A 72,089-nucleotide genomic window follows, 5' to 3' on the forward strand; every position below is an offset into this window, starting at 1 on the left:
GACTAGGTCGCACGGTGCCACAGGCGCAAATCCGTTCTAGAAACAAATGCCTAAAGAGGGCCACACTTGTGTAGAAATTGTCCACATAAAGATGGTACCCCTTGCCGAATAAGGGTGACACCAAGTCCCAGACTGTCTTCCCACTGCTCCCCAGGTAGTCAGGGCAACCGACCGGCTCCAGGGTCTGATCTTTTCCCTCATAGACACGAAATTTGTGGGTATAGCCTGTGGCCCTTTCACAGAGCTTATACAATTTGACCCCATACCGGGCACGCTTGCTTGGGATGTATTGTTTGAAGCCAAGGCGCCCGGTAAAATGTATTAGGGACTCGTCTATGCAGATGTTTTGCTCGGGGGTATACAAATCTGCAAATTTCTGGTTGAAATGGTCTATGAGGGGCCGAATTTTGTGGAGCCGGTCAAAAGCTGGGTGGCCTCTGGGACGGGAGGTGGTGTTGTCGCTAAAATGCAGAAAACGGAGGATGGTCTCAAATCGTGTCCTGGACATAGCAGCAGAGAACATGGGCATGTGATGAATTGGGTTCGTGGACCAATATGACCGCAATTCATGCTTTTTAGTTAGACCCATGTTGAGGAGAAGGCCCAGAAAAATTTTAATTTCGGAAACTTGGACTGGTTTCCACCGGAAAGGCTGGGCATAAAAGCTTCCCGGGTTTGCGGTTATAAATTGTGTGGCATACCGGTTTGTCTCTGCCACGACTAAGTCCAAGAGCTCCGCAGTCAAGAACAGCTCAAAAAATCCCAGGGCCGAACCGATTTGAGCCGTCTCAACCCGAACTCCAGACTGGGCGGTGAAAGGGGGAACTACAGGTGCGGCTGAAGTTGGTGACTGCCAATCAGGGTTTGCCAGCACCTCAGGGACTCTAGGGGCTCTACGGGCCTGTCTGTGCGGTGGCTGCGACGGGGTAACTACTGCACGTGCCACCGTACCAGCTTCAACTGCCCTTCTGGTGCTCGCTACTTCACCATGTTGTACGGCAGTGCTGGTACTAGGTCCAGGAAGGGCTGCGCTGCTGGTGTATGCCTCACCACGTGATCCGGCAGCGACAGCCCCACTCTGCTGCTCTTGAAGCGGATCCTGCGTAACCTGTGGTCTAGCGACACGGGGCCGGGTACGCCTGGTGCTATCAGGGACCTCAGCCTCCTCGTCCGAACTTTGGGTCAGAGAGCCACTGCTTTCCACAGGTTCATATTCTGACCCGCTAGATTCGTCAGATGAGGGTTCCCACTCCTCATCCGACTGGGTCAGAATCCTGTAGGCCTCTTCAGAAGAATACCCCCTGTTTGACATTTTGGACTACTAAATTTAGGGGTATTCCCTGAGACTACCCAAGAAAAAAAGCAAACCTGTCTTACAAAGGGGAGGCTAGCGAAGTACCGGAGGCCGCTGCGGTTGATAAAAAATATCAAAACTGATTTTTTTATCGCCGCAGTGCGTGTACAGTGAATGTGCAGTGATCAAAAAACAAAAAATTTTTTGTCACTGCGGCGGGGCGGGCGTGGGTGAACGCACGTGTGGGCGACCGATCAGGCCTGATCGGGCAAACACTGCGTTTTGGGTGGAGGGCGAGCTAAGGTGACACTAATACAAGTATAGATCTGACAGTGATCAGTTTTGATCACTTACAGATACTATAAAAGTACAAATGCTGATTAGCGATACGCTAATCAGCGAATAAAAGTGACTGCGGTGCAGTGGGCTGGGCGCTAACTGACGCTAACTACCTAACCAAGGGGCCTAAACTATCCCTAAAACCTAACAGCCAATACTAGTGGAAAAAAAAAAGTGACAGTTTACACTGATCACTTTTTTTCCTTTCACTAGTGATTGACAGGGGCGATCAAAGGGGTGATCAAAGGGTTAATTGGGGTGCAGGGGGGTGATCTGGGGCTAAGGTGTAGTGTTTGGTGTACTCACAGTTCAGTCTGCTCCTGTGCTGGATCCAACCGACGAAAAGGACCAGCACAGGAGCAGACAAGCCATATAACAGATCATATTTACTAATATGATCTGTTATATGGCTTGTGATTGGATTTTTTGAAAATCGCCAGCCTGCCAGCCAATGATCGTTGCTGGCAGGCTGGTGACGAAATTGTTCTTTAACTTTTGCCGGCCCGCGATGCGCATGCGCGGGCCGGCAATACCCGAAATCTCGCGTCTCGCGAGATGACGCACGGATGCGTCCAGGAGGAATGAATCAACCACCTTCCGGACGCATCCGTGCGTTAGGCGGTCGGGAGGTGGTTAAAGTAATGATGGCCACTCGTTTTTCTTTACTTAGCTGCTTTTTTCTTGCCATAATGCAAATTCTAACAGTCTATTCAGTAGGACTATCAGCTGTGTATCCACCTGACTTCTCCTCAACGCCACTGATGGTCCCAACCCCATTTATAAGGCAAGAAATCCCACTTATTAAACCTGACAGGGCACACCTGTGAAGTGAAGACCATTTCAGGGGACTACCTCTTGAAGCTCATCAAGAGAATGCCAAGAGTGTGCAAAGCAGTAATCAAAGCAAAAGGTGGCTACTTTGAAGAACCTAGAATATGACATATTTTCAGTTGTTTCACACTTGTTTGTTATGTATATAATTCCACATGTGTTAATTCATAGTTCTGATGCCTTCATAGTCATGAAAATAAAGAAAACTCTTTGAATGAGAAGGTGTGTCCAAACTTTTGGTCTGTACTGTATATTGTGTGAAGAATTTAGTTTTTGTGTTTACTTGTTAATATAAGAGAATCCAACGAATACTGAATAAGAAACTTTATTTGATGTTACACTTAGTGCACAACATTTAGGTAAGATACACAGTAAACAGATGGTATCAGGATGGGGTAGAGGAGCGGCGGACATTATACTGGACTCATGTACAATAAATAACATATTTGATCCAGGATAGCTCAGTTTGGTTTCTTTCGCGTGGGATTTTGTTTTTTTCCCCGTAGTTTTGTGTGTATCGTGCACTTTTTGATCTAATTTCTTGGAATGTATAAGTCAAGTATAACATTAGGAGCATATACAATATATACTGTACCAACAACCAACATATATAGACGAGGATTCTACACAGGGTAAGTTATACTTTCTACAACCTTACAAATAATACAATGCCATTAATAAATATATACAACCGTTGTCAAATCTCTTTACAGCCGGAGGTCTCTTGGGCCCCCCAGCCGTAATAAGCAGCCATCATGACCCCTATAGTTATGATATCTATACAAAAGTAACAATACTGGTTAATACATAAATCCAACCTTTGGACTAGAGCTAAACCGCGACTTGTGCCATGTGAGGTCGGAGGCAGAAGTGCCGCACAACTACATGAAGTGACCTCCTATATCGTCCAATCAGATTCCTGCTTTTATCTTTCCACTTCTGGTTAGAAAATACATGGCAAAATCTGATTGGTTGGTATGGAAATGCTGTCGAGCAGAAAAACTGGCCATAGCAACCAGTTAGAGCTCAGTATTAAACTACTGTGGAAAACTATAAGCTACCCTGTGATTGGTTGCTGTGGGCGGTCAAGTTTTCTTTTTTTTTTTTATTCTCTATCTCTTGTTCTCTTGTTAGGATAACTAACGCCTAATAGCTTTGTTACCCATAGCAACCAATCAAATACCAGCTTCCATATTTCCACTGCAGGTTAGGAAATACAATCTGGAATCTGATCGGTTGGAATGGAAAATGTTGTCTAGCAGAAAAACAACAAAAACACTTTGTTGCCCATAGCAACCAATCAGAGCTCAATATTAAACTACTGTGGAAAAATAAAAGCTGCCCTGTGATTGGCTGCTGTGGCCAAACAGGTCAAGCTTACTCTCTCTCTCTTGTTTGGATAACTAAGGCCTAATGGCCTTGTTACCCATAGCAACCAATCAGATTCCAGCTTCCCTCTTTCTGCTGCAGGTTAGAAAATACAAGTTAAAAAAATGGCCTCCATGAGAAAAAAACAACAAAAAAACTTGTTACCCATAGCAACCAATCAGATTCCAGTTTCCATCTTTCCACTGCAGGTTAGAAAATACAAGCTGGAATCTGATTGGTTGGAATGGAAAATGCAGTTTAGCAGAAAAATAGGACCTGCTTGCCCATAGCAACCAATCAGAGCTCAGTATTAAACTGCTCTGGAAAAATTAAAGCTGTGCTTTGATTAGTTGGTATGGGAAACAAGGTCAAGTTTTCCCTTTTATTTTCTCTCTTTTGGCTTTGTTGCAGATGGAAACCAATCAGAACTCAGCATTAAACTGCTGTGGAAAAATGAAAGCTGCACTGTGATTGGTTGCTATGAGCAACAAGGTTGTTTTATCTTTTTTTTTTTCTTCTTGACTAAGGCCTAGTGCGTTTGTATGTAACCTCGCCACTGCCCCATTCCCGCCATATCCGTGCCAAGCATGGCAGACGTCAAGACCTAGCTCTGGCCTTAGAAATAAAACACTATAGACAAACCAACAGCTTTTACATAGTAAAAATAAATAAATTAAAAACACTGAGAATTTTTTTTTTACAGACTGGTCATATCTGACAGACTTTTGTGCCCAAGCAGGCTTCCACTCCTGGTAGGCTGGTTGGAATATGGGGGTACATACCACGGCATTTGTCTTGTGATGAATGCAGAAACACAGGGAGATTCATATAGAAACAAGTGGTGGTGATGAATTGGAAAAAAAAAACAACAACTTTTTATGACTGACCACACAGCATTTCATCTGAACAAGCAGAGCTGCAGTGTAAAGCAAGGAGGAGGGACAGGTCCAGTGGCCTGGTCCACCGACTGTTTCCCACCTTCATTTTGTTGCTGATGGTGGGTTGCCTGCTGAGGTTCACACCTTCCATACGGAAGGAAGTACCAGAGCTGGTGCCACTCGTCTACATATACCCGTACTGGCAGGGGCGGACTGGGAACTTCAAGTGGCCCCATGTTATAGGTGGGTTCAAATTGACAGAAGGCGGAGCAACACGAGTAGGCAGGGACAACAGAAGTAGGCGGGGCAGCAATACCGTAATGCAGCATAAAATACCGCCCCTGCAGAACCAAATACCACAGTGCAGAACAATATTGCCTCTGCAGAACCAAATACCACTGTGCAGCACAAAATACTGCCCCAGCAGAACCAAATACTGCAGTGCAGCAGTCAATACCGCCCCAGCAGAACCAAATACCACGGTGCAGCACACAATGCTGCCCCTGCAGAACCAAATACCACAATGCAGCACACAATACCACCTCTGCAGAACCAAATACCACAGTGCAGCACAAAATATCACCCCATCAGAACCAAATACCACAGTGCAGCACACAATACTGCCTCTGCAGAACCAAATACCACACTGCAGCACAAAATACTTCCTCAGCAGAACCAAATATAACAGTGCAGCACAAAATACTGCCACCCTCACCATATTATGTGAGTATGGCGGTACAGCTGAATTCAGGAGGGCACCTGCTACCACTGGCCAGATGCATAAGTACCTGATGCTCCTAGCATTAATTAATGCTGAGAGCATCAGATTATTAGGTACCTGGCTGGTGGCGGTGAGGAGGGCTCGGGCGGCCCTTTGGGCATCAGCCCACCAGGAAATGTCCCTGTAGGATCTATGGCCAGTCCGCCCCACTGCGTACTGGCCACATCGTTTCCTACTAGGATCACCCGTGAGAGGGTGGGCACCATGATTACTATTGTTTTATGTATCTTGGTCATTGTGAAGTGATCCTGAGGTATTTGCCGTATACTGTGGTTAGTGGATATGCCGCCATCCAGTTGGATGGTGCACACATAAAATATGTTTCTGCTACAACATATGACTGCTACAAATGACTGTCAAGTCTTACGATATGTAAAAGCAAATACTGTAGGTTGGATTGAGAGGTTTATATTAGGTAGCTTAATAAAAACGCTAATAATTGGAACTGTCCATGTGCCACCATTGGTTCAGGTTATCAGTCCAGGCCTGATGGAAGTGACTATTAGTCCTTCTGAAGGAAACCTTCTTGAAAACCGTCTTTTTTTCCAATATCAGTGGCTTTGTTACCCGTCAAGTAGACATTGACCTATTGGAATATTGCAGCTGGTCTCGTCCCCACGTCTGATGGATTTTCACCAATTTTGCTTCGGATAACAGAGAATTAAAGGTAAATGGACGTCAAAGAACACATCTGCTTCAAGACCCTCACCATAAAGTCACAGCTTTACAAACCGATAGGGCCCCATTCTTTATGGCGTTTTTTGTTACGTTAGTATACTCTGCTGTTATGCTCGGCTGCTGGTACTGCAGGGGGTACTTTGTGTGCTGTCGATACTGTGGTTTGTGCTGCTGCTCTCGGACCCTCCAGGCATTGTTGGAACTGGTTGCATCTTAAAGGAGGAGCCTACAAGGAAGAAATTACTTACTGTTACTTAAAGGCTATGTACACCTTTGGGACATTTTATTTCTATCATTGTTGCATTGTACTTATTTTGAGCTAAAAATAATTTTTTCATTTGGTCTTTAGGAAAAATGTTGATCCCCTTTCTCTGTACAGCCTTGAGATTCTCTAGCAGCTGATGGTTCCTTATCTCTGATCTAATGAACTCTAATTGTAGCTCAAATCTTACTAAATGTGGCTTAAATAAGTGTTTATGACCTTTTCAAAATTTAGAGATAAGATTTATTAGATGACTGGCACAAACTGAAAGTGAAAATACGATTCACACAACTAGACAGTTAACCCTTTGTGACAGAACGGCTGAATATTTTTAATAAAGACCAATTGAAAAACAAATTTTTAGCCCAAACTGAGTAACATTCAATGATAAAAAAAAAAATTGCCCCTAAAAGGTGTACATACCCTTTAAAGAGTGTCTGTCAGCAGGATCAACCATATTAATGCCTGGTAAGGTTGATCCTGCTGAGTGAAATAATACCTCATTCATGTTCTTCTGTTGTGCTGTGACTGAGAAAAATAACTTTTTGACAATATGTAAATTAGGTCTTCTGTGTGTTGAGGGGCCACTGGAGCACTAGAGCTCCTCCGCTCTGCACTTAGACCAGGGCAAGACATCTCGCCCAACCCTGTAAACTTGCGTCTGCACCCTACACCGTGCATGCATAGTGCATCTGTCTCTGCTTCACGAGCAACGCAGATGACTACTGTGCATGCTCTGATTACGTCATCCTCGAGCTGGAAGAGGAGACCCTCAGTTTCGTTCGTACAGCCACAGATTTGAAATCCTCATCAAGAAGTTACTTGTGAGATGTTAACATATAAGCCACATGAGATCCTTGCGGAAACTGTGGCAGGGTACCAGGATGAGGTTTAGCCCCATGCCACTGAATAACAAACTGCAAATCTGCAGCAGAAATCTGAGGATTTCTGCCACAAATTCCACTGCAAATATATAGTGGCTTTTTCCAACGTGTATGTGAACATACCTTAATTGACATCTGTTGTCATGGGTGAGATAACAAAGAGTGCTATCATGGCGTACTCACGTGTGCGGGTGTAGATGAACCACAGGGCGGCTGTAAGAAGTGCTCCAATCAGGAATGCTCCAAACGTGATCCCCAGGACTGACTCCATGCCGAGGCCTTGCGCTGGAGAGACACAACATTGGGATCTGTTTTTTTTTTCCATCAACCTTTTTGTGCCTATTCTAATGCACGTGTTTTACGTGTTTCCGTTTTTATGTGTTTCCTGCTGTATGTATTTTTCATGTTGCGCCTGTTGCATGCTGCCAAGCAGCTTATCTCGCTTGCACCATGGCCCTATCAGTCTCCCTCCCTGCTTCAGCTGATGAGCATTCAGTGTCTCTTCCCCTTCTCCTTTCCAATAGCCTTGTGTTTGTTTTGGCTTCTGGTTGCTTCCTTCCTGCCCTCACATCTCCCCCCTTCCCCATGTACCGGGGTCAGCGCACACTGCTTCCTGAGGGCAGCTTTAGCCCTTGTGCTGACTGCTCTCTGCCGGTGACATCACTAGTCTCTGGGGAGCAGGGGAAGAGGAATGCTGGCTTCAATATGAGGGTAAAGTCACAAATTTTGACTAGTGACCCAAATACAGCTTTGAATATAGGCAGGGTCGGACTGGACCACCAGAGAACCAGAGGTTCCTTCGGTGGGCCCAAGCTCTGACAATAATGGACCCCTAATAAAACAAGTCCTATATACTCAGAGGGTGGGCCCTCAGAATTATTTCCTCTGGTGGGCTCAAGGGACTTCAGTCCGACACTGAATATAGGTGTCCTATAACGGAAATGAAATGGACCAGTTGGATCTTTCAGTCAATGACTTTGTTACCGACTTGCTTTCCTGCATTGGGAACCCTACAAAGCTGTCCTATGCCGAACATATATAATTGCAAACACTTTAGTGTTAAAATTAAAGTTCTTGTTTATCCCTCGTTAACTTGTAGAGTCCAAGTCATTATCTTCAGGCACTAACCTTAAAGGGCATTTCTAGGTTCAGGATATTGATGACCTATCCACAGGACCAGAGGTTCCTTCGTTGGGCCCAAGGACCTATCCTCAGGATAGGACATCAATATCAGATCGGTGGGTGTCCGACTCTTCGCACCCTTGTTGATCATATACTAACTAAACAGTATGTCTACCAACACATTGTTGACTTTCAGGATATTGCAGCTTTGTCCCATTCACTTGCGGATATTCCATCACACCGATCCTGGAAAACACCTTTCAAAGCTATGTACACCTTTGGGAGCAATTTTTTTTATTATTGCATTGTACTCATTTTTTCAATTGGTCTTTATTAAAAATGTTGAGGCCTTTTCTCTGTACAGCCTTGAGATTCTCTAGTTTGCTGTCTGTTTTCACTCTGTTCCGTCAGGCAGCTCAGCTGAGGGCTCCTTATCTATGATCTCTGACCTCCTAAGCTCAATTCTTATCTTACTGATAAGAATGTGGCTTAAATACGTTTTTTATGACCTTTTAGTAATTTAGAGATAAGTGTTATTAGAGGCACAAAAGGAAAGTGAAAGTACTATTCACACCGCTAGACAAAGAGCTAACCCTTTGTGACAGACCAATTGAAATTATTATTTTTTGCCCAAAATGAGTAAAATGCAATCAGAAACAAAATACCCCCAAAGGTGTACATAGCCTTTAAAGTGACCTCTGGTTCAAGAAAATAGAGGAACAAACAGAACACTTATCTGGTGTCCTCCTTTTCATCTTTTCAGCTGAAGATCCACTAATTCCTGGGCTTCTCTTCTGTCATCCATGATGGCCGCACTACTTCTCAGACTACCTGAAACACACTGTGCATGTGGTAGCCCAAGACACTTCCTGCTGCCCTTTGTTTGGCCAGTACTGCTGGCCAATCGGAGGAGGGCTGGACAAGCAAGAAGTCTCTTGAACTACCAAATGCCCAGGGTAGGAGACAGGGACAGAAGAGAAGCCAGGGAACCTGCAGATCTACAGCTGAAAAGATGAGAAGGAGGTCACCAGGTAAGTGTTCTGTTCGTTCCCCAGTTAATGTGATATTTTTTTTTTAAATGGAGGGTCGCTTTAATACAACCCCCCAATAAGCCGTTTTGAGCTGGTGGCACCACAAACTGTACAGTGTATGAAACTGGAGGCAGAGAATATCGTACACTGTGTTGTGCCCATGCCGGGTACTGCAGCTCAGCTCCCATTCAAGTTAGTAGTAGCTGAGGTTTAGTACCCGATGCCTGAATCGACACAGTGTACCGAGCCTTTCCGTTCCGTACACTTAGTTCCTAGTGCCGCATGAGCCCAAAAAAACTGTTAAACCCCCATGATCTACACAGTGGATGAAGCCTTCTGCTTCCACTCTATACACTGTTAGTTTCAGCAGCTGTTGGACTCCCACCAATCTGATACTGATGCATTGAATCCACAATATAATATAAGAGAATTTGTTTTCACTTACATTGAGATTTGGACTTGTTAACTATAGCCACATCCAATGACCTGTTCAGACAGCAGTCCTAGGATGCAATGAGAAGGACATAATGAGGGTATATTCCTATACATGTATATATAATATGTTGTAGACATAGACTTAAAGATCTTGAGTCCTGCACATAATATATACCTGGTCATACCACCTTGCCACCAGTGACTAATGTGCATCCTCTATTTTTTTTATACTTGGATAACCTACGTAAAAACCCTTTGATTTTCTTGTTGAAAGTCTTATTGTCATATGGGAATAATTAGGGACCCTTATCGGAAACCTCCCCCTTGCAGCAAAGATCATCTCTTGCTCTGAAGGTCTATGTATGCTAATTGATTCAATATATTCCATACATTGGATTACTCTAACACAAGGCAGAGGCTAGGGACTCTTTGATGACTTTGTCAAGGTAAGGATGGAATCAGCGGGGGCTCACCGTGACTCTGTCACCCATGGGCCCAATTACACTGGGAACCAGCTCAGCTCTAGTTATCAATAATCAGTCATGATTGCTAAACCTATGTATGTGAGTTGTTTGTTTTATCTTTAATATATGTAATCACACTTGGTAAATATTTTTCATCACTTAGCCTGCATAAGCCTATTTATTCTTGAATCTTTTAATTCATGTTAAAACAATTTAGTTTTGTACATTGATCTTTCTATGTATTCGGCGGAGTAACTTAATGTTTCTGGGCTCTAATGCAAAAGCTGTGACCTACAATAACTATAACCTACAACAAACTATAATATAATTTATAATACAGGTGTAGCAGAGGATTTGACTGATTCTCCTGCACCCCCGATAGCTATGCCCTTGTTTGTATCTCAGTACTCACCACTGGGATATCATATCCATAACAAAAAGCACAGCTGAGTTTGGCAGAGCTTGATTCTGGGAGAGATAATCCTTCTGTGTTAAATATCCAGGAGAAATATTCCGCAGAAAGCTGAGGCCGGTTTCTGTTCAGTGTCAAGGTCTTGTTACCCACCGATAAATCACACTTGCTTATTGAGCGGTTTATGAAGGTAGTGTCCACCTACCAGAAGGTCAATAAATATGTCAAACCTCGGCAGATATCTCATCTACAGATTATACAAGAGGACTTCTTCTCCACCAACCCCACTTGCCCCCACAGTTGACAATCTTTAAGAATCTTTTTCTAAAATTACCAAAATTATGTAATGGAGAAGAAGGTTATTGAGCCCTTCTGTGCTCGCGGTCAGGTGGAGGACCTTGGGAACGAAATTTGGTGGAACCCCCATCTAATTTCTTAGATCCAGACCTTACCTTCTATCACAGCCACAAATAGTAGACATTTTCATTTTTAGCTACGCAGACATTGTGATAATAGTAATCTGAATACTAGCTAATTGTGAGCTCCTAGAATGCTTCCATCATTGAAGCTACTCGACCCCAGTGTACAGCGTCAGACTGAAGTTCCTGGGGCCCACCCTCATAAAAACAATCCCTTTTAAGCCATTTTTATCATCTATAAGGTTTAATAGGATATCTGGTGGTTATTGGTTTCAACACCAGTTCCAAATTCTGCTAGACCTCAGGGGCCCTGCATTATAAGGGGACCATTATTGTGTCAGAGCTTGGGCTCACTAGAGGATCCTCTGGTATCTAGAGGGCCAGTCTGATCTTACCAGTATAAGATCTGTAAAAGGTCCTCCCACCTGAACCCCCACAGGCACCAGGGCCTGGGTGTGATTGTTACCTCAGCATCGCCCGCAGCTAAACCTCATGCATCTGATTAGCTTTAAAGTGATGGCATTAGTTTAGGGATATCCCAGTACATACCCGCACATAGGTGATCTTGTCAGCATTAAATGTATTGGTGGACAGAGTGAAGTCAGGATTTTGAAATACTTCTACTTTGATTGTTGGGATCTCGCACATTAATATTTTCTAAAATATACAGAACATTTATTCAGCTTCTAAGAACACATAGTACTCTGTTATATATATATAAAGTAGAACTAGAGCAGTACATAAATTGTATAATACAACACTATAATATAACACTATAGTATAATGCAACACTATAGTACAATACAATACTATAATATAATGCAATACGATAATACAATGCTATAGTATAATGCAACACGATAATATAACACTATACTATACAACAACACTATAATAAAAATACAACACTACAATATAACATTATGGTATAATACAACGCTGTAATAATATTATATATAGTCTTACTTACATTAAAAATTTCTTTTTCATTACTTCTTATGTTTAACTAGAGAGAAAAGTACAAAAACATTTATTAGAAATATCAGAACACATTATATAAAGAAGGCTCTTATGCATTAGGCTACATTCATACGGCAGATTTAAGAACATATTGAAGTCAATGGGGCTATTCACATGGCCATTTTTTTAACGGATAGTGAATAACGGCCATCAAAAAAATAGAATATGTTCTATTTTTGGCCATTTTCATCGCCAGATGGACCCTAATGAGATCAATGGGACCATTTTTAATGGTCATTAGGAGTGCACCTGTTTAACGGCCGTTAAAAATGGGTACACTATGGGAGCCCTGGTCTTCCTCTTCCCACTCTATTGATCTTTCCCTCTATTGTGGGCTCTGATAATCATCATGGATGTATTGTGCACCGAGGGGTGGTTGTGCGGTTATAAACCCTCTTATTCCTGGTCGCCTCCTAACACCAGACCTATGTACCCTGTAGCGCTATGTCTATTACCCCTGATTTCCTGATGATTTCTTTTTTTTTATTTATTTTTTTATTTAAGTCTTATTTTATGTATGTTTTTTTTGTTCCACTTGTTTGGAATGTCCAAATAATTGGACTCCAAGTCCTTTGTTTTAAGTGCATTATTCTGTACACCTTTTTGTTGAAAAAACCTAATAAATACCATTAATTAAAACATAAAAATGGGTACACTAGTGGAAAATGGCCTTTTAAGGGGTTAGAAAAAATTACTCTCATCATCCACTTGCATGCACAGATGCAGTCGCTCCTCTTGATGCTGAAAGACCTACGGGGGACCACTATTGCTGCTGGGGGCCACTACAGGGGACATTATTGCTGCTGAGGGACATTATTACAGCTGTGGGCCACTATGGGGGACATTATTACAGCTAGGGGACAGTATTGGGGGGCATTAATACTGCTGGGAGCCACTATGGGGGATATTATGTATACTGCAGGAGTTAGGATTTTATTTTTAAAAAGCCAATGAAATTCATCCTTTTTTAACGACCATTTTTAACATCCATGCAAAACAGCCATTAAAAATGGACAAATGGATGCAAAAATGGTAGAAAAATGGCAGCGAAAAACTGACAGTGTGTTTCATTGTCATGTGAATGTAGGTTTAACTCTGTTCATCTCTGTATTATGCCTTCCATTATAAATGAAGCCAAAATGCTGTGAAAGATCCAACACAGGACAGGCACTAAAGGCTTATAATGGAGTCTTCCAGGTTCTGTAACAGTGTCCATCATTTTACTGGTAAAACAGAGCTGCATGCTGCACCTGTGACAAAATCTGCAAAGGAGGAGCTCCTCCAACACTGACGTGAACCCTAGGAAGTCACATGTAGTGGTGGCCCTGGCCAAACCCTGAAGCTCCTGAGCCTTAATGACAAATCTGTTACAGGACTTCCACCTACCATGTGTCATTTATAATACTGGTGACATCTTATGTGGTAGAGGGAACTATGGACCTCCTCAGGCATCAAGACCCAAGTGTGACTGCTTTCTCTTCAACCCCTATATCTACAACCTTATAATGGTCTTTGTCACTGGCAATCAATGGAGGCTCTAAGGCAGGGACTTAGATATGGCTCTGTGCCTGGCATTTTTATGGGGGCGCTGTGGTTGGCAATTGATGGAGGTTCCATAACTTGCATTTTATTACATTCTTTGAGGGCCTTTTTGCTGGTACTGCATGAAAGCTATGTGGTCTCAGAATAGCAGACAAGTCTGGAGTAGTTTATAATGTCTTAGATCACTCACACTGTTTATTATTTCATTATTTATTACGGTGCTTCCACACTCCGCCTTCGATGTGGACAACACGATATAGTCTTCTACAATCTCAGCTGAGCACTCAGTGCTTTGAAAAGTTATCTGTTCAAGACTCTGGAGATTACAGACCTAAAGTATAAAAAAAAAATGAAGCAATGATTCAACGTCAAGAAGTGGCAGAAGCCTGAAGACCCAAACACTAGACATGCAGGTAAAACATACAGTACAGACCAAAAGTTTGGACACACCTTCTCATTCAAAGAGTTTTCTTTATTTTCATGACTATGAAGGCATCAAAACTATGAATTAACACATGTGGAATTATATACATAACAAACAAGTGTGAAACAACTGAAAATATGTCATATTCTAAGTTCTTCAAAGTAGCCACCTTTTGCTTTGATTACTGCTTTGCACACTCTTGGCATTCTCTTGATGAGCTTCAAGAGGTAGTCCCCTGAAATGATCTTCCAACAGTCTTGAAGGAGTTCCCAGAGATGCTTAGCACTTGTTGGCCCTTTTGCCTTCACTCTGCTGTCCAGCTCTCCCCAAACCATCTCGATTGGGTTCAGGTCCAGTGACTGTGGAGGCCAGGTCATCTGGCACAGCACCCCGTCACTCTCCTTCATGGTCAAATAGCCCTTACTTTCAAAGTTTTCCCAATTTTTCGGCTGACTGACTGACCTTCATTTCTTAGTAATGATGGCCACTCGTTTTTCTTTACTTAGCTGCTTTTTTCTTGCCATAATACAAATTCTAACAGTCTATCCAGTAGGACTATCAGCTGTGTATCCACCTGACTTCTCCTCAACGCAACTGATGGTCGCAACCCCATTTATAAGGCAAGAAATCCCATTTATTAAACCTGACAGGGCACACCTGTGAAGTGAAAACCATTTCAGGGGACTACCTCTTGAAGCTCATCAAGAGAATGCCAAGAGTGTGCAAAGCAGTAATCAAAGCAAAAGGTGGCTACTTTGAAGAACCTAGAATATGACATATTTTCAGTTGTTTCACACTTGTTTGTTATGTATATAATTCCACATGTGTTAATTCATAGTTTTGATGCCTTCAGTGTGAATCTACAATTTTCATAGTCATGAAAATAAAGAAAACTCTTTGAATGAGAAGGTGTGTCCAAACTTTTGGTCTGTACTGTATATTACATCTGGTCACCGGGCATCGGTGGTATCAATCTTAAAGGCAGTGTCCATCTTTGCAACCAATTTTTATTTTGATTGTTGTAATCATTGATTAAAAAAATATGAGGCAACTTTTCAAAAAGTCTTGATGCAATATCTCCTACCTTTTTTTATCTACAGCTTCAATGCAGTCCTATAGTTACAGATTACAAACAAAAACCAATGTAGTCTACTTGTCGATAACCTACCGAAAATCCATTAGGAACAGGCAGGGGCCAGAAGAAGTGGAGTAACACATGACTGCAAAATCAGACTACACGTCATTGGGGTAGAACCAGACATGGAGGTTGATGGGCGGACAGTGGAGACACGGTAGTGATATGGCCTACAAGCCACAGCTTTTTTAATTGTCAAAAGGACCATGCATTTTTGGGGGAAAACTGTCAAAATGTAGCTATGAACAGTAAGCAAGTCACTGACAATTCCTAAGGATCTAATAGAAAACATTCACGGCTAGCATGGCTGCATCATGGATGCATTTTCACCACCCTCCATGTTTGGTCCCACCCCAAGTAGACTCTAGCCATGGGAATTATGGATACTGGGAGAATAGAACTATGGAAAACTATGACACCATATTACAGTTCTTTAATACACTGGTCTGTAATACAACACATTCTTGAACTCTTAGTCATCTAGGGTCATCTGGGGCTACAAAACTTTTAGCCTATCCTTAGGTTAGGCCATGAATATCAGTTCGGTGGAGGTCTGACCCACTGCGCAGCCTTCAATGAGCTGGTTGAAGGAGACTATACATTTAGTTGTGGTGTGTCTAGCATTACCGCTCAGTCCCACTCAATGGAATGAGATGTAGTGAGTTGTAACACTAGTATGAGGCCTCCATGGCTCTGGTATTGATGATGGTCTATACTAAGGAGGGACCACCAATTTTGTAAATCTCTTGAAATTCTACTTTGATAGTTTACCTTCATGACTTCTTTGCTCATTGAGATGATTAGCTTTTCATCATTGCACATGTAGTGCATGGTGGCCTTTAGCAGCTTCAAACACTGGTCCTCCGGTTCCTTAGTCGTTGGGGCTATCTCCTCAGAAACTAGTCACGAGAAGAGAAAACGACACAAGCAAACGGAAAATAATTAATTAAATGAATATTATATAAAAATATCTATGGATCCTTTATACATAACCACAAAGGAGGTCACCTGTCCCTGTTTCTAATGCTCTATTATATACATATGTGCCAAAGTTGATTATGGACACCTAAGGTGTTGGAGACCGGTTGTGGTTGGCATCTCTGGAACCTCTAAATCTACACCAACACAGACTTTACTGACATACAAGGTTAACTTGTCCCACCTCGGACTAAGTCATATAGCCTCAGATTTAAATGGGTTGTCCAGTGAAAAACTTTCTACATTCTACAGCCGAAAGGACCCTGAGCTGTCAGCCTGATGTAAATCTAGCAGAACAATTGCAGCAATGAATTGTGAGATCTCTGGATTCATATGAGGAACAGGGCTGGTTCTTTATTAGAAAGAGACGGTCATGTAGTATATGATATAGGATTTTCATATTTTACATCAAACATGGAATAACCCCTTTAAAGCGGTTACCAGGAGCTCCCCATACACGTCAGCAGAATGGTGGATTTGTCTGATAATACAATGTTTAGACTTAAAAACACCACTACCCACTACTCATGCAAACAACATATGCCTCTCTTTCTTCTCCTACATAGTTTATATGCCTAAAACCCACCGCCCTGTACTAACCAAATATTTGATGCACTGGCATGTCCATGCATCACCTAGGAGGCCACTTATTTGAATGGTTGCCTTATAATGTTATATGCAGTGGAAATGTCTGGCCAAAAGCGGGGTGGACCTAAGGCAATCATCTGATGGCTGTGTCAGAGTTATCCCATACTTAGTAAATATCCAAAAAGATTAAGAAAAAGATAAAATAATAAGAGTTTTGCCCTTACCACAAGAAACGGGAAGTCTCACAGATCTGGCATCAAAGACTTGTATGTATGAGATGCTTTTCAGATCTGCTCCACCATTATATCTAGCAATGCTGAGGAGCTCATCTCTGGTTTCTGGTAGAGATTCGGCAGGTATCCTAAATGAATGCAGCGTGGAATTGCCGGAGGCCTAGACAAAAGGAATACATTTCAGTTGCAAATCACCATAAACATCTTCTCAGGATCCATATTTATGTTTTCTGAGGTAATGACCGTAGTCCGAGCAGTGCCAAACAGTCTATCTGAGTGTTATGTTGGTAGGGCATGGCTAGATTAACGTTGGTGGAGGTTGATTTCCATCTTTAGGACCTTGACCCCACCTGACCCCCATCTTTTCCACCATTAGGACCATGACTCCATCTGATCCCCATCTGTTTACTTCTTAGCTTACCCTTATTCCAATATTTTCATTGTTATGAATGTTCCAGCTGTAGCCTTCCTCGCTCTTCAGATACACCATGGGTGGATGTTTGCATGGTCCGTTGTTGATGACCACATTAATATCTATTTCCTTGTGACTGCAAAGGAACAAGAAAAAAAATGTATTTACTCCACTTTAGTGCTCCAAACCTGGGGTGGACTGGGAACTTACAGTGGCCCTGGAAAAAGAAGTGGCCCCCATGTTGTAGGTGGGTCCAAACTAACAAAAGGCGGGACAACAAGATGGCAGAGATAGCAGAAGTAGGCGGGCCAGTGATACTGTAGTGCAGAGCAAAGTACCGCTCCAGCAGATCCAAATACCTCAGTGCAGCACAAAATACTGCCCCAGCAGAACCAAATACCTCAGTGCAGCACAGAATACCGCCCCAGCAGAACCAAATACCACAGTGCAGCACAAAGTACCGCCCCAGCAGAACCAAATACCACAGTGCAGCATATAACACCGCCCCAGCAGAACCAAATACCTCAGTGCAGCACAGAATACCGCCCCAGCAGAACCAAATACCACAGTGCAGCACAAAATACAGGCCCAGCAGAACCAAATACAACAGAGAAGCACAAAATACCGCCTCAACAGAACTAAATATTAAAGTGCAGCACAAATTACCGCCCCAGCAGAATCAAATATTTATTGCAGCACAAAATACCGCCTCAGCAGTATCAAATACCACAGTATAGCACAAAATACCGCAACCTACGCCAAAGTATGATCATGTATCATCATCCTGAAGACAGAGATACAGTTGAATTCAGGAGTGCGGCTGCTCGCCAAGTGCATAAGTGCCTAATGGCCCTACATTAATTAATCCTGAGAGCATCAGATCTTTATGTACCTGGCTGGTGGCCATGATGAGGGCTTGGGTGGCCCCTCTGTTGGCTCTATGTCCAGTCTACCCCTGCTCCAAAGTGATGCAACTTCTCAAAAAGTCTCAATTACAATAAAATCCTAGGCAAACCTATGTGTCTCCATGGTAACAGACTACAAACAACCCCTAAGTGTAGACGGATCCTGCAGCCAGCTTTCTATCCATCTATTAGTTAGAGTGCTTTTAAAAAACTCTATTTTTAAAGACCCTCTGTTTGCTGAATTTAAAAGAGCAGCACTCACCAGCTTTGATTTTATTTGAACTGGAAGGAATGTGAACTACACAAATAGCTTCTTTTATATTTGGACTATTCGTCAGAGGGGACGGCCCTCCAGCTGTTGTAAAACTACAACTCCCACAATGCCCTGCTGTAGGCTGATACCTGTAAGCTGTTCGGGCATGCTGGAAGTTGTAGTTTTGCAACAGCTGGAGGGCCGCAGTTTGAGGATGCCTAGAGGACCCAACATGTCACCGTATTGATTGATGAATTTGGTAGAGCAGCAGTAAGACTGAACACTTTCTGCTGGTTCTACCCCCCCCCCCCCCCCAACAATAGCGGTTGATCATTGGCCAGTGGTCAGCTTTTTCATTGGAGCAACCTTATATCAAAACTGTGGACTGCCCCTTTAAAGGGCTTGTGGCATGAAAAATATTTGACATTTTTCAAAGCAGCTCTTGGTTCCGACTACTTTTGTAATTACATGTCATAAAAATTTGGTACAGCCACTGAGTTATGTATCTGTATAGCGCCACCTGCTGTTTGTTCTTTTCCTTATTTCTCAGTCCACCTGACACGCTCAGTTTAAAACTGCCATCAGCCATAAGTTATGTTAGAAGCTGTGGCTGCTTCATGGAGAGGGCTACAGCAAAAAGGACATGCCCCCTGAGAAAAGACACGCCATTGGAGCAGCAGCAGAAATGACACACCCTCTGAGCTGCAGCAGAAAGGATGCACCCCCTGAGCTTTTTCTAATATCTCTGTCCTGCTCACTGAGACAGAAGCACCCACTCAGTTCCATCCTTTAACTGCCACCAGCTGTAGCAGAAAGGACACGCCCCCTGACAAAGGACACAGCCCCTAAGCTGCCAGCCTTGCTCCAGAACAATTGGAGTAATGAATGGGGGGATCTCTGGATCCATGTAAGGTACAGGGCTGGTTCTAGCTTTCTACTTTTACACTAGTGTTCGGGGCTCCGCTTGTGAGCTCCGTTTGAAGGCTCTCACAAGCGGCCCCGAACGGATCCGTCCAGTCCTAATGCATTCTGACTGGAGGCGGATCCGCTCAGAATGCATCAGTCTGGCACCGTTTGTCCTCCGCTCAGCAGGCAGACACCTGAACGTAGCTTGCAGCGTTCGGGTGTCCGCCTGGCCGTGCGGAGGCAAACGGATCCGTCCAGACTTACAATGTAAGTCAATGGGGACGGATCCGTTTGAAGTTGACACAATATGGCTCAATTTTCAAACGGATCCGTCCCCCATTGACTTTCAATGTAAAGTCAAAACGGATCCGTTTGCATTATCATGAACAAAAAAAATAAAAATAAAAATAAAAAAATTATTATTATTATTATTTTTTTGTTCATGGTAATGCAAACGGATCCGTTCTGAACAGATCTAAGCGTTTGCATTATAGGAGCGGATCCGTCTGTGCAGATACCAGACGGACCCGCTCTGAACACAAGTGTGAAAGTAGCCAAAGAGATTGTCCTGTACTCTATGATGTCTGTGCATCTGCCAGAAGTCACTGCAGCGTACCTTGGATGAGGGTGCGGATGGGTGACATGGACGATGTAGGCGTTTTTAATAGGTTCTGCATTTTGGAGAGTGCACGTCTTTATTTCAGCAGCAGAATAGTCCGCTTGGAGGATGTCCATAGCTTGGAAGTTATCCTGCAGCATGCACGTCTCTGGCCCGGTTTCATCTATGAAGAAATAAACCATCACATGGCGGAAAGAAACAAAATGTGCCGCCAATTGCTTCTCTGCCAGCAGATTTAACCCTTTGAGCATACCCCTTCTAACAGAAAACTGACGTGTTTGAAGTTTTGGTCTGTGGTGCTCCAGGTGCTGAGACTATCAGTGATCAGCTGAGAACTGTGCCCCATTGTTTCATGGTTTCTCGGAGGTCTCAGCACCCAGACCCCCACCTATCAAAATTTCTGATAAGTTCTTCAGAATGGTTAGCACTTTCATGACTTTAGGCTTCTCAAAGAGGTGAGGATCACAGGTTGTCCCACCACTGGAACCACAGCTGCAAATAATCCTACAGCAAGCGTTCAATTTCCCTGCAGCGCCACCACAGGAAGATAAAAGTATTGCAGCTTCCTTTGAAATCAATGAGTAATTCTTGTAACGTATAGATCTACTGAGACCTCCGTAGAGAGACATGCTTGGCAGCTCGGTAATGGCCCTGACTGGGGAGCCCCCTTCTTAATTCATTGAGAAAAATGTAGGATACAGGTTTACATATATATATTATATACGTATAGTTTATCGCTAAATCAGAATATTACCGCTCACCCTGCTTCAGATCCAGGTAGATTTTGTTCGGATTTTGCAGTTCAGCAAAGAAGCTCACTTCGGAGTACTTGGCCTTTGCCCACTGAAGAAGCTCCTCGCTATTTTCTGGCAGATCCTCTTGAGAAATGTTCCAGTGTGCCAAACTTTTAGTCATCACAGACCTGGGATACTGACATAAAGAAGCAAATATAGATAATGTATGTGACAGCTGTATAATAAATGGAGCAAGAAAAAAAGAAATACAGTGCATCTAGGCAGATAGATAGATAGATAGATAGATAATAGATATGAGATAGATAGATAGATATGAGATAGATAATAGATAGATAGATAGATAGATAGATAGATATGAGATAGATAGATATGAGATAGATAGATAGATAGATAGATAGATAGATAGATAGATAGATAGATAGATAGAAGATAGATGGATAGATAGATAGATAGATATGAAATAGACAGATAAAAATATATATATAAGATAAAAGAGAGATAGATAAATAAATAAATAAATAGATAAATAGATAGATAGATAGATAGATAGATAATTGATAGATATGAAATAGACAGATAAATATATATATATATATAAGATAGATAGATAAATAAATAAATAGATAGATACAGTAGATAGATAGATAGATAGATATGAGATAGATAGATAAAAATATATATATAAGATAAAAGAGAGATAGATAAATAAATAAATAAATAGATAAATAGATAGATGATAGATAATATATATGACTTTGGGAGGTGAGGCGGACACTTACCTGCAGGATGACTGGCAGATGGTTGTCAGTGATATATATGAAGGCACCGGGGTCTGTATTCACAATCAGCACAGGCGGCTGCCCTGGCATCTCCCCGTCTCTGGAGACCTCCAGCTGAAGGATCTGTGAAATAATCAGAAGTTCATTCAATACATACTGGATAATTGCTGCTTTAGTAGAGATCTTGTTATGTAACTACTTATTGCAGGGCTCGCCTTAGGAGTGCAACAGACACCCCTGCTGAAGGGGGCGCTATAGATGGTATGAACTGTATAGCTGCATTATTATTCAGACACTATGTGGCACATTTATTAAGACCAGCGTTTTACACGCCGATCTTAATAAAGCCCCATAGCTGGCGGTGGTTCAGCTGAAGTTATGAAGCGGCACCGACTTCTCCATAACTTCGGCGCATCCAGCGCCAGTTCTAAATGTAAGACGGCTTCTGAGCAGTCTTACATTTAGACCTTTTTCGACGCCTAAAACAGGCGTAGAAAATGGTGAATGAGACGGGCAAATTTAGGTATATTTCAGCAGAGTAAATGACCCCCTATATAACACTGTTATAAGATTACTTTACATATAGCGTTATTATTTGGACACTATATGGTGGTATTATTTGATTACTATATTTGATATTATTTGAGCATTGTATGGTAGTATTATCTGAGTACTGTATGGTGGTATTATCTGAGCACTGTATGGTGGTATTATCTGAGCACTGTATAGTGGTATTATCTGAGCACTGTATGGTGGTATTATATGAGCACTGTATGGTGGTATTATATGAGTACTGTATGGTGGTATTATCTGAGTACTGTATGGTGGTATTATCTGAGCACTGTATGGTAGTATTATCTGAGCACTGTATGGTGGTATTATCTGAGCACTGTATAGTGGTATTATTCAAGCACTATATTTGGTATTATTTGTGCACTATATGATGGGAATCTCAGAGCACTATATGTTTTGGTGTTACTATCTGAGCACTGTATGGTGGTATTATCTGAGTACTGTATGGTGGTATTATCTGAGCACTGTATGGTGGTATTATCTGAGCACTGTATAGTGGTATTATTCGAGCACTATATTTGGTATTATTTGTGCACTATATGATGGGAATCTCAGAACACTTTATGTTTTGGCGGTACTATCTGAGCACTGTATGGTGGTATTATATGAGTACTCTATGATGGTATTATCTGAGCACTGTATGGTGGTATTATCTGAACACTGCCGAGAATTGGCCTGACAAATACCGCCGCGAGCGTCGGGGAGCAGGTTAGCATGCTTCTGTTGATATATCCTGCTGGTTGGGGTATTAATGGGGCACAACTCCTTTAAAGGGAATGTCTGCATTTTAACCCAGTGCTCCAGGGGTATTTTGGTCAGAACAAGTTAGAATGGTTATCCCCTCTGCATTGGATAGGGGATAACTGGTGGTCTCCAAAAAACTGGGACTATGGCCTATCATAAGAGCAGCAGTGGAACATGCTCCAGTCATCACTATGGGGCACCTGGAGATATAGTAGTCTACAGCACTTGGTCAGTCCCATAGACTTGAGCTTCAAACCTTACCCAATCCAGGCCTCCCGTGCTGTGGCCAAAACATTTGTTTTCATTTAAGATTGCAAAATGTGAGAGTGAACGTCTTGGTCTAGTGACGTTACGTCCAAAGATTTCCTCCAAGAATTCTTATTTCTCCTTCCCCCGTTGCAACACAGACCCCAGGGGGCTTCCCAACCACATACAAAGGAGGGAGTTTTGTCACTGGAATGACCCGTATCGCCATAGTGTCGCCCATAATGATGCCGCCTGGTGATTCGACTCATTTGCTAATTTTATCCAGTGAAGTCTCAGACATTGTTTCCCCTGAACTGAATTAGGACTGGAGCTTAAGCTGCATTTCCAGTAATTCTTCTCTGAGCCAAGAACGGCCTCTTCCCCCACCCAGCACGGCGTACCCTTTGCACCATATACCTTGTAGACCCCGTGACAGATGGGAAATATGTCCTAAAAGATCTCCTGAGGAAGAATGTCTACGGTTCCTGAGCTGGAATGCTATGTAATATTAATCCTGATAGAATACCACCATATAGTGACCAATAAATACCACTGCAGTGCCTAAAAAATACCCACATACATTTCCCAAATAATAACCCTGTTTAGTACCCAAATAATACTACAATATAGTGGCCATTACTGTCACTAATAATTCAACTATACAGTCTACAAATAATATCATCATACAGTGCACAAATAGTACCACAATACAGTGCACAAATAATACCACAATACAGTGCACAAATAGTACCACAATACAGTGCACAAATAATACCACAATACAGTGCACAAATAATACCACAATACAGTGCACAAATAATATTACCATACAGGGCAAAAATAATAACATCATACAGCGCACAAATAGTACCGCCATATGCTTCACAAATAATACCACCAATACACTGCACAAATAATACTACCATACAGTACACAAATTATATCACCATACAGTGCACAAATAGTACCACCATAATACCACCATACAGTGTTCAGATAATACCACCATACAGGGCATAAATAGTATCAACATACAGTGCACAAATAATACCACCATACCATACACAAATAATACCACCATACAGTGCACAAATAGTACCACAATACAGTGCACAAATAATACCACAATACAGTGCACAAATAATACCACAATACAGTGCACAAATAGTACCACAATACAGTGCACAAATAGTACCACAATACAGTGCACAAATGATATCACCATACAGGGCACAAATAATACCAATATACAGAGCACAAATAGTACCACCATATGGTTCACAAATAATAACGCCATACACTGCACAAATAATACTACCATACAGTACACAAATAGTATCACCATACAGTGCACAAATAGTACCACCATAATACCACTATACAGTGTTCAGATAATACCACCATACAGGGCATAAATAGTATCAACATACAGTGCACAAATAATACCACCATACAGTGCACAAATAGCATCTCCATTCAGAGATTAAATGGAGCACCTCTTGTTTCATAAAACCTGCCACATGTCAGTAAGGGAACAAAAAAAATGTGCAGCTAATTGCTTTCTAACCAATGGATTTAACCCTTTAAGCGTACCTGACTGACATGCCGCTATGTAATAAGTTTTGATCGGTGGGGGTCTAGGTTCTGAGACCCCTGGTTATTAGTAAAATAGAAGGGTAACATTGCTCAGCTGAGTGCTGCGCTCCTTTGACTGTGATCAGCCCTGGTGGGCTCTCCTCGGAGGTCTGAGCATGCAGTGGTCAATTTAAGCCTTGTAGGGTTCGGGGGACTCCATATTAGTAACAGACATAATACCGACATCACAGTGAACACTCACCTTAATGTTGCTTGTGTAATGGACATTAAGCACGTAGACTTCTTGACTTGAGAACTTTCCTACACAACCCTTTATGGTGAGGGAGTGCTTGGCCACAGCTTCGGAGACCACGTTGCTGCTGTCCTCTTGAAAATCACACAGGGACACCGGAACTGCAATAAAAACCTCATCACAAAAATGACAAATCCCATATGTTACTTATGATACCATTAGTGGCAGTAATATGGCTTTGAGCCAGTCCCAGAATTTCCATGACCTCCCAGGGGCAATATAGTATCTGCAGCTGCCAACAGGTGGTGGGCACATGAACGGGCCCAAGACCCGATCTTGGCATGCATGCCACATGTTGAGGAACATTGGTCTACAAAGTCTCTTATACATTGTGAACCTTTTTCGATGCTTGCACTGGAGCTGCAGTCCTAAATTTGGAGGTTTTGGGCATACAGCTGCTATGGAACATTGAGGGATCCAGTCCCAGTTAGTCCCATCCTCTTTGCTATTGGTTGGCGAACCAGAGCAGGACTCCCCTCTCTAAAGGAGAGAATTGTCCCATGGGCCATGGAAAGGACATAGAAGGGAGAACAAACACCAGAACCTCCTTTTTTGAGGGGGTAAAACATCATGCCCTAATGGGGAGTAGGATTACAGTCTTTTGCTATGGGGTGCCCTCCCTACTACATATTTTGCACTGCATGCAATTTTTTGCACGTCAGATATAGATTACAAGGACCTCCATTACAAATGAATGAAGCTGAGCTGCAATACCTAAAACAACCTGTGGACAGGGGTGGCACTGTTTTTTTCTCAGAAAGTAGCCCTGTTTTGCTAATTCTGGACAGCTTTTTTAAAGGGTTATACCCATCGCAGACATTGATGGAATATAGCTAGGATATACCACCAATGTCAGATGGGTCTTGGTACCACCTCTGGGATGCCCTCCTATCTCAATAACGGGGCCCTCAAAGCACCGTTGTGCTCTCCATTCCCCTCTATGGGAGACTCGAAAATGGCCAAGCATGCTCGAGTGGAGAGCACACCGCGCCTGCACCTTTCCATTTACCGCTACGGGACTGCCAGAAAAAGCTGAACCACGCTCAGCTCTTTTCGGAAATACCTTAGCGGTGAATGCATGGTGGTCTCTCTTGCGCGCTGCACTCCCCTTCTCTTTGGGGGCGCTATTCTGGAGATAGGAGCAGACCCAGAAGTGGGACCTGCACCCATCTGACACTGGTGGGTTATCCTAGCGATATGCCACCAGTGTCTGAGATGAGACAACTAGGGGTGCACCACCAATGAGGCCAGGTGAGGCAGCATCAGGTAGGGGCAAGAGAGGGGCAGCCAAAGGGCCATGGGCTGAAGGGAAGGGGTTAGGTTAAGGCGCCGTTTCAGTTTTCACCTCAGGCAGCAGAAAGGCTAGGTGCACCCCTGGAGACAACCCTTTTAAGTATCTTCTGACATATCCATGAGATCCATTTTGGGTCTGTGAGTTGGGACCACCCTCGATCACCTAAATATTGAGGCCCTCTGCATGCACTGGGCACTTTGCTCCTTCACCTTTGGAAATTCTCAATTTCTTGATAGGAAATAGCTTGATGGATTCTCCAAAATATGGAAAACAGAACAACGTTGAAGGGATAGAGACCCCCCCCCCCCCCCGCCCCTAATTTTTGCAATCAATGGGGTTCCCAATCCAAACCACCACCACCACCAATATCAGAGTATAATACTGCCCTTTGGTTCACATTCTCCAGTAATGGTGAGGTGAGGGCTACATTGGCATTGCATAGTAAGGACGGTAGCATTGAGCCGACTATTTTTTTCCCTTTGTGTCTACGAAAGGTCGCTGACTGACAGGCGAGTCCAAGCATGTCACTCAGCAGCAGGTGGGACAATGTTAGGGAGCCGGAGTTCCCCACGTGTTCTTCAGTCAGACGCATAGTAAAAATAGCATACTGCCCTCTGGATGTGTGGGCAACTTCCGGCTAAAAGGGGTGAGGATGGACACGCGGAAGCTCCGAGCTGGATTAATAGGCGGTTTAATTAATGACTGGGGCTCTCATCCAGACCTCGTAGCGGGTCACAGGCCAGAGTAGTCACTATTGTGCATGGCTTCCTGTCAGCACAAAAAAACAACCCTTATCTGGATGCACCAGACTGGCTCCTTACACAACTTCCCTGCTTGTTGCTCCTCACTGAACTAAAACCGGCTGCGCGAAGCGACATCCTACACTGACTCAGCACGCCGCCCCCTGTCCATTCTCGTAAAAACGGTACAAAAAACTAATTTCCTACCAAAGCTTACTTTTGCCTTCTTAACGCCACTGTCATAGCCAAAAAAAAGAGAAGGGTGATGACTAGTGGCCAGGGCTGCAAAGTGGCATGGCCGGTCTTCCTGCAGTGCCGCCTCCCGTCCCTTTTGCGTCACCCACAGGCCAGCTGGCACCACATTATGTCATTATCAGATAAAGCCGCGCAGGCGGGTGCCTGGACAGAGGCGCTTGGTGGATCAGATAGGGAGGAAAATGCAAAAAAAGGGAAGTTCTCTGGAAGCAAAAATAAATACCGTCACCCCCTCACTCCCACCTCCTTCATGACGCGTCTCAGTGTCTCCCAAGAGCCGAGAACCGATCGACAAAACAACTCCAAGAATGGAGATCTCAGTTGGGTTCAGTCTGAGGTATTTAAGCACGATACAAGGACAAAAATAATATGAGAAACCACGTGAAGCTGTGGAAAACGGAATTTTCCTCTAAATTCCAAAAATTTGAGGCATAAAGAGACATTGGATAGGAGAGAAGGGAAGATCGGTGGGGACCAACTGGTTTGACTCTTACTGATGGCTGGGATGGAGGATCTCTATTACCCATCCTGTAACTGGCCATGGAGGTCTCAAAAGTGGTATGGAATGATGTTGAGCATGCCCACATCCCACTCCATACAAGTCTATGGAAGATAGGAAAACAAACAAGCTTGCTCAGATGTTTTATTGGTGGTGGTCCAACTCCTGAAAGCTGAGCATGCCTACTACCCTTCCCAGACAAGTCTATGGGAGATGTGGAGACAATCAAGTTTGCTCACATGTTATCTTTATGGTAGTTCAATTGCTAAGATCTCTACAGATAAACTAGACTGGGGATAACAGCTATACGGCAGTGGTGGGAAAAAGTTGTATAAAGCGATGACTGAGCATGCCCACTACCTGTTCCAGCCAAATATATGGAAAATATGGAACAACTAATAAGGGTGCTCACTTGGTGGTGATCCATCTACTGGGGAACCCTACAAATTAGTAGACTGGGGATACCAGTCATCCCTTTTGTATATGGAAGTGGTGGTAAAAAGTTGTAGAGAGTGATGGCTGAGCATGCTCACTACCTGTTCCAGAGACGATATAGATAAGACCCAGGGTGCTCACTTGTTGGACTGGTAGTGGTCCAACTGCTGGGATGCCTACAGATCACTAGAATGGAGGACCCTTGTCTTAAAGTTTTTTTTCCCAGGCTCCTGATATTGAGGACCTATCCTCAGGAAGATGAAGGTCAGACACCCCATACCCTTATCTATCAGCTGTTTCCAGAAGCTGGAATTAGCAGTGCTCCGTTCAAAGGGTAGTGGCCATTCTGGGGTACTGCATCTCAGCTTCTATTCACTTCAATGGTAGCTGAGCTGCAGTAACGTAGCACAGTCACTACACTTTGAACGGAGCTGTGCTTTCTTTTCCATTGAAAGTGCTAGTTCCAGCTAATCAGTGGTGGTGCCGGGCCTTCACCGATTAGACATTAGTGACCTATCCTGGGGATAGATCATCAGTGTCAGGAGCCTGGAAAACACCTTTAAAATCCTGTTTGGTTCCTAAAGGAGAATATACACAATAGATATCTGCCAGTCATCAGCTGTTCCTCATAACCTCCCTATACACATGCAAGCTGATCTCAAATGATTGTGCATGTGTTCTCAATAGGGATAGGAGAATAATCTACTGCTAGACACCTCTGGCGGTGGCTTATCTGCCAAGAAAACATTGGATCAAACATATTTGACTCCAACATACCCGATCCTTCTTTACTCTGCTAGAATACAGGTTCTTTTAAACAGTAGACCACATTCTGTCAATAGGCCAACGGTGGAAAATTTCATTTACGAGCTAATCAGGGCTGATTCCGATAACAGGAATATATGAAGGAATTTCTCTTTAAGCAACACTCTAACTAGACCCATCCTGCCTTGTTTCACTATAGATGGGAGTCTTCATCTTCACCATGTGAAGGTTAACCAAGCACTTCTGTGAAACTCAGGAACTTGAAGCGCTGACCGTCTGCCCCAGAGCTGCGAGCACTAACTCCCAATCCTCAGAGCTGAGCAAGAAACAGGATGGAAGAGCACTTCAAGCCCAAGTAAATGTTAACAGGATGGAGCCAGGCAGACGGACAGACGCGGCGCTTGGAACAATTTTCTCGGGGCTGTAAACTCCTCTGTGGTACTTGTCGCCAGCTTGTCACAGTCCCTAGGACACAGAGAAAGATACCGGCTTATTAACCTTTATACACTGAAAACTTTTTGAGACGACCACTCAAAATTGCTGTGCAAAGAGGCCTTCTGGAGGTGGTCTTCTCAAAGAAGATGCAGACCTCCCAAGTGTCCCTCCTTTGAAGGTACAGTTCCTTCTTTTTGACCCAAGTCCCTCTGACCCTCTTTGCTCCTTAAATGTCCCTCTGAACATCGTCTTGTATATTATTTCATTATTTGATACAGTTGGGTTTTTAAGAATTTTCTATATTCAGATTATTTTGGCGCCATTTTGAAAGAGAAAACTATTTAAGTGTATAGATATGCAGGACAAATGGATCTTTCACACAATGAACCATAAGTGTCCCTCTTTGACTGTCCAAACAGTTGGGAGGTATGAAGATGGTATTTGGTAGAGTGTGGACTGGGTAAGTTTTGTTCTTCTCAAATAAAATGTCTGGTTTACATAAAATATGGTAGAATGCAGTGCTGGACTGAAGTTCCTTGGGCCCACCTGTGTAAATGATTCTGGGGGCCCAAACTCTGTGTATATTAGGACCTTAAGGGCCCTGTTTTACTTGAAGTCCTTTATTGTCAGAGCTTGGGCCTTCTGGAGGATCCTCTGGCCGATATGCATAAAATATGGTAGAATCTGGTCTAGATAAGGCGGTGGTCTTCTCAAAGAAGGGGTCTTTTGGACAGTACTGTATGATATAGTATTGCAATGTTCTAAATGATCACTCCCCCTCGGAGCCTAACGGGAAGTTCATGGCCTCAATGAAAAATCTGTACCAGGGCCCCCACCTACCACGTGCCATTTCTGTCATCTTCTTATGTGACAGAAGGTTTTGTGCTCCTTCAGGAACCAGGGCTCAGGCATTTCTGCTACCTCTGTCCTTCCAAAAAAATCTAAAATTAAAAGTAAAGTAGAAGATGTGTCCCTAAAGAACAGTCCATCCGCCTGTTTACAGTGAAGTGACTTTAGGCCGGCCTTCCTTCGTCACATCTGCTGGAGAGCTCAGAGAACATAAATTGACATGATTTGATTAATTACAGCTGAATTAACGCTGGCGTCGGCTCCACCATGTCGCTCCCTCCTCCTGATCCTTTCCTCAATGTCATTTATCAGCATCGACAAACAACAGGCCTGTCCAATTATGTCAGATTCGCCTCTTGTAACACAGATGGAACTGGTTTGACCTGGAAGATGCTCACATTTGTCCAGCAGATAACAGGAAATTCTCCTAAATTCATTTAGGGTACGTCACATGTTGCACAAACGGTGCAGATCTTCTGCGGCCTTATCCTTAGGGTTCAAAAATAATACTTAAAGGGGTTGTCTCATCTTAGACTTTGATGGCAGATCTGTAGGATGTGCAATCAAAGTCAGATAGGTGTAGGTCCCACCTCTTTGACCTATCTCCAGAACAGGCCCTCTGAAGTGAAGTAGAGCTCATCATGCATGCATGGATGCTCTCCATTCACTGCTATGGGAGTTCAAAAAATAGCCAAACAAGCACGCCCATGCGCTCTCCTTCACTTTGAGGAAAGGGAATCTGTTCTTGAGATAGGTCAAAGAGGTGGGACTCGCACCTATCTGACATTGATGGCATATCCTAACGATATGTCATCAAAGTCTGAGATGAGACAACCCCTTAAAGGGGAACCCCACAGGACTCATGACGCACATTTAATTTAAATAACTGAGAACTAGAGGGCCATAGGATTCTACTTATGTATCCCCCATAGTAGCTGTAGCCCCCAAAATCAGCATTCGGATACCAACTTGATAAAAAATCTGCAGACGTTTTCTCCAGAAACAGCTCCATTCTCGTCCATGGACTGTTTTTAGCATTGCATTCACCTCAATGGGGCAGAGCTGCAGTACCACACACAGTCCATGGACATGAGTGGCATTGTTTCTGAAAGAAAACAACCACGATTTTCTATTTGGTTAAGATTATATTGACTTCACAAGTGCTAACAATAAAACCTAAAACAAAAATTCTATTGACAATGAGAGATGAAATGAACTACTCTGACTTGAGAATTGCACCATAGTCTTGTGGTGTAAATCACATGCTACATGATCTCTCAGTTTGAAAAGCTCTTGGTCCTCATGCACGTCTACTGCAAATGTCAATTGACTGTTGTATGTCGCACCAAAGTTGCGTCCACCAAGTTGTAGACTAGTTCTGGTCCTATGCACCCTAGTTGTCTGCATGTGCATGTTTGCCAAAGATCAACATGATCGTCCCAACCACCAACTTTGGTCACATGTCCTATGGACATTTTAAGATTCTGCTAAACATTTCCTGAGAGCCTCCTCATGAAAAAAGACCACCGCAATGAGAAGACCTCCCCTGATCTAGATCAAATGTTATCCCTTATGTAATACATGCTGGACCCAGGGCTGTAGCAACGGCAGAGGAGTGTGTGGCCAGGGTGCTGAGTGCCGAAGGAGGATGGCAACAAACTGTGGCCAGGTAATTTCCATATAGTGCTAGTACAATGAACTGATTTCTGCTTCCAGAGGACCATCTCTCTCTAAGACCACACAGATGTCTAGGCAAGACATTATATGCTATTTATAGGAGTTGCTAAAGTAAAAATAAAACATTTTTAAAAAGCCATACCGTAAAAAGTTATACAATATTTTTGTGTCAACAGGAAATTGAGACCTCGTAGGTCTTACTTGAGGCCACATCCTGTGTTTCTGGAGCTCATAACTGCATGTGACATTCAAATCTATACCACAGAAAAGGTCACACTTGACCACTGCTGTATAGAATGCTGGCACCACTGGTAGGATAGGACTTTAGTAAAAATCCTCACCTCAGTAAGACATTGCCCACCACAAACAACTATGCAACTATCGTATCTGTCCTGTATACTTTCTCTCAATTTATGATCCACTCCTGATTTTTGCTTCCAAAACTGCATGTAGACACCTGACCGTGTGGCCATACCCTCACAGTCCAAAAAAAACCTTTAATTTCTAATGAATGTTCTCCATTCATTCCTCAAGATATCACCACCATATCTACAATCCAGGCTACCGTCTCTTTTTTTATTGGAAATACTTCCTAAAGAGACATGAACATAATTAATATCCCAAGAAACCTCTGGCAGTGACTCCTCTCCCGCTTCCATGTTGAAACCCAACAAGCCCAAGAACTTTCTTCTCCCTGACATCTGGTATGTTCCCATTAAGTTACATTTTCAGATGTTAATCTAATGCGTATGGCCAAGTTGCTGAAATTAAAATTACCCTAAAGATTGTAGATGGGTTGTTAATGAGGGGTACCAGTAGCAAGACCATCTACAGTCGTCTTCTTGGATGTGTACCACCAGTGTAAGACATGGTTAACTTTCTCACTGTAAAAATAATGGGATGTCTCCCAGGATAACCCACAATAGTTTAGAACAGTGTTCTTCAGTAGGTTCAAAACTATCACTCCCAGAAGTTCCTGACAGCCAATTTGTTGGGAGTGGTAGTTTTGAAACAGCCACAAGTTGGAGAATCATCTTGAGTCTTCTTAGAATCCACTGGATGATGGCCATAAATAGTGAATGTATGTTGAAGTTGAAGTCACAAGCTCGGTGAGGAAGGTCAGTGAACTTTCATGTTCTTAATTCTAAGTATTTTGTTCTGCTTTTGCTTGTACAGTCTCAAAAATTCCTTCCAAACTAACAACCATCTGTTTTCATGCATAGCATTGCCCTCCTGGGTATTTTTTCTACTTGAGTGTAATCATCCTTCCAAAATTCTGGGACTGTTTAACTCAAGAATAAACAACCTATTACTCCCAAGATCTTGTCAACTACAGGTCTCAGGAGGCCCAGAAACAACTACGAATTGGATTCATATTTTAAACAACCAGTGGGATTTAGGTCTAGGTTTACCAAGGAGATAAAAATTTAACTATTTAATTGTCTCAGTCCCACCTGAACAATGAAAAGCGAGCCTGAGATGGTAGGTTCTGCAAACTGCCATATTATGCTGGGAGTAGTAGTACCAGAGCTAGCAGTTGCATATCATCTGTACAACAATCACTAAGGTGTCACTGGCTCAGTTCTCAGGTCCAGTGCAGATGTTTTAGGCATATTATTTCCACCAGACCAACCCAACCATAGCTGGCGAAGAATAAGGTTATATTGGTTTTGAGAATTAGTATGCCTAAAGTAGATTGTAAACTATGTGGGTGTGCTCTCCTGCTTTGGCTCAGCAGCTGTATAAATATGCTATATTCGTATGATTTTTGGCTCCACCTGAATTGGTCTTATTAAGTGTGTGCGTTTGAGATAAGGAAATTAGATGGCGAACCTCTCCGGGTCCAGGAACCAAAGGGACTACATTCTCTGTACAAAGCTGTGGAATATCTCACCTAAATCTCAAAAACATATGTCATATGTTATGGACTTACCTGAATGTCCCATCCGGAGACAAAGAACAAGAAGTAGCATCTGAAGAACCTTCATCTTTCTCAGTCGTCTCCTTTTCTGCTTCCTTGATGTTCTCTCTTAGCCTGTGTCCAAGAGTGCCGGCTCAGACAAAGCTCAGAGCAAGCGACAAAGTAAGATCGGAGCACGACGGGTCGACACGGAGCTGGGAGCTGTCGGACGGTGACAGAAATCCAGATTTTGTTCCTCTTGAGAAGACCGGCTGTTTATAAGCAGAGGAGGAGACAGATAAAGAGTCGGAGAGGATAAGTTTCTGAAGCAAGAGGAGAAGAGGAGTGGACCGCTGTCCAGATTGCTCTGCACTGCTCTGACAACCAGCACTATCTGATGAGCTCTGTCCAGGAAACTAGCAGGGAAGACTGGGGAGGTCTTATGCAGCTGGAGATCACTGAGGAGGAAATGCCTTTTACACAAGTAAAAAAATTCTCCAAGGAGCCTGAATACCAGAAAAACAGACCCCCCTCCTCCGAACACACGTCCAGAAGGCGTTGTGTATATTAGTGAAGGCTAGGCCCCCCCCCCCCCCCCCCCCATTGAGGATGGACTTGAAGTTGTTGTCACTGCTTTTGAAGTGTCTCTGTGTTTTTAACATTAACAGACATGACAATGGTTTTTTGACAATGGGCCCAGATTTATTAAATGATAGGTACCAGAAATGCTCCAAAAGTCACAGTAGGAACATGCATCGTCTGGGTAAGACATAGCTCCTCTGGAATGCGGATGATCCTATCATTTGATTAATGTTATATTTGCCTGGAATTTCTGGATATTTTGTTGCTGTTTTCCCTTGATGGGCAACATGTCAACCCCCCCCCCCCCCCTTCCAGGCACTGGAGCTATGGGCATAGGCGTGCGCAGCCTATTGCATTAGGGTGTGCACCCTAAAGCACAAACACACACTGTGCGTGTGTGTGTGTGTGTATGTATGTATATATATATTATATACACACACACAGTTATATTATCCCTGTACATTATACAGGGGTAATATAACTGAGGAGGGCTATCAGAGGACATTATACAGGGGGTAATATAACTGAGGGGTATCAGGGTAAATTATACAGGGGTAATATAACTGAGGAGGGCTATCAGGAAACATTATACAGGGGGTAATATAACCAAGGGGTATCAGGGTACATTATACAGGGGTAATATAACTTATATATACTGTATAATGTCTGAAAGCCTTCCTCAGTTATATTACCCCTGTATAATAATGTACCCTGATACCCCTTAGTTATATTACCACCTGTATAATGTACCCTGATACCCCTCAGTTATATTATATAACTGAGGGGTATCAGGGTACTTTATACAGGGGACAACTGAGGAGGGGCAGCACTGTGGGACAGGGTACATACTTCTTTTTTATAATGCGTTATGGGTCCTGGACCTGAGCAGCTGGGCACTAAGTTCCCTTCAAACACTATCACGCCGCGCCGCCGCCGTCCTCACCTCACTAGCAGGCGCGCGGTGCACGCAGTGTGACGTCAACTCTGCCGCCCAGATGGGACCACTCCCAGCCTGCGCCTGCACAGCGCACACGGCTCTGCGGTCCGCCCCCCTATGTGAATTACTAGCCGCCGGCAGCCCGCAGACAGGTATTGTAATTTACAGTGCGGCGGCGGCGGCCAGTGTAACAGTTAGAGTGGAATCAGCGGGAGGGCACCCGGAGGTGACAGAACCTCAATTTTGAGGTTTGATTAGGGTGTGCCCAGGCACACCCGGCACACCCTGTGCACACGCCTATGGCTATGGGTACAATTTCTACCAAAGACAATAACTATGAAACCAGTCATATACTCGAGTTGTGTATAACTTACAATATAAGTGTGTAATAAAAAACGCAAAGGATTGAGGACATATTGGAGGACAACTCAGTCCTCCTCTTCTCTCAAAGGGGGTCTAAAGACAGTAGTCCCCATGATGGTGAAAGATCTACAATGTATTGGCTCCCCTTTTAACACCACATCATTTTTAGGCCCAATAATCTGCTTTGATAGATTTTTTTATTATATTTGTGACCTCCACAGCAGTTGCCCCTTTAATAGTGGCCCCTGTCCCCTTAACAGTGACCTCCACAGTGTCCGCCCCTTTAACAGTGACCTCCACAGCGGTCTGCCCCCTTAACAGTAACATCCACAGTGAACACCTCTTTAACAGTGACCTCCACAGCGCCCTGCCCCTTTAATGCTAGGGCTACACACCGACATGTGTCGCGCGGCATTTTGTCTCAATAATTTTTATAATGATAGGCTATAGTGTTGCACTGCGACATGTGACATGCTGTGACTGCAAAATCCAAAATGGATTATTAGCGACTGTCGCGTCACAGTCGCGGCATTTGACATGTCTCAGTGCAACACCATAGACAATGTCGCGCAACACATGTAGCAGTGTAGTTGTGCCCTATGTGTCGTGCGACTTATTGTCACGCGACACATGTCGTCGTGTAGCCCTAGCCTAAAGCTGATCTACAGCAGTGAAGAAAAATGACTGGGTTGTTATGGAAACCGGGAGTAAAACTGTGTGTATGTGGGGACTAAGGGCCTGCGAGCTTCTATTGGCTGGCTTCTATTGGCTGATAAGGGACATGTGACCGTGTGTATGGCAGTTGGCATATGAAGAGAAAGACTTGCAGGCTTGTATTGGCTAATGCAGGTCATTTTTTTGGAATATCTCAGGAAAGGTACGTCCTAGAGAGCTGTGACCCCCCACAAGATTTCTTTCCAGGTAGCAAAGGATGTGTATACCAAGTTTGTTGAAATCGATGGTTGCATTTTTTGAGTGATCGCGGAACATTCATACATACATACACACATATATACGTCCTTCTTTATATATATATATATATATATATATATATATATATAGATTACACAATTCTGACTTACGGTTGCCACCACTAGAGGGAGCTTACTGCATTATTACCAAGTTCAATGTGTAAATGGTAAGCTCCCTCTAGTGGTGGTTGTAGGAAGCCAAACGTTTAGCTTATTATCACTTTCACAAGACCAGACAGGTAATCTACCCTACTAAACAGATTACCAGTGGGCTATCTACCAGGGGGCTGCTTGATATGATTAAACAGGAACTACATTAATAATGATGCCAGCCCTGCAGTATCAGTGCAGTTCTAAGGTGAGAAGAGCTGAAGGACCTATGATGACATAATCACAGGTCCTTCACTCAGTGAGAGTATGGAGGAATGATATTCTACCTCCAGAGTTGCTGCTCCTGCTCCTACTGGGAGGGGTAAGAAATTGAAATATGGACAATACTGCTGCCAGTGAGAGTGTGGTGGGTGTGGCTACAATACTGCTGCCAGTAAGTGGTGGGTGTGTCCACAATACTGCTACCAATTAGAGTGTGGTAGGTGTTGCCACAATACTGCTGTCAGTGCAGGTTGGTGATCAGGGGAGAATGCTGCTGTCAGGGGCCATTGTGGCTGCCAGTGGGGGAGCTGTAGTCAGGACAGTGCCACTGGAAAGGAGCATTTTCTACTGAACCTAACAGTATTGCTGCTGTGGTATTTATTTGAGATGTTAATATTTATTTGACACTGTTGGGAGGTATTTTGTGCTTCACTGTAGTATTTATTTGGAGCTGCTGGGGGGTATTTTGTGCGGCATTGTGGTATTTAGTTGGTGCTGCTGGTGAGGTATTTTGTCCTGCACTGTGGTATTTAGTTGGTGCTGCTGGGAGGTATTTTGTGCTGCATTATGATACAGTGGTCCCTCAAGATACAATGGCCTCATGATCAGTGGCATAACGATTGCGGTCCCTGAGGGCGTGACCGCGCCTGGCAGGGGTGTATGTGTGTGTCCCGTAGCCCCGCAAGTGCTTTTAGTAGCCAGTCCATTCCTCTGTTCAATCTTATATTTTAACTGGGCTACAGTGCGGCTGCGCTACCTGCGCACATCCCCATCCCCATAATGTGGTCAGCGCGAGACCCGGCGCTGAAGGTTCCGGGTCTCGCGGAATCACAGGATGACTGAATGAGGCGGCGCCGCACAGGGTATGACGGGATTGCGTACCTCACCAAACTCAAGGCAGCAGCCCGCAAGTACAGACAGACGGACGAAGCGGGACAGAGTAGGTAAGTAATTTATATTTTAATGTATGGCTTCATACTGTGTGTGTGTGGAAAGATCCCTCGTCTGCCCCGCTGTGATCCCCCAAAGTTTTGGTCCTTTTCCCCGGCTATGAAGCGGTCCGCTGCTATTGGACCGCTCAGTATTAACATATTGGGCACCAGAACTTTAGATGAGCACACCAGGGCAGACAAGGGTTTTAAAAAAAAAAAAGTAAGAAAAATTCTGGCAGCATCAGCGGAGGGTACTCATTTATATATTTAATATTGTACTACAGCACATTCAAACCTATAGTGGGGGGTCCCCCAATTCAAAGTTTGCCCTGGGGCCCATATTTCTACGACATGTAGTCGTTTTATTCCGGCTGCCTCTCGGCTTGTTTGCCGTGCTGCGGCCGGACCTCCGGCCCGCCCCCATTATAGTCAATGGGTCCGGAGTGGACTTGCGGCAGCACGGATCTGGCAGGCTGTTGAGGGACCACTGTATTTATTTGGTGCTGTTGGGAGGTATTTTGTAAGTCCAGCTTTGCATTTTGATCAGCAGTTGCTGGGTTCCCTCCTTTGTTTATCCCACCTACTGCGCCATACATCTGGATACTTAATGAGACTAAGCTGCAGTATCAGGCGCAACAACTCCCCCTGTGGTTGTTGCTGGTAGCTGCAATGTTATCATTTACCTTTATGACTTTACATTTCTGTCAAAGTATGTAAAACATAAAGTCTATGTAATTTAGGAAATACTGCATTATCAGAGCCACATGGTGTTATTGCTTCTAACTTCGGTAAGGTGCAGGTAGACGGGAGGCCATTAGACTCATGTGGCAGTGGCAATTAACTATTTCTTTACAGAAGAGTATACAATAAAGTATGACAATGCAACAGGCACAGCATCAACTTGCATATAACTGGTTTGAAAATAAGGATTGCAGCAGCAGGGGCATAGACAGATCTTATAGGGCCTTATACTTTAGTATGGGTGCTCTCCGCCCCACCCACTCTCCCATTATGCATGTATCAAATAATCCAAGGCAATGAAAATTGTAATAAAAAAGGTGCCCTCCACTTTATCTGGCTTCTCCATCAGAAAAAGTTCTTTATAAATTTGGCATCTATTCTGAACACTGTTGTTCTCAATTAATTTACACCACAATACTGGCATAAATACACTGACAGTATATTATAAAACTGTCTGGCTGAAGACACCACTAGGGGGAGCTCAGTGCATAAGAATTTATACAGTTACTGTTGACTACAATGGAAGCTATACAAAAAATTTCTTTGCACTTACTAATGGTGGATGCATGAAAATGCAGTGTTTTACATTTCGGGAACAGAAGGCGCCAGCGCCAACTCAGTCTCTGATCAATCTTTGTGGTTGCCCGAGTCCATCTAAAAAGGGGACCAGTTGCACAGTTTTTGTCACCCCACAAACAAAAAACATGCCTATGCACCCCTTTCTGAGATAAGAACCTCTGCCATACAGCCTGTGGTCATCTCACTGTGGCCTATAGTTGCTGGCTCCATGTGTGTGCAGCACTGCAATACAGCCTTACAACACATAACATCGCTGCAGAAAATTATCATAAGGGCTGGGTGGTGGGTCCTACTCCCTCCTATAAGTAGAAAAGGCCTACCTTGCCATAAATCCCCCTGCACTACTTCACCCCTATTCCCATCACCCAGTTACATCTGCGTCTATCACCCCGCCAAACCGCCTGTCACCGCCACTTCTGTGAGAAGGTCTGACAGACATCCTTTTCTACCTCTTGCATGATGTTCTTTGTTTTGGTTTCACTTTGTCATCTCATTTCCTTCTCCCAGGTGTCACCTATTTAGACTAATCCTCTTTCCTTTATATTCCCTCCCATACTGCCTCACTTTGCGGTTTATACTACTTCCTGGATTGAAGTGTTCACTGCTGGAGACTTCTGTGGCTGCTTGTTCAGATAAGTCCTTTCATGTATTGTGTTTCCTTTCTGGCTTGATTCTAGGTGACCCTGACTCCCTCCGTATTAAGTGCAGGGAGCCGGTGGTCGTGTCCCCTCACTATTATAGGGTTTTCAGGTGTCACACAGTCTAGGTACGAGGGCATGCAATCTTCTACCTCTGAGACCCTTGTATGTGCTTAGCAGTCAGGGTGAGCTCTCAGGGTTTTATAGGGGTCACCTTTATGCTCCTTAGTTTGGGATCAAGCCAGTCAGATGTTTATCCATAACTTCCAGCTATCTGCAACATCATCCGTGACACCGCCCCTATTCTTCTATAACCTCTCCCTTAAATTCCCTGTTACTACCAGCCATGTGGCCAGTGCCACCTTAACAAAGAGACCCCTGTTCTAGCTATCGCTATCCATGTCTAACTCTCCAAAGCCTTCACTAATTTCCCTTCCTTCTTCAGGTCACCCTGGCCCCATCATGGACATCTTGCACCCTAAAGGCGTATCACTATAGGGACAGCTATAGAGCACTCTGTGACCTCTCTAGGGTCAATGGGGAGGGAGCTCCAGATAGGTTTCGGCCTCATTTCCCCTCCACATGAACATTGTGAACCCCTGCTGTGCTCCCATCTCCGTCCACACCATAATGGAAGCGGGAACCAACCTGAAGATCAGCCATCTTTCTGGAATAAGGAGTCGAACAAGCACCATGGGATGACTTACCAAGTACTCCTGTGGTAGACCAGTCTCAGAAACTTCTGGCACGTTCTATAGACCATGGATGAGATCATGTGAGAATATGGGTATTAGCTGAACCTCCCCTTTAAGAAGAATAATGGGATCTAGAAATAGTCCACAGTTTGGGATATTTCTCATACTATTGTACTATGCAGTGTTATCAGGTTTCGGGGCTCGGAGCTGTGAAGAGGATTTCCTGAGTCCATGGTGGACAAGATATCATGATGGTGTTTATCAAGCCACATGGTTCCATCAATATTCAAGAGTCTGCTCATCATTTTGCAGGGCGAAGCTGATGAAAAAAGAATTTCCAGAGCAGATGGTAGGAATGCTCTGCATTGTGTAATTATCAGGTAAACAATTTTATATCTTGGGTGGGAGAACAGATGTTAGACAATGGTCTCCAGAAATTTACTGATAATCCTAAACAAAACAGGAAAACTGAGAGTATCCATGAAGTCACTGTCCAGGGAAAACACACATACAAAGCTCTCTCCACAACTGCTGATTAATTTTATACCTTTATTATATATTATATACCTTTATTATAATATATATACATAGGTACATATGTATCTATGATACAGAGCTCCAAATCCTCTGCTGCCTTTCACCCAGCAATAGTTAAATGACGAAATTCTGAATGCTCATAGCCACCACTAGGGGGAGCTAAGTGAGGATTGGTTTGATATTGAGTCTCAGTCTGCTAAAGGGAACCTGTCACATTGTACATGCAGTGCTTATAGTTTTGTGGGAAAAGATTATTCATTGAACTCCCCGGTCTTTCTATGCCTAGGAGTCCAGTGGGCGGTCCTGTCAGTAACTGATGGCTAACTCTATGCACACTTATACAAGAAAACACTCTTAATCATTGATCGGACCTGGACACGGGACTCCTATACATAGAAAGAGCAAGGATCCTGGGGGCGTACAGAGGTACCTGTCGCACTGCGGCCCAAAAGCACCTCTGCCACATGGAGTGACCCAGTGGATCACTGCTAAAAAGCTAATTTGTTGCTGAAGGGTTAATGTACTGTGTAATGCAGTGTGTAATCCCAAATCGCGATGTATGGGCAAGAGATAGTTAATAATGGCAGCCTCTTAGTCTGGCTTGGGCCGTGGGTCTGGCTACAACCTGAGAGCCTGGTAGAAGCTAGAACCAAGCAAAATTAATTTCTCCAGGAAAACACCAGTCCTGTGGAGTGTGAAATTGCCAGAGGAAAAAAGCATCTGAGCCAGGAAACAAACTCTGAGAGAAGGCAAGACAGATATTTCCAGAGAAGATAGAGGACAGTGAGTGCGTGTGCAGGGATAGTCAAAATAACTTACTTGGACTTTGCTGCATATGGTTAGAGTAAATTGCTTCAGGCGCCTGCCACACTTGGACTTGCACACCTTGGTCAATTGATAAGATTGCTAACACTACTAGGGAGGACTAGTACCATCATTCCCACCTCCTATATACACAGCCTTTGGGGAAACCTTGCTCTGTGATATACCTCTGAATTTGTACTACCACTCCCATCATCAAATGGGCCTGGTCATTTACCTCCACCATCCATCCACCAGCCCCTACATCTGCCCTCCTTCCTTGCACCCATCCATCTAACATCAAAGGTACCCCAGCCACCACCAGACAGGAGGTACCAAAAGCCTAGGGTCTTTCCTGCGTCCTGTGGGAGCGCACGAGAGACGAATTAGGCTACTTTCACACTTGCGGCAGAGAGGTCCGGCAAGCAGTTCCGTCGCCGGAACTGCCTGCCGGATCAGGCAAAATGTATGCTAACTGATGGCATTAGTAAGACTGATCAGGATCCTGATCAGTCTTAAAAATGCCTGATCAGTCTAAAAAATGCATTGAAATGCCGGATCCGTCTTTCCGGTGTCATCCGGCAAAAACGGATCCGGCATTAATTTTTTCACCTTTTTTTCAGTCTGCGCATGCGCATACCGGAAGGACGGCAATAATGCATTCCTATGGGAAAAAATGCCTGATCCGGCATTCAGGCAAGTCTTCAGTTTTTTAAGGGCTCTTTTACACTTGCGTTATTGTCTTCCGGCATAGAGTTCCGTCGTCGGGGCTCTATGCCGGAAGAATCCTGATCAGGATTATCCTAATGCATTCTGAATGGAGAGAAATCCGTTCAGGATGCATCAGGATGTCTTCAGTTCCGGAACGGAACGTTTGTTGGCCGGAGAAAATACCGCAGCATGCTGCGCTTTTTGCTCCGGCCAAAAATCCGGAACACTTGCCGCAAGGCCGGATCCGGAATTAATGCCCATTGGAAGGCATTGATCCGGAGAAGGCCTTAAGCTAAACGTTGTTTCGGCGCATTGCCGGAGCCGACATTTAGCTTTTTCAGAGTGGTTACCATGGCTGCCGGGACGCTAAAGTCCTGACAGCCATGGTAAAGTGTAGCGGGGAGCGGGGGAGCATTATACTTACCGTCCGTGCGGCTCCCCGGGCGCTCCAGAGTGACGTCAGGGCGCCCCAAGCGCATGGATCACGTCATCCATGTGCATGGGGCGCTCTGACGTCATTCTGGAGCGCCCCGGGAGCCGCACGGACTGTAAGTATACCGCTCCCCTGCTCCCCGCTCCTACTATGGCAACCAGGACTTTAATAGCGTCCTGGGTGCCATAGTAACACTGAAAGCATTTGGAAGACGGTTCCGTCTTCAAATGCTTTCAGTACACTTGCGTTTTTCCGGATCCGGAGGGCACCTCCGGCAACGGAAGTGCATGCCGGATCCCAACAACGCAAGTGTGAAAGAGGCCTTAGCCGGAGATAAAACCGTAGCATGCTACGGTTTTCTCTTTTGCCTGATCAGTCAAAACGACTGAACTGAAGACATCCTGATGCAAACTGAACGGATTACTCTCCATTCAGAATGCATGGGGACATACCTGATCAGTTCTTTTCCGGTATAGAGCCCCTGTGACGGAACTCTATGCCGGAAAAGAACAACGCAAGTGTGAAAGTAGCCTAGCCACTGTGAGGACTACAGCTATCCCCGTCCACTCCCATCCTCCCCAATTCCAGCCACCATGCCTTCCCCTGCATGTCGACACACTGTACGCATAAGAAGAATGCACATAATAGTTGGGAACCCAGTTACAGATTTAGCATTGGGGCCAAGAACTACACGTCAGGCGTCTGGTTCAAGGTATCAGGATAGGATCCTAAGAGGTTACATTTATATATACCATACCAAAGTCCCGTTTTAGCAGGATTACTCTCACAAATGGGTCATGTATGGGTGGAGTTTACACAAATATGGTGTTCCTTAAATATTTTGTGGACATTTCCAGGCAGTTGTGGGGTTGGCTCAAAAATGTCCCAAAATTGGGATACAGATGTTGAGAGTTATGCTTATATAGACTATGGTAAGATATAATAATGAAGTACATGTGGAGTAGTAATTACTTATATATAATGTATATAATAAAACATAGATTAATTATGATTAGGAGGTGGTGTATGGGGATATGAATAATCCAGAGAATCTGACCTTGGATGAAAAGCAACGTGAGACCATGTTGTATTCAGACCCTGGGATCATCTGTATGGGAATAGCCAAGCTGTGTACAGGATTCCTCTTCGGCTAAAAGATTAAAGGAATCCCAGTGCATATGCTCCCGTTCCATACTGGGGAAACACAGGACCAGGACCCCATTCTCATGATCTGTGGGGCTCTCAGCAGTCAGATCTATCCTGTAGATAGATCTTGGCAGGGGCAGACAGAGAACTTTCCAGTGGCCCTGGAAAAAAAAAACTGGTCTCATTTTGTAGGTGGGTCTACATTGACAGAAGGCAGGGTTAACACAAGTAGACGGGACCAGCGATACCATATTGTGGCACAAAATACTGCCCCAGCAGAGCCAAATACCTCAGTGCTACACAATAAACTGCCCCAGCAGCATCAAAAATCACAGGGTAGCACAAAATACCTCCTCAAAAGCTGCCCCTCTGTGGTGGCCAGCACTAGCTGCCACGTTCTGTCTTCCTACTCCAGTTGCCTCAGGATGGCAATACAGTTGGATTCAGGAGTAAGGAAGACACCTGTGGTCGCTGGCCTTGTACATGGGTATTGGTCTCCCCCAGCGTTAATCATTACTTACCGGGCTGGTGGTCATGAGGAGGGCTCAGGTGGCCTCCCTGGGCATCGACCCACCTGGAAATTTCCCTTTCGGGTCTATGGAAAATCCACCCGTAGATATTAGGACAACCCCTTTAAATATTCTTCTTTGGTCTGCCTAAGCGGGAGGTGCACTTGCCAGCTTCTATCCGCTATGGCTCATAGACTGGGTTTAAGTGGAGGGATGCCTTCTATAACATTTAAACACCCTAATAAGGAAGGAGATTGTCGAGATGGGGCATTCACCCCTTTATCCCACTATGTAAACTCAAGGGACCTTTTACATGGCCAGATTTTGGGCCAATCGTCAAAAACACAAGAGCTAAAAGTCATAAAAGCCACTCAACTAAAAGGTCTTTACAAATGCCAATAGTGCATTGGGGATGAATGATCGTTACTATGATCGTTCGTTCCCGATACTCTGCGTGGTTTTGAAAGGGTTTTCCAGTTGTGACAAGTTCTCTCCTATCCTCAGGAATGAGGGATAACTATTAGATTGGTGGAGGACCCCCACTGATGACGAGAATGGGGACCCCCTGAAATGAACGGAGTGGCAGGTCAAGCGTTTACACTGCTGCTCATGACCCTCCATTTATCTCTACGGGTGTTCCAGAGACAGTCGAAGATAAATGGAGCGGCAGTGTGCATGTCTGACCTGCCACTCCATTCTCGTGATCAGTCGGTCGGACCCCCACCGACCTAGTAATTTTCCCCCATTTCTGTGGATAGGAACCAGAATACCTATTTAAACCCATACAGATGACTGGGCCAATTATTAGAAATGAAGGTTTATATAAATGTTCATGTGAACGTGTCAGGCATCATAAAGTATAAGTATCGGGAACAAATGATCGTAGTGACAATCATTCATCCCCAATGCACTTTCTTTTGGCATGTGTAACTTGTCACAACCGGCATATCCCTTTAAACCTATACAGATGACTGGGCCACTTATTAGGAATGACGGTTTATATGAACTCTCATGTGAACGTGTCAGGCATCGTAAAGTATAAGTATCGGGAACGAATGATCGTAGTAAGAAATCATTGATCCCCAATGCTCTATTTTCATGTGTAACCTGTCACAACCAGAATACCATTAAATATCAAATTCAGCTCTGCTACACTCTAGTCGCGTCGAACATATTTTCACTGTTTTCCCACCCTAAATTTTCGTCTGCCCGACTGTCTACCAACACGACCAGGAAGAAAATAAAACAAATCTAATCATAAAAAAAAGGAACCCAAACAATTTTTGTATATTTTCTTACGCCTCCCTTATTGCAACTAGACAAAAAGAATGATTTCATACACGGGACGTGGGGGGAGGGGGTTCACACGTCTGGCAGATGAAAGGTCCCATTTCACGAAAACTAAATTTACACGCAATGTAAACAGTTCCCTAAACAATATGGCACCTAGCGGACAATGGCAGGTGACACGCAGAGTGAATAGTACAAGGGAGGGACTGGAGGAACAGGACCTGGCCAAGAGATGAAGAGATCCCACACATGGGAAAATATCTCCTAAATGACCTCACTGCACCACCGTATCAGGGGCCACCACCGCTCGCGCGCAGCCCCTCGATCGGGGTGTTTTTGAGTGGTTCGGGAGACATTGCTGGTCTGAAAATGCTCCCTGCAGGAAACAGAGAGACAGATATTTTTGGGATATAATTGTGCAAGTAACGCACAATAGGAATAAATGGCAGGGGGCATTTCCTGTCTGTCACCCAACATATGACTGGCGACAGTTAAGGGTCAGGAAGTGCCCTGTCTGCGTCCCTTACAACCGCGTCCTATCCAAATAAGTCAAGAGACACCGTGTCAGGAGGAGGGGGGGAGCACATGGCTGCTAAATACGAACAAACATGGCGGATGGGAAATACGTCATATACTGGCACGAGACAGCTGACTAATCCATAACAGGCAGGATAGTCTGTCATGCACATGTTTACAGTTATAGGACATAGGGGGAGATTTATCAGAACTGGTGTAAAGGAAAACTGGCTTAGTTGCCCCTAGCAACCAATCAGATTCCAGCTTTCATTTTTAACAGCTCCTTTGGAAAATGAAAGGTGGAATCTGATTGGTTGCTAGGGGCAACTAAGCCATTTTTCCTTTACACCAGTTTTGATAAATCTCCCCCATAGTGAGGAAGATGAGGAGGGAAATATCTGATGATGAATATATCGGCATAGATTTGTCAAAACCATGTAAAGGAAAAAAGGTTTAGTTGCCCATAGCAACCAATCAGATTGCACCATTCATTTTCCAAAAGAGCTCTGAAAAATGAAAGGTGGAATCTGATTGGTTGCTCTGGGAAACTAAACCAGTTTTCCAATAAACCAGTTCTGATAAATCTCCCGCATAGTGAGGAAGATGAGGAGGGATATATCTGATGATGAATATATTGGCGCACATTTATCAAAACTGGTGTAAAGTAAAAGTGGCTTAGTTGCCCATAGCAACCAATCAGATTCCACCTTTCATTTTCCAAAGGAGCTCTGAAAAATGAAAGGTGGTATCTCATTGGTTGCTCTGGGAAACCAAGCCAGTTTTCCTTTACACCAGTATTGATAAATCTCCTCCATTGTGTCTATGCTTCCCCTGCCGACCAATCAAAGCACAGCTTTCATTTCCCACTGTGCTTTTTGAAAATGAAATGGCTGCTATGGGCAATAAAGACAGTTTTCTTCTTAGTGGTCACCACACATTGAAGGAAGATTTATCAAGACTGCAATACGGGCACGGGGCACACACGGTCGTGTGAATGAGCCCTTAATGAAACAGGGCCCTTAAGGTCCTATATACAGAGAGGGTGGGCCCTCAGAATAATTTTCTCTGGTGGGCCCAAGGAACTTCAATCCGACGCTGGATCCACTCCTATCTCAAGAACGGGGCCACATATCATGCTGCCACGAACAGACTGCAAGGCAGTCCCTAATTTTCAGAGACAGTCCCGTCAAATTTGGGCTGTGCAGAGTCATAAATATGCATGGTTTATGTTAGCCCCACCTGTAAATGCCGCTGTGTTCTGCGGAACCGCGATTTGCAGAGACCGCAAAACGAATACGGTTGTGTGCAAGAGGCAAAGTGAAATGACCATGCAGCAGTCCTGTCAATCAGGAAGGAGAGGGAGGGGCTGGCAGAGGAAGCAGGAGGAGCAAGCTTGCACATAATGTCTTGGCCCTGCCCTCAGTGCACTTAACTGCTTATCTGCATATGGATAAAAAGTACTACTTTAGAACGAAGCAAGGGATCGCTAAATAAAATATATCATCAGATTCTGTGGGTTACACAGAATCAGCTATTCGAGTGAGCTGCTGCTCCAGAACAGGCACAGAAACAGCACAGCGCCTCCCACTGGGTAGTGGCCATGAATGGTACTACAGCACTGCTCTTATTAAAGTGAATGAGAGCATGCTGCAATACCATTCATGGCCACAACTCAGTGTACCGCTCTGTGCTGTTCCTGTGCCTGTTCTGTAGCGCAGCAGCTCCTTTAAATGGCTGATTGTGGGGTGCCAGGAGTCAGACCCCCACCTATCTGATATTGATGACTTGTCCTAAAGGGGTTCTCTGGGAATTAAGAAAATGAAAATACTTAAATATTACATTATTATAAATATATTCTCAAATACCTTTCATTATTTATAATGGCTTGTTTTGTCTGGGGAGCAATCATCAGGGGAAACAAAATGGCCGCTGTCCCATTAGTTCACACAAAACCTGTCCTGATCACACATGAGAACAAGTTACTTTACAACACTGAGGTAAAGAGCTGCCTCATCCTCCTCTCCTCTCTACTTGTTTATGATCCTGAATACAGATGATAAGAACTTTAGCTGAGTCTCTGGGGAATTTAGTTCATGAGAAGACATGAAGTACAGAGAGGACGGACAGGACAGGCTGTGGTAATGGAGACTGCATACAAGTGCTGCTGCTCATTAGTCACACCTCCCCTCCTCTTATGTCTCCTCATCTTCTCCATTCCCACAGAGATTTACCTACAGTTGCAAGAAAAAGTATGTGAAGCCTTTGGAATGATATGGATTTCTGCACACATTGGTCATAAAATGTGATCTGATCTTCATCTAAGTCACAACAATAGACAATCACAGTATGCTTAAACTAATAACACACAAAGAATTAAATGTTACCATGTTTTTATTGAACACACCATGTAAACGTTCACAGTGCAGGTGGAAAAAGTATGTGAACCCTTGGATTTAATAACTGGTTGAACCTCCTTTGGCAGCAATAACTTCAACCAAATGTTTCCTGTAGTTGCAGATCAGACGTGCACAACGGTCAGGAGTAATTCTTCACTATTCCTCTTTACAGAACTGTTTCAGTTCAGCAATACTCTTGGGATGTCTGGTGTGAATCGCTTTCTTGAGGTCATGCCACAGCATCTCAATCGGGTTGAGGTCAGGACTCTGACTGGGCCACTCCAGAAGGCGTATTTTCTTCTGTCTTAAAGAGGACCTTTCACCATAATTAAACCTCTAAACTAACTATACAGACGTGTAGAGCGGCGCCCAGGGATCCCCCTGCACTTACTGTTATACCCGGGCGCCGCTCCGTTCTCCGGTTATAGCCTCCGGTATCTTCATAGTTAGGCTCCGCTCTACACGTCTGTATAGTTAGTTTAGAGGTTTTATTATGGTGAAAGGTCCTCTTTAAGCCATTCTGTTGTTGTTCCAGCTTTATGCAAGTCAACAAATCTTAATCGTAGGTCTTCTGAGAGCTCTTTTGTGCGAGGCATCATTCACATCAGGCAATGCTTCTTGTGAGAAGAAAACCCAGAACTGGTGTGTGTTTCTATAGGGCAGGGCAGCTGTAACCAACACCTCCAATCTCATCTTATTGATTGGACTCCAGTTGGCTGACACCTCACTCCAATTAGCTCTTGGAGATGTCATTAGTCTAGGGGTTCACATACTTTTTCCACCTGCACTGTGAATGTTTACATGGTGTGTTCAATAAAAACATGGTAACTTATAATTCTTTGTGTGTTATTAGTTTAAGCAGACTGTGATTGTCTATTGTTGTGACTTAGATGAAGATCAGATCACATTTTATGACCAATTTGTGCAGAAATCCAAATCATTCCAAAGGGTTCACATACTTTTTCTTGCAACTGTATATTCAGGATCATGATTCCTGACAAGCAGAGCAGAGAGGAGGATGAGGCAGCTCTATGGCTTATTGTGGTGAAGTAACTTGTCCTCCTGTGTGATTAGGACAGGTTTTGTGTGTACTCAGAGGACGGCGGCCATTTTATTTCTCCTAATGATTGCTCCCTAGTCAAAACGAGCCATTATAACGATAATATAATGAAAGGTATTTATCATAAAATAATATTTAAGTATTTTCATTTTTTAATTCCTGGAGAACCCCTTAAGGATAATATCAATATTAACCCTTAAATAAAATGGTAACACAAGCTGTTAGTATGCCAGTCAACACAGGGACTGTATGAGCCATCGCCTGACCACTGACTACATACAGTAAGTGCTTATAACACAGTGCCCCTAGTGGCCAAACAGAGTTGTTTCCTTCCATTGCTTGACTATAATTGTTGTTTGTTTCTTGCTAATTTACACGCAATCTTAGCAAATAAAGTAAAAGCCATAAATGACCGAGGGGGCAACAATGTTTTCGGCAGAAGATTTTCTTTTTTTCCAATTTGCCGTCTCGTAATAGACAAATGACTTCCAGCCTTTGTTCTCAGTATTAAAGTGCATTTCCCTTAAAATGGAAAAAAATATATACTTGGAAAACCTGGAAATAAAAGTCACTGAGTCGCCTCGAGTTGTGTGAATTCTTCGAATTATTTTTTTTTTAGCTGCAGCGAAAAATGGGTAAGTACTTACCTGCCAGATCCCACGCCGATCGCGCAGCAGTGATGTCACTTTAAAGGGAACCCGTCATCGGGATTTTGTGTATAGAGCTGAGGACATGGGTTGCTAGATGGCGCTAGCACATCCGCAATACCCAGTCCTCATAGCTCTGTGTGCTTTTATTGTGTAAAAAAAAAAAAGTGATGCATATGCAAATTACCCTGAGATGAGTCCTGTACGTGAGAAGAGTCAGGGACAGGACTCATCTCAGGTTCATTTGCATATGTATCAAATTGTTTTTTTTACACAATAAAAGCACAGAGAGCTATGGGGACTGGGTATTGCGGATGTGCTAGCGGCCATCTAGCAACCCATGTCCTCAGCTCTATACATCAAATCCCGGTGACAGGTTCCCTTTAACAACACCTGACCGCTGCAGCCAACCCCTGGCTTCAGCAGTGCACCCGAAGAGGCCAGCGATTGGCCATAGAGGTCACGTGTTGTTTATGTGACGTCAGTGGCAGTGGGGGATCTGGCAGGTAATTACTTGCCTGCTCTTCATTGCAGCTTGATCCGGAGGATTGTCCGGTTTCACATTTCCATTTTTCACTGATGTGTGATGTCCGCATTTTCCACGCATTGATTTTAATGGGATTGTTCACACGTATTTTTTTACTGATAAGGGTCAATGGAAAAATCTGAGACATACACTGCTTTGGTCTGTGATGCGGACCAGACACAACCATCGAAGTCTATGGGTGCGTGAAAAATCACTGACACAAAACGGATGGCATCCATGTTTGGTCCGTTTTTCATGACCAGCGGCGGGAGATGCTCTGGAAATTAATTTTCTGCCTAGCAGTGTCCAGATGACACACAATGGGGGGCAAAAAACAGATACACAAACCAAACATGGATCCTTCACGGATGGATTTTTCCACGTGAAACGGAAATGTGAACGAGGCCTTACAGTGAGTCTCGCATGTCTTTAAGTTCTCAACGACATTTCCAATGACTCAGAATGGGGTGTGAATCTGCTCTCTCCTACTGCTCAGTGTCAGTCTCCTATGTAGTTCTTGCATTTACTGTAGTTCATGAACCAGGAGGCTCAGGATGAGCAGTATACAGTTTCAGTGGAGAATTGTAGAAAGACAGAAAAAAAATCATGTCATTTTGAGCTTTTCACTGGCATAGAGCAGTTACTACATTAGCTCCTACGGGGGGAGCCATAGAGCAGTAAGGGCGCAGACGGGAGGAGAGCAGGGCATGTGCATCTCAATAGAGCCTGGGTGACTCAGTGACAGAATTACAGCACAAACTCAGGGGCATAACCGGCTACGATAGGAATAAATATGGAATATATTACCTTCCCAGTTAACCCTTCACATGATAAGCTGATCATGCAGTAATATTAGATTCATTTAGTCGGGTCTGTACATTTGTAAGGGTGACCTGGCCTTTCCGAATAAATTCATTATTTTTCTGTAGTGTCATGTCCAATATCTGGTTTGGTGGTGGCACAGAACAGACAGAGAAATCCCATGTCCTGTCCTGGTGATTATGATGCAGCTCTATAGTGCAGTATAATCTAGCCCCAAGCTCTACAGACACCCACAGTGCGGGCGCATGGCATGCATCACGTCATACTGCAAATCCAAAGCAGAAGTCCAGGGACAAGCCTCACATTTCCACTGCAGATTTTTTCCTGATGGTTGTAGGAATATGCCCTAGGACCTCATACACACAACTGTACATATTTTGTGGTCCGCAAAATATGCACATGGTCCGTGTTGCATCCGCATTTTTTTGTCGACCCATTGACTTCAATGGGTCCGTGGTCCACATTTTGCTGCAGGTGTAGGACATAATCCATCTTTTCACAGAATAGACGTATAGATGCGGAAAGCACATGAATGATCAGTGTGCTTTCCAAATCCGTATGTCCGTTCCGCAAAAAGATAGAACATGCAGAACGCAGACCCAGGGACTGAAAAAAAAAATAGAGGAGGGCATGGTATTTTGCGGATCTGTGATTTTCGGACCGTAAAACGGATACAGTCGTGTGCATGAGGCCTAACTGAGCAGCTACTTTGTAATATAAAGTCCATAGGATCTTTCGGGCAACCGTCAACGCCGGAAACTATCCACTGTATAGCTTTGGGCACTGGTGTACTGCAGCTCAGCATTCATTCACTTGAATGAGAGCTGAGCTGCAGTACCTCAGCGTGGCCACTACACAGTGAATGGCGCTGTCTGCTTTCGGCTCCGTCCACTGTTATGTTTCTGGTGTCGGTGGCTTCCCGAAACAGCTTAGGCTACTTTCACACTCGTGTTTGGTGCGGATCCGTCATGGATCTGCACATACGGATCCGCAACGATAATACAACCGCATGCATCCGTTCAGAACGGATCCGTTTGCATTATCTTTAACATTGGCCAAACGGATCCGTTTTGAACACCATTGAAAGTCAATGAGGGGCGGATCCGTTTTGGATTGTGTCAGTGAAAACGGATCCGTCCTGACACACAATGTAAGTCAATGGGGACGGATCCGTTTGCCTCCGCATCGTCAGGCGGACACCAAAACGCGTTTTTGTGTCCGCCTCCAGAGCGGAACGGAGGCAAACTGATGCATTCTGAACGGATCCTTATCTATTCAGAATGCATTGGGGCTGAACTGATCCGTTTTGGACCGCTGGTGAGAGCCCTGAAACGGATCTCACAAACGGAAAGCCAAAACGCCAGTGTGAAAGTAGCCTTACCAGTGAGGGTGCGGGGTGTTGGACCCCCTCTGATCTGAGGATAGTTCACCAATATCTGAGTCCTGGAAAACCACTTTAATATGTGATTACAAAATAAAAGATTTGATGGAAGTGCCCCTTTAAGCACTTGCACCCGTCTGACGCTCCAGAAATGATGACCCTAACCTTTAACCGCCACCCGCCCGCAACGACCCGCACACATCTGCGCTGGTCCTTCTTATGAGGAAATGATTTCTGCTGAAGAAGCAGCTTTCAGGTATTGCCTGTTTTTTCAATTCATTTTGTATATCGCATTACAGTTCGATTGGGGTGTAGCTATAGGGCAGGGGTGTCAAACTTGTGGCCCTCCAGCTGTTGCAAAACCACCACTTCCATCGTGCCCAGGAAGCCTACAGAAGTCAGGGCATGCTGGGAGTTGTAGTTTTGCAATAGAAGGAGGGCCACGAGTTTGACATCACTACTATAGGGGAGGCATAGGCCTCTATGCCACATTCGACACCGGTAATATAAATGGCACATGGTGGGTGCAGGCAGGGTACAGATTTAGCAGTGGGGCCCAGAAGCTTCAAGTTCCCCCTCTAGTTCTGTTACAAGTAGATTTAAAGGGGTCTTCCCATCTCAGCCAATGGGGGCATATCGCTAGGATATGCCCCCATTGTCTGATAGGTGCGGGTCCCACCTCTGGGACCTGCACCTACACTGAGTACAGAGCCCGGAAAGTTATGGAGGGCACACTGCGCAGGCGCAGCTGCCCTCCATTTATTTCTATTAGGGCCACCGAGAATAGCCGAAATGCTGGCTTGGCAATTTCGTCGGCCCATAGAAATAAATGGGAGCGGTGGTTGCGCAAGCGCGGTGCCCTCCCATTCACGGATCCTAGCGATATGCCCCGATTGTCTCAGATGGGGATACCTCTTAAAGCTGGCCGTGCACAATATATAGCTGCTGGCTGAGCGCCAGTCCTCCTGACCAACTGCTCCTCCATACACATTCAGCTCGGCCCAGCATGTATATGTTCTCAATAGGAAGTATAGCCGGTTTGACCGACATTCATTTAATATCTATACCCCCCCCCCCCCCCACTTAGAGCTTGTGCGATGATGACGGTGATGGAGTGCACCAACGTTATTTAATAAAAAAACAAACTAAAATCTTTGTCCTATATAGCAGAACATAGGCACCATATTACGGATGTGTACCACATGGATCTGTGAGAGTCTCTGCAGGTTTGCACACTTTGGAGAGAGAGGTACCATACAGTAACACTGCAGCTCCACATTGCAGTGTCCAAAGCAACCCTCTGTTACAGTGTGCTGCACTGTGGTATTTGGTTCTGCTGCGGCGGTATTTTGTGCTGCACTTTATTATCTGGTTCTGCTGGGGTTGTATTTGGTATTCAGTTCTGCTGGGGCAGTATTTTGCGCAGCACTACAGTATTACAGGCACCGCCTACTTCTGTTGGGCGGACTGGCCATAGACCCTACAGGGAAATTCCTCCTCACGGTCACTGGCCAGGTACGTAACGATCTGGTGTTCTCAGGATTAAGCCTCATGCACACGTCCGTGAAACACGGACCGTGTGATACCGGCCTGGATTTCTTCTGAGTGCAGGAGCGCACGGCGTCATTGGTTGCCATGACGCCGTGCGCTTTCTGCTGCCGCCGCAGTACAGTGATACACTGGTATAGATCATACAAGTGTATTACTGCACTGCGGCGGCAGCAGGAAGCGCACGGCGTCATAGCAACCAATGACGCCGTGCGCTCCTGCACTCAGAAGAAATCCAGGCCGGTATCACACGGTCCGTGTTTCACGGACGTGTGCATGAGGCTTTAATTGATGTAGGAGCATCAGGTACTTATACACCTGGCCAGTGGCTGCAGTTGCCCCCCTGAACTCAACTGTATCACCGTCCTCAGGACAGTGATATAGTTGAATACTGTGCTGAGGGTGGCAGTAGTCTGTGCTGCACTGTGGTATTTTCTTTTGCTGGGGTGGTAGCTTATGCTGCGCTGTGGTATTTGGTTCTGCTGCGGCGGTATTTTGTGCTGCACTTTGGTATCTGGTTCTGCTGGGGCGGTATTTGGTATTCAGTTCTGCTGGGGCACTATTTTGCGCCGCACTACAGTATTACAGGCACCGCCTACTTTTGTTGCCCCGCCTTCTGTCAATCTGGACCCGCACTTTTAGTTTTTTTTTGTTCCAGGACCACTTTAAGTTCCCAGTCTGCCCCTGGCTCTATGACATTGGAGGCATATGGAGGTACACCATGGTCCCCATAGGTCATTAATAACCGATCCATGGGGGTCCGAGTCCCGATCAGCTGCTGGAAAGCGCCGCGGTGCTCCGGCCAGCGCTGCAGCCTCTCTGCTTGTGACGTCATGTCCATCGGTTACATGACCTTTCTACAGCTCAGTCTCATTCAAGTGAATTGGAATGAGCTGCAGTACCAAGCACAGCCACTATCCAAAGTACGACGCTGTGCTGGGTAACCTATGAAGAAATACAGTTGCAAGAAAAAGTATGTGAACCCTTTGGAACGATATGGATTTCTGCACAAATTGGTCATAAAATGTGATCTGATCTTCATCTAAGTCACAACCATAGACAATCACAGTCTGCTTAAACTAATAACACACAGAGAATTAAATGTTACCATGTTTTTATTGAACACACCATGTAAACATTCACAGTGCAGGTGGAAAAAGTATGTGAACCCCTAGACTATTGACATATCCAAGAGCTAATTGGAGTGAGGTGTCAGCCAACTGGAGTCCAATCAATGAGATGAGATTGGAGGTGTTGGTTACAGCTGCCCTGCCCTATAAAAAACACACACCAGTTCTGGGTTGGCTTTTCACAAGAAGCATTGCCTGATGTGAATGATGCCTCGCACAAAAGAGCTCTCAGAAGACCTACGATTAAGAATTGTTGACTTGCATAAAGCTGGAAAGGGTTATAAAAGTATCTCCAAAAGCCTTGCTGTTCATCAGTCCACGATAAGACAAATTGTCTATAAATGGAGAAAGTTCAGCACTGCTGCTACTCTCCCTAGGAGTGGCCGTCCTGTAAAGATGACTGCAAGAGCACAGCGCAGACTGCTCAATGAGGTGAAGAAGAATCCTAGAGTGTCAGCTAAAGACTTACAAAAGTCTCTGGCATATGCTAACATCCCTGTTATAGCGAATCTATGACACTAAACAAGAATGGATTTCATGGGAAGATACCACAGAGGAAGCCACTGCTGTCCAAAAAAAAACATTGCTGCACGTTTACAGTTTGCACAAGAGCACCTGGATGTTCCACAGCAGTACTGGCAAAATATTCTGTGGACAGATGAAACCAAAGTTGAGTTGTTTGGAAGAACACACAACACTATGTGTGGAGAAAGAGAGGCACAGCACACCAACATCAAAACCTCAACCCAACTGTGAAGTATGGCGGTGGGGGCATCATGGTTTGGGGCTGCTTTGCTGCGCCAGGGCCTGGACGGATTGCTATCATCGAAGGAAAAATGAATTCCCAAGTTTATCAAGACATTTTGCAGGAGAACTTAGGGCCATCTGTCCACCAGCTGAAGCTCAACAGAAGATGGGTGTTGCAACAGGACAACGACCCAAAGCATAGAAGTAAATCAACAACAGAATGGCTTAAACAGAAGAAAATATGCCTTCTGGAGTGGCCCAGTCAGAGTCCTGACCTCAACCCGATTGAGATGCTGTGGCATGACCTCAAGAAAGCGATTCACACCAGACATCCCAAGAATATTACTGAACTGAAGCAGTTCTGTAAAGAGGAATGGTCAAGAATTACTCCTGACCGTTGTGCACGTCTGATCTGCAACTACAGGAAATGTTTAGTTGAAGTTATTGCTGCCAAAGGAGGTTCAACCAGTTATTAAATCCAAGGTTTCACATACTTTTTCCACCTGCACTGTGAATGTTTACATGGTGTGTTCAATACAAACATGGTAACATTTAATTCTCTGTTTGTTATTAGTTTAAGCCGACTGTGATTGTCTATTGTTGTGACTTGGATGAAGATCAGATCACATTTTATGACCAATTTGTGCAGAAATCCATATCATTCCAAAGGGTTCACATACTTTTTCTTGCAACTGTACATTTAAAGAGCAATCCCACCACTAGGACATCATCAATATATAATCAACCCACTTGGGAACTCATTGATCCCTACAATTTTTTGGGTCCTAATAGTTCCTGCACAGCACTACTGATATAACCTGAAGGGGGCGCTGCATTTTATGCGCTATTTCTATGAACAGTGGCAATATAGTTCTCATTTCAGTCAGATTGGCTCCAAGAGAGTTCAAAGTGGCTCTTAAGGTCTACAAGGCATTGGCGTTTTGTATATCAGGGAGGGTGACAAGAAGAACGAGGCTAGCCGTTAATACAGTCGAGAATCTTTTTTTTGTGAAGGTCGCAGGAATGAGCCCCTTGCAAATAAATTAATCTACGACCTCTGGCAATTAAGAGGTTAAGTGGCTTTTTCCTGCTTTAACATTCCATTGGACTGATGCTGACTTTAGATCACTTTCTGCTGAAATACTATGCGACAAATGCATCAGCTCAGTTTTGGACACCTCCCAGAAGACAATATGGTATCCGGTCTACTGGTCTTCCTCCCTCGGGACGCCCCCCCCCTCTCTAAGCCTGTCCCTTCATATCAAGGCCAAAGGTGACCCTCCAGCTTTCTGCAAGGAGATAGAAGGCTTCCAAGAGGAAATAGAACCAACTTAACCCCTTGGTGCGGCTCTTGTGATGGTGTCGCTCTGACCGAGGCCACGCGAGCGATACGCCGTCACGGTGAGCCATCGAGGTGACAAATTTTTCAAACAACCTCTTCCTGTTTTTTTTTTTTTGGAAGGAATGTCTCCGGCTGGAGAAAAAAAGTGGAAAATAAAAGACAAAAAAAAAAAAAAACAGGGGACGAGGCAAGGGACCTGAAAATGTTTCCTTGAAGTCGTTTACTGTTCAGGAAAACAGGAAGTGAGGGAGGACAACAACAGACAGAAGGGGATCGGGGTTGCAGAACGCACCTTCCTACGGGAAGAAGGGCAAATTCCTTCAAGTCTCTGGACGGGACTAGATGACGTGTGAGGGGGGCGCTGGCAGACAGAGCGACGTTGACCTGGACGAATGTTCAAACACTCCGCGCTAAGTTTGTTAGCTTTTTTTTTTTTGAGGAAGGGGGGGGGGGGGGTCGGAGAATAAGGCATAAGAATGTTGCGTACAGAAAAGAATAAGGCATTTTTGTTTGCTTCTTTTTTTGCAGTTTATTTAAGGGCGTCCAGGCCTTCGCTGACTTGTTTGAAGACGTCGTCTACTGATCCTTCGGCGTTGATCTGTGGAGAAGATAGACCATCCATCAATCAATCCCTTTGGTGGTGTTTCTACATAGAATTCACCTGAATGAGGCTGTAATACCACACATAGCCTGAGCGAAAAGGGTGGCGCCGTTGCTGCAAGACAGCTGCCATGTCTTACTTATGTTATACATACCGTACTCTCGTTAGGTAAGCGGTGAACCCGCCGATTTTTAGTGGGACTGTCTAATGTGTATGGGGCATTCTGTCTCTCCCCTGATGGCAGATGTTGGGGGGAGAGAAGGATCTGGCAGTTGGATTTCAACAGGCCCAATCATTTTGTTCTCAAGGGATAAGCCGCTGCCAGAGGTGGCTTTCTCTCCTCTTCCTTTTCACATGGTCACATCTGGAGACATCTATGGCATATGATATGCTAGGATACGCCATAAGTACAGGGACCTGCTCCTGTCTCCAGAACGGGGCCACTGAGAGCACAACACGTATATGCGGCAAAATCTCCATTCACTGCTATGGGACTTTCAAAAATGGCTCAGTAAGGTCTAATGCACACGACCGAGCTGTGTTTTGCGTTCCGCAATTTGCCTATTTTTGTCTGCAAAACGGACAAGAATAGGACATGTTCTATTTTTTATTTTGTGGGGCCATGGAACGGAGCGACGGATGCGGACGCATCTTTTGAGGCCCCATTGAAGTGAACGGGTCCGCATCCAAGACGCAGGACGTTCGTGTGCATGAGGCCTAAGTGCTATTTTTGGAACTTAATGGAGGGTGACCGCGCGTTTGGGGTCCCAGAGGTTGGATCCGCACCTATCTTACATTTATGCCATAGAAGTGCCCAGATGGGACAACCCCTTTAAGGTTGTCCTTCCACCATACACTATGATAAATCAACTGGCTGCACCCTTAGGCTGGGTTCAGACCTGAGCGTATTTTATATGCGCGTTTAACGCACGTTTTTGTCGCGCGTTTTTATGTGCGTTTTTTGCAATAGTAAACGCGCGTTTGACGCGCGTTTGTGTGATTGACTGCAGTGTCCTATGGCCACAAACGCGCGTCAAAATGCCCCAAAGAAGCTCAAGAACTTGTTTGAGCGTAGGGCGTTTTTCAGCGCGTTCAAACGCGCTGTAAAATGCTCAAGTGAGAACCAGGGCCATAGGGAAGCATTGGTTTTCATGTGTTGAGCGTTTTACAGCGCGTTTGAACACGCTGTAAAACGCTCAAGTGTGAACCCAGCCTTAGGCCTCTTTCACACTGGCGTGTGCGGCCCGTTGCCGTATTGCGGCCCGCAAAATGCGGGCCGCAATACACGGGCGCCGTTTCGTGGGCCTTCCGCATCATGGATGTGGACCCATTCACTTGAATGGGTCCGCAAATCCAGAGATGTGGAATGGTGCGAAACGGAACCCTACGGAAGCACTACGGAATGCTTCCGTGGGGTTTCGTCCCGTACTTCCGTTCCGCAAAAAGATAGAACATGTCCTATATTTTTGCGCAACGGCCGGATCGCGGCCCTATTCAAGTGAATGGGTCCGCAATCCGCTGCGGCTGCCCCACGGACTGTGCTCGTGCATTTGCGTGCCTCAGCACGACCACGGGCCGCACACGCCAGTGTGAAAGAGGCCTAAAAGTGTGATCAGTGGGAGTGCCACTTGGATGCCCAGGTCTGGACCTTCTATCCCATACGTGGCCGCCTTCCATTAAAGTGGATGGGGGGATAGAGGTAATTCGAGGGGGTATCTATAATGATCACATCTGCATATTGGGAATTGCTCGGACATAATACCTTTCTCACAATGCCTCTGCTTTCATACATGGCGATGACGGGTTCTGTGGCTTTGTAATAAGTCTCCAGTCTCTTTTTAATGGTGGCTTCATTATCATCAGCCCGGCCGCTGGTCTCACCGCGCTTCAATAACCGTTTCACCATTGTGTCCGATCCAGCATCAATGTACAGGAGCAGTGAGGGGGGTGCGATCTGCAGTAAGAAGAGGGATTATAACAGCGATCATGACAAGCGGCATTCGAGGCGTCAATGGCTAAGGGTGATGAACGGGATGATGTTCATGTACAAAGAAGAGTATGGAGGGGTAATGGTCTGGATTAAAGGGCTATTCCCATCACAGACAATGGGGGCATATTGATAAGTCAAGAACGGACCGGGGAGAGTGGAGGACCCCAGGTTTCCAAGCGCTCTTCTCCATACAGGTGAATGGGAGCGCACCGCTCTTGCGCAGCCACTGCTCCCATTCATTTCTATGGGGCTGATGGAAATAGCCGAGCCCATAGAAATGAATGGAGGGCGGCTGCGCATGTGCAGTGTGCCCTCCGCTATCTTCCTCGCTCTGTTCTCGGTGTAGGTGCGGGTCCCAGAGACAATGGGTGCAAATCCTAGCAATATGCCCCCATTATCTGTGATGGGAATACCCCTTTTAAGGTAATATAAAATGGCTATGAATAGGAATACATAGGGAATTCTTAGTTAATAGGGGGGTGTCCTGTGTAATGTTTCATTTCCCCTGTTGTGATGCTACAGGGAAACCAAACACTTTCAAAAATTGCCCCATAGGTGTCCATATTAAGATTCAATTTTATTAATTTTGGGCTAAAAAAAAAAAAATAATTTTAAATTGGTCTTTATTAAAAATTTTCTGCCGTTTTTGTAATATAGGGGTTAAAAATCAGTCTATTTGCAGAGAATCTCTCCTGAGTTCTGTCAGCTCACATGAAGCTTTATCTCCTGACCTCATAAACACTAATTTAAGCCATATTTTTTATCGGTTTGATAAACGTTTAGCTGTAATGAGTGTTTATGAGGTCAGGAGATCAGAGATAAGGATTCACATGAGCGGTCAGCCGACGGAACTCAGGAGGAACAGCCTGCAAATAGGCTGATTTTTGACCCCTGTATCACAAAAACTGCTGAGAACCTATTGAAAAAAAATGAGTTTTAGCCCAAAATGAGTAAAATGACGTTTGCTCGTTCATGACTATCGGGCCAATTATTGTTATTCATAGGCATGCGCATTCCCAATAATTGACCTGTATAATCGAGTAGTCAATGAGCAAACGTTCCTCCCGCATTCAGTTTACATCGGTCTGTGTAATCAGCACGATGCAAACGAGCGCCGATGGATGTTTTACCATGTATTGGCGCCTGCACTGCCTGTACATCAGGCAGTGTACTACCACCTTTACAGCCACAGATTAGATCTGATTACTGGGGGTCTCGGCAGGCGGATGCTTTGTGATCACGTTTTTTTTTCAAGTGACCGTCTGAACAAATAGGGATTGTCTAAGGTGGAGAACCTTGCTCATTGCTAAATCACATGAACACTTATCAATACCAGCTGCCACCAGTAGGGGACACTATAGCAAGGTGGAAATCTGCATGTAGCACTGGTAATGGGGGTACGTACTGGAACGTGGCACAAGGAAGAATCAAGATGGCTACTATCCCGGGGTTAAATCTAGGTAGATACGTGTATAATGTTTTAAATGGGTGGAGACCAGGAACGGAAAAAAATCGACATAGTTAGATATCCCTTTTCCATAATGGACTCTAATGGCCACCATAAACAAGATCTTGTGGGAACGTCTATAGACACGGCTGTAATGTCAGCGGATATCTTCCTCTAGTATATCAGTGACGTACTTGCTGTGGACGTTGGATTCCTTCTCAATCTGTAGATTGGGGATAGTTTGCACTGATCTAGGGGTCAGGAGCTATCTTGAAGGACTTCCTCACCATCCCAGGTCATTCAGCAGTTACTTCTGTATGTTTCTAGAGCTCAGGACGTGAACTGAAATCCACAAGCTGTCCAAACAGTGTCCTTTAAAGGGGTAGTCGGGGCTGCAGATATTGATGGCGTATCAGATTGGCGGGGGGGTTCGTCTCCTGGCACCGCCACAGATCATGTGTTTGAAGGGGGCCATGGTGCTCGTGCGAATGCTAAGCCTGAAGATGGGTCATCAGTATCTTTTGCCCGGACAACTCCTTTAACATGGGACGATTCTGGCCGGGAATGATTGTAGATTGACGCTTGCTTAGGTGAACTGAGCTTTATTACCCCGGAGCCACAAATTACTTATTGTATGGATCCATCCACTGTTAGTTTAAAGCACCACGGTGGCCCTAAAACAGCAGATCGTGGGGGTGTCGGAATCTGATATTGATGACCTATCTGTAGCCCGACTATGTCGGCTGTACCTGACCATTTCAGCCAGCTGATCTAGTGTGCATGGGCGCCTCTCGACTCTCCCCCCCTATGGCAATTGTTTAGGAAAAAGAAGGATTGGGCAGTTGGATTCCAACATGCCTGATCCCTTTGTCTTCAGGCTACAGGAGTCTGGCAGCAGCTTTTTTCCCTCTCCCCATTCAGAACACATGCACACTCGGCCAAGCTGAGCTTGCATGTGTATGGGGAGGAGGGGAGGAGACATACCTACCAGGTATCTAAAACGATAGGAGTTTTATTTGTGATATTTTCGGTATTAATCTGGGCATACGTTTTAGATAACTGGTAGCTATGTCTCCTGACACCCCCCCCCCCATACACATGCAAGCTCAGCTTGGCCGAGTGTGCATGTGTTCTGAATGGGGAGAGGGAAATAAGCTGCTGCCAGACTCCTGTAGCCTGAAGACAAAGGGATCAGGCATGTTGAAATCCAACTACCCAATCCTTCTTTTTCCTAGATATTTTCCGTGGGGGGGGAGTCAAGAGGCGCCCATACACACTAGATCAGCTGGCTGAAATGGTCAGGTACAGCCGACATAGTCAGGCTACAGATCGGTCATCAATATCAGATCGTGGGGTTTCGACACCGCCACAATCAGCTGTTTTGGGTCACCACGGTGCTGGAAACGATCCGGTGTAATAAGGCTCAGTTCACTTAAATGGAAGCTGAGCTGCAGTACCTGGCCCGGCCACTGTATGGCGCTGTCTGCCTCCAGCTCGTACACTGTGCAGCTATTGGCGCCGCAGCTGATCCTGGGGTTGTCAGACCCCCACCAATCTGATATTGATGACCTATCCTGCGCCGGAGAACCCCTTTAGGCCTCATGCACACGACCGTTCCGTTTTTTGCGGTCCGCAAAAAAAACTGAAGCCGCCCGTGTGCCTTCTGCAATTTGCGGAACGGAACGGGCGGCCCATTGTAGAAATGCCTATTCTTGTCCGCAAAGCGGACAAGAATAGGACATGCTATTTTTTTTTTTGCGGGGCCACGGAACGGAGCAACGGATGCGTACAGCACACGGAGTGCTGTCCGCATCTTTTGCGGCCCCATTGAAGTGAATGGGTCCGCACCCGAGCCGCAAAAACTGCGGCTCGGATGCGGACCCGAACTACGGTCGTGTGCATGAGGCCATAATCTAATATGTCCGTCCAGCCTTAGTTTTGCTCATTTGAACACTGGGGACATCTAAATATGTAGGACTTGGCTCGTTCCAAGTGTGGTGTAAGTCAGCACGTTCCTCACCTTCTTCTCAAACTCTTCTCCCTGCTTGACTTCACGTGGGTATCCGTCTATGAGAAATCCTTTGGAGGTGTCAGCCTTGGCGACCATAGCGTCTCGCAACATGTCCAAGACGGTGTCCTGGGGAAGGAAGAGACACTTGACATTACACGAAGATGGGATTTACTATGACTGTACCACCAGCCATGAGCGAAAGACACGTACGACAATAATAATTTGAACCAACACGGCGTAAACAGGACATTTAACCCCCCCTCCCCCACGGAAGCCATAACTCTCATACATAGCCGACCTTCTTCAGGTCACACACAACGTGTCCTTTATAAAGACTTTGATTTCCTCCATTTCCTTAGAATAATTTGATATATTTTTTCCTTTCATGAAATTTTGTCCTCTGAAAAGTGGCGGTGACAGCAGGGGGGGGACACAAAATATTTGAGACAGGATATAGCGGGGTGGAGGGGTCATCGCCAATTAGACCTATGAGTAGAACTAGGTGTAGAGAATAATTAAGAACTAGCGCCACCTAGTGGACAATGAAAAGAATGCTCTGACAATTAAAAAATGCTATTTCTGATGATTGAGGACTGTTGGACTCACCAAAGGCACTAGCTCTCCCCTCTCCATGATGGCAGACAGGGTCTTCCCTCTCTCTGTTCCTGAGGACACTTCTGCCCTCAGTAGGTCTCCAGTGGACAGATGGGTGTAGCCATACTTTTGGACGATCCTTTCACACTGGGTCCCCTTGCCAGAGCCTGGTCCTCCTGAAGCCAGCAACAATATAAAGTTGTCAATAAGTAATCAACACCGGATAAAAGTTACTACGTATAAAGTAAAGATGGTCGCACGCATAAAAAAAAAATGTCAGCCGGGATCAGCAACCTCCGGCGCTCCAGCTGTTCTGAAACTACAACTCCCAGAATCCTCCTTTCACTTCTGAGTAAGGGCTCATGCACACGGCCGTTGCCTGGCCGTGGCCGTATTGCGGCCCGCATACAGCGGGTCCGCAATACACGGGCACTGGCCGTGTACACCCCGCATCACGAATGCGGACCCATTCAAGTGAATGCAGGAGATGCACCACGGAAGCCTTTAAGAGGCATTCCTTCATAATAGAAGTCTATGGGCATACATATCGGATCCGTCCGCTTTCCGTTGTGCAGGACAGGACTCCATCCGGACACCATGATTGTATTTCCCTAAGGCCTCATGCACACACCTGTCTTTTTTTTTTTTTTACGCATCTGATCTGCTTTGTTTGCGCATTGGATGTGGATCCGATCATTTCAATGGGGCCGCAAAAAATGGAGACAGCAGACACTCATCCGTAGGTCCATCCCCAAAAAATTGTACATGCCCTATTCTTGTCCATTTTGCGGATAAGAATAGTTATTTTGACAACGGGGCTTGCAGAAATTGTGGGAGGCAAGTGGCCAGTATCCGTATTTTGCAGACCACAAAATAGATTGTGTGCTTGAGGCCGTAAAAATTGGGTCAAGTAGTCAAACCGAATTTTTTGACGACTAGACATAGCTCCTCGTATCTCTTGAAGATTTTTTAGTGTTGTGATTAGGGATGAGCGAATCGACTTCGGATGAAACATCTGACGTCTATTCGCATAAAACTTCGTTCCAATACTGTACGGAGCAGGAGCTCCGTACAGTATTAGAATGTATTGGCTCCGATGAGTCGAAGTTATTGCTTTGCGAAGTCTTGCGAGACTTTACGGTAAGAGCAGTGAGACTATGGAGCTCTCTGCCTGAGGAGGTGGTGATGGTGAGAACAATAAAGGAATTCAAGAGGGGCCTGGATGTGTTTCTGGAGTGTAATAATATTACAGGCTATAGCTACTAGAGAGGGGTCATTGATCCAGGGAGTTATCTGATTGGAGTCGGGAAGGAATTTTTTATTCCCCTAAAGTGGAGAAAATTGGCTTCTACCTCACAGGGTTTTTTGCCTTCCTCTAGATCAACTTGCAGGATAACAGGCCGAACTGGATGGACAAATGTCTTTTTTCGGCCTTATGTACTATGTTACTATGTTACTTCGGGTAATAACGTCAAAAATTAATTTGTACTGCAAAAAATTTCCCGAACTCGGGTTCGGTTCCAAGTGTTTCATCCGAAGTCGATTCGCTCATCCCTAGTTGTGATGTTTGTTAGCTTATTATACCAGTAAGGGTGCATTCACTCGACCGTATTCGATTTTGCGGTCACAGATACCGGCCGTGTTCATTCCACATTTAACGCGTCAGTAGGAATGATTATTCTTGTCCGCAAAATGGACAAGATTAGTGCATGTTCTATCTTTTTTGCAGGGCCAGGGAGCGTAAATACGGATGAAATGAAAGGGTCCACATCTGATCAACCAAAAAAGCGTATCGGATGCGGAGCAAAAATACGGTTGTGTTAATGGACCTTTATTTGTACCCAATGACGCTATTGGTACACGTGGCTTTTACGGATCTGATGCAACCCCACATCACGGACGCGATCCTACATAATTTATCACCGGCACGTCTGATACTCACCGACCACGAAGATGATCTTACTGTTCTTTAATTTTTCTGTAGAGAAAGAAACACATAATAGATTAGTCTCATAATAATCACATTCCTAATACTAGTGTGAGGGTGGGGGGGGGGGTACATGGGGGTGCAGAATTTACCGGAAATCCAGCCTAAAAGTTTTGTGAGATGCCTCCCCTTAGCAATCTGTAAAGCCCCTCGATTCCTTTGGTCCGTGTGCTGTTTGAAACTATTTTTTTTTGCAGACGCATTGACTTTAATGGGACCCAGGTCTGCATTTTGCGGACATATTCTATCCTTTTGCTGAACAGATATATGGATGCACAAAGCACACAGATGACGTGTGCTCTTTCTGCATCTGTATGTCCGTTTCGCAAAAGGATAGAACATGTCTCAAAATGCGCACTGTGGACCCATTGAAGTCAATGGGTCTGCAAAAAAATACGGATGGAACGAGGACATTATCTGTATTTTACGGATCCGAAATTTGTGAACCGCAAAATACATACGGTAGGCGCTTAACCCTGTGTAGCGGTGGGCCGGTAAGTTGGTGAAGATCACAGGGTTATACATACGGACGCAGCAATACTGCGACACATGGGTTGCGTCCTGGGTGGGACCAGGAGTTTAGAATGCCACGTGGTCAGTTAACGAGTGATCGCTCGCTCCTGAAGTGGAGACCGCCGAGAATCCATACTTACCAACACTGCAGTTGGTAAAATAGGGACAAATAGACTCCACCGGGGAACACCCCCAAACTACATGAGACTGCCCATTTATGGGTGGGGTTTACATAAGCTCTATCCATATCTGGGCCTAGAACTGTCCCTGTGGGGTTATGGAGACTGTCCTAAACTGCATAGAGGCTGCCCCATTGCTATCAATAACCACCAAGTATTGTGCCTCACATTCATAGGAGTGTAACCAACAAGCTCTGAGCCACCATTACTGTGTGTAACCAGTGTACTGTTGGCAACCACCGGTGAGATAATGGAGACTGTCCTAAACAGCCTAGAGAGGCTGCCCCATTGCTATCAATAACCACCAAGTATTGTGCCTCACATTAATAAGAGTGTAACCAACAAGCTCTGTGCCACCATTACTGTTTGTAACCAGTGTACTGTTGGCAACCACTTGTGGGATTATGGAGACTGTCCTAAACTGCATAGAGAGGCTGCCCCATTGCTATCAATAACCACCAAGTATTGTGCCTCACATTTATAGGAGTGTAACCAACAAGCTCTGTGCCACCATTACTGTGTGCAACCAATGTACTGTTGGCAACCACCTGTGAGATTATGGAGACTGTCCAAAACTGCTTAGAGAGGCTGCCCCATTGCTATCAGTAGCCACTAGGTCTTGTGCCTCACATTTATAGGAGTGTAACGGCCAAGCTCTGAGCCACCATTACTGTGTGTAACCAGTGTACTGTTGGCAACCACCTGTGGGATTATGGAGACTGTCCTAAACTGCATAGAGAGGCTGCACCATTGCTATCAATAACCACCAAGTAATGTGCCTCACATTTATAGGAGTGTAACCGCCAAGCTCTGTGCCACCATTACTGTGTGTAACCAGTGTACTGTTGGCAACCACCTGTGGTATAATGGAGACTGTCCTAAACTGCATAGAGAGGCTGCCCCATTGCTATCAACAACCGCCAAGTATTGTGCCTCACCTTGATAAGAGTGTAACCAACAAGCTCTGTGCCACCATTACTGTGTGCAACCAATATTCCCTGCCCGTAACTGTAAACCAGTTGCCTCACTCTGCGCAGTCAGTCATCGCATCTTCCTCAAGTGAGGAACAGTGTAATGGTCATAATCCAAAACCACCCATTTCAGACCCTCTTATGTTCCTTCTGTCCCAGTCTACACAGTCAAGTACGGAGAAGAAATTGGGCGCAAAGGATCTCTGGCTGATGACAATAGGACATGACTATATGACCAGTGTCTGCAATCACCACGCTGTTGGGCTCCGATGCCATATGGCCACCCCGGCTATATATAATCGCAGCACCCTCGAAATTAGAAATCAAAAGTGTGGGCGGGGGTAGGACAAGCTCTTGTATCCCCACTGATAACATCTGACCCGATTTTTGCTGCATTTTTCCTTAAACTACACTTTTGTTGACATGGTTCAGGACGCCTCAAACTCCATAACCGCTCCTTCTCTCACATGTATCACCCACATGCGGCAGTAAAATCCTGTCAAACGGATCCCTACACACACCGTAGACCTGAGCTTTTGTTATGATCTACCCACAATCTAAATACTATACTTCCTGCCAGGCTCAAAAATAGATATTTCTAGACTGATCTCCTGGAGAAAAGCGGCGCCGACATCATAACATGTACAAAGGGCTGTCAATCATTATTTTTATGCTCGTGGCTCGTGACCACAACAAGTCTACACTGAGATAGTCCTGGCTGTAGCGTTACCTTCTTCAGGATCTTCTGGAGACGTTCTGGATCCTCGATAGCAGGTGCAGCAGCCTCCCATTTTCCGTTAGGACTGTGTACTCACTGTCGACGCTGATCCCCCCTTTACACCTGCACACTAGTAACCTGGCTCTATCATGGCAGATAGCTCAGAAGTTGGGAAAGTAGGAGGGAAGTTTAATGTTAGTTGTCTGCTGTTCTGGCAACCGCTGCTCTCCTCCCTGAGGCCGGGCCTTGTGGTCGGTGGCAGCCTGCCTGTTGTCCAGGAGACACTTTTCAGACAAAAGTTCGGCCAGTCGCCGACGTCAACTGTAAACAGTGACTACTCTCCCCATCGTTGCTCCACAATGAATTTTCATTCATACATTCAAAGTGACTGACAGCTGATTTTGAGCTCATGTTGGAGACTAGTGTATGAAAAATTATATTTGGCCGATTCGCAGAATTTCACAAGAAATTTCACAGAAATTAGATTTGTGACAAATTACTTCGTCACGAAGCGCGTTCCTTTGTAGGTAAAGGGCGCAACGACGGGGGACGGCGGTAGCCTCGCCCCCCCCCCCCCATCATTGAACCGCTCAGATGCGATGAACGCTGCATCTAAGGGGTTAATCCGGTTAAATCCGGTTTAAAAAAAAACCTCACCTTATCCATTTGCTCGCAGAGAGGCCATCTTGATTGAAGACACCGCGCAAAATCTCTGATGACATCAGCACAGTGACCTGGTGACGTTATACGTCACTCCGCGTGAGACTTCGAATGGTATCTTCAAATCAAGGTGGCCGCGATGGCCCTCTCCGCGAGCAAATGGATGAGGTGAGCATGTTTATTTTTTTGGGCGCCATTTCAGGAAAAATAGATTCGTTACCATGAAGCGCGAGGAAATTCGGCTTTGCGGCAAATCTAATTTTTCCTGAAATTCGGATCGAAGTCAATTCGTTTGGCTTCAGTTCAACACTATTGGAGACTGTATGCCATTTTCCGGAACGGCTGTCCAGCAGGGCGGCTCTCGCTAAGGGTGGTCACCCAGCTTTCCTAAAGGTCCAGAATGCCAGGCTGATTCAGGAGGCTGGGAAAGCTGGGTGACCACCCTTGTGTCAAGGCAGCCAAATTGGTGATGACAGAACCAATCGATATCAGAAGATAAGTGGCTTCCAGAAACCACTTTTCATGGAGGACGCAAGGAATCGGATATTAAAGGGGTCCTCCGAGACCAGGAACCCCTTTTCATAAACAAGTGTGACGACCAATCAATGTCCTCAGCGGACCAGAGAGGGACAAAAAGTGAAGGAGAAGAGAGCTGGTGCAGGAACCAGAGTGCTGGTGACAGATGAGTCTCCTGGCCCTATGAAAAGGGGTTCCTGGTCTTGGAGAACCCCTTTAAAAGTGAGATCTTTTAAGTTCCTGGTCTCGGAGAACCCCTTTAAAAGTGAGATCTTTTAAGTTCCTGGTCTAGCAGAACCCCTTTAAAAGTGAGATCCTTAAAATAAAAGTGAAGACTGGGCAGATTAACCGTTTTAAGGAGGACAATCTTTAATCTAATGCAACTCATGGATCAGATGAGGAGCATCTAAAACCAGGGTGCGTGTTCACATTTGCAGGGTTGGTATTTGGAATAACACATGTTGCTGAAACCTGTACTTACACAGCTCTAAATAGTGGTCGGGCGGGGAGAAGACTTTGCCGCTAACATTTGCCTGACTAGAAAGTGTTGCATTTTGGCTGGTAGACCTCTGTGCAATGGACGTGAGAATATTAGATGTATGTGTATTCCCTTTAAAGGGCATCTGTCAGCAGTTTTGTGCCTATGAAACTGGCTGACCTGTTGCATGTGCGCTTGGCAGCTGAAGACATCTGTATTGGTCCCATCTTCATATGTGGGACCGACACAAATACCTTCAGCTGCCAAGTGCACATGCAACAGGTCAGCCAGTTTCATAGTGACAAAACTGCTGATAGATGCCCTTTAAAGGGCATTTCTACAAAAATAGAAGTAGAACCATAGCAATGAGAAAAAAAAAACAAAAAAAAAAACACTACGTATTGGGGGCAGTTATCAATTCTTCTGGTAAAGTTGTGAATTTTGCACAAAAATTTGTGACCTTTCCCCCTTTCATGTATTGGGCGAGGGCCTGAGAGAGCGGGGCCTATGCTGTCCAACAACTTACTGCCACTGGCATTTAGACTTCCTGAGATGCGCCTCTTAAAGGGGTTTTCCAAGTGTATCCTAAGGATAGGCAATCAGTATTTGACCAGATGGGGCCCTGCACCCGACACCGCCCGCAATCAACAGTTGGAAGAGGCCGGCCACCTGACAGCTAACCAAGCAAAGCGCCGTACATTGTATAGTGGCTGTGCTTGGTATTGCAACTCGATCTTATTCACTTAAATGAGCTGTGACTAGACCATGTGACTAATGAGCGTGACTTTACTGGCCTAGGGGCCACGGCCTCTTCAAACAGCTGTTCAATGGGGGTGACGGGTGTCCCGTTAATCTGATATTATCCTGAAGATACGTCATCAATATGCAAGTCCTGGAAAACTCCTTTAATATAGAAGGCAACCTGGAAGCAAGTGTTTGGTTCCTCTGCAGCGCCTTCACAGGAGAAAAAGGGCATTACATGCTGATCATTCAGTCTGGCGGCTGGTGTTTTTTTTCTAGTCTTG

General features: G+C 44.8%; 2 protein-coding genes and 1 long non-coding RNA gene across 5 annotated transcripts in view; 1 reads left to right on the forward strand and 2 right to left on the reverse strand.

The window, feature by feature from the left end:
- Positions 1-3,761: 3,761 nt before the first annotated feature.
- On the forward strand, positions 3,762-4,698 carry LOC120977171. Its single transcript, XR_005773837.1, has 2 exons — positions 3,762-4,324; positions 4,360-4,698. It is a non-coding gene; the product is annotated as an uncharacterized LOC120977171 (long non-coding RNA).
- Positions 4,699-5,672: 974 nt separating this feature from the next.
- Positions 5,673-34,525, reverse strand: ENG (endoglin). Its single transcript, XM_040404966.1, has 15 exons — positions 34,081-34,525; positions 25,148-25,299; positions 21,748-21,870; positions 20,975-21,143; positions 20,211-20,376; positions 17,540-17,666; positions 17,110-17,278; positions 16,091-16,218; positions 13,951-14,091; positions 12,169-12,204; positions 11,748-11,855; positions 10,780-10,980; positions 9,914-9,971; positions 7,499-7,600; positions 5,673-6,395 (listed from the first exon to the last, which is right to left on the reverse strand). The coding sequence occupies exons 1-15, from the start codon at positions 34,133-34,135 to the stop codon at positions 6,277-6,279; spliced, it is 1,854 nt and encodes a 617-aa protein (XP_040260900.1). The 5' UTR covers positions 34,136-34,525; the 3' UTR covers positions 5,673-6,276.
- Positions 34,526-58,592: 24,067 nt separating this feature from the next.
- AK1 (adenylate kinase 1) overlaps positions 58,593-72,089 on the reverse strand; it is a 20,213-nt gene continuing 6,716 nt past the window's right edge. Inside the window, exons 1-7 of one of the 3 annotated variants that reach the window (XM_040404968.1) lie at positions 69,423-69,554; positions 66,985-67,020; positions 65,055-65,218; positions 64,458-64,574; positions 60,763-60,954; positions 58,854-58,997; positions 58,593-58,795 (exon numbers count right to left, since the gene is read on the reverse strand). In XM_040404968.1, coding sequence (XP_040260902.1) covers positions 58,929-58,997; positions 60,763-60,954; positions 64,458-64,574; positions 65,055-65,218; positions 66,985-67,020; positions 69,423-69,483 — 639 coding nt within the window. In that variant the 5' untranslated portion in view covers positions 69,484-69,554 and the 3' untranslated portion in view covers positions 58,593-58,795; positions 58,854-58,928. Of the gene's footprint in view, positions 58,998-60,762; positions 60,955-64,457; positions 64,575-65,054; positions 65,219-66,984; positions 67,021-69,422; positions 69,555-72,089 lie in introns of those variants that run through there. The other 2 variants (XM_040404969.1, XM_040404970.1) reach the window with 2 other exon arrangements.

This window comes from Bufo bufo, chromosome 8 (assembly GCF_905171765.1).
Source record: "Bufo bufo chromosome 8, aBufBuf1.1, whole genome shotgun sequence".
In the NCBI taxonomy this organism is placed as follows: Eukaryota; Metazoa; Chordata; class Amphibia; order Anura; family Bufonidae; genus Bufo; species Bufo bufo.

What these genes read in the sequence shown, in the direction of transcription:
- ENG (XM_040404966.1), bottom strand. Translation starts at nt 34,135, where the DNA reads ATGAAGGTTCTTCAGATGCTACTTCTTGTTCTTTGTCTCCGGATGGGA. An exon ending in ATGAAAATATTGGAATAAGG is followed by an intron (nt 17,279 to 17,539) that starts GTAAGCTAAGAA and finishes CCTTTTGTCTAG; the next exon opens with GCCTCCGGCAATTCCACGCT. An exon ending in ACAAGATCACCTATGTGCGG is followed by an intron (nt 10,981 to 11,747) that starts GTATGTACTGGG and finishes ACCTTCTGGTAG; the next exon opens with GTGGACACTACCTTCATAAA.